At 44.7% G+C, this 71,545-nt stretch overlaps 2 protein-coding genes across 3 annotated transcripts in view; one reads left to right on the top strand and one right to left on the bottom strand.

The window, feature by feature from the left end:
- The window catches only part of LOC149319471 (DNA polymerase alpha catalytic subunit-like), a 331,773-nt gene extending 319,983 nt beyond the window's left edge, over positions 1-11,790 (top strand). For both annotated transcript variants that reach the window (XM_089511788.1, XM_089511789.1), the window contains exon 37: positions 9,813-11,790. In XM_089511788.1, the coding sequence (XP_089367914.1) occupies positions 9,813-9,982 (170 nt within the window). In that variant the 3' untranslated portion in view covers positions 9,983-11,790. The remainder of the gene's footprint in view (positions 1-9,812) is intronic.
- Positions 11,791-17,057: 5,267 nt separating this feature from the next.
- LOC149319474 (homeobox protein ARX-like) lies at positions 17,058-35,358 on the bottom strand. Its single transcript, XM_089511792.1, has 5 exons — positions 34,998-35,358; positions 32,236-32,944; positions 29,064-29,109; positions 24,157-24,497; positions 17,058-17,420 (listed from the first exon to the last, which is right to left on the bottom strand). Exons 1-5 carry the CDS (start codon positions 35,215-35,217, stop codon positions 17,117-17,119), a joined length of 1,620 nt encoding a protein of 539 aa, XP_089367918.1. The 5' UTR covers positions 35,218-35,358; the 3' UTR covers positions 17,058-17,116.
- Positions 35,359-71,545: the final 36,187 nt, after the last annotated feature.

The raw sequence follows: 71,545 nt of genomic DNA on the forward strand, positions 1-71,545 counted from the left end.
GAGTGATTACTAGCACACTGTAATGTAATTGTGTTGCATTGATAAAATAAAAATTGTCCTTTATCTGTGTCCTGATAATGTTCAATTTACAGGCTGGCTTCTCTGCCACCTCTTCACTGCTTTGAGTATTCCAGTTCTCCTCCCTTCCTGCTCTGAGAGCGCACAGAACTGTTTGAAATCCACTGGTACAATTGTCAAATCAATTATTCATTCTCTGCAATTATACTCGCACAAAGAACATTTTGCTGGTCTGAATGATGATTAAATTAACAGCTATTCCAGCTGCCTGATAACATCTAATAGAATATTCATAAGCCCAAAATGGAATGAATTATCTCCATTAACTTCATCATGTTCACTTAATTACATGCTTGTTATTGTATTTACACCTTGTTAGATACCGCTGAAGCTGATCCAGTGGCTGGCCAGGAATTGGAAGCGTCTGTCATGGGGCAGTTGGAGCGCATTTTGTAGGAAATGCTATTTATTTTAAATGCTCCACCTGCTGGGAGCCAAGGTTAGTCAGCAGCACTGAGATGAATTGGGAAACGGGGTGTAAAAAGAAATAATGTGCTTCTGACAGGCTCCGTGGCTTTTAAGTTGCTCTCATTCAGCCACTTCACAAAAAATTATTTTATTCCATCTTTCAGTGATGATGACATGATTGCTTTGGGGTAATCATTTACCATTCTGATTTTATTTTTTGAAGTAAATTGTCTGAAGTAATAGGTTCTTGGAATTACAGCATGTCTTGCTTTTTTTTTCTTAGAACTTTATTTAAGCTTGTCTTCCAGCATTTAACCCGAGTCCCCTCTTTCGTTTGATCTTCTAACTTTATTTATACAACAGTGCTTAATGATCCTGCACAATGTTTCCCCCCCACATATACCAAAAATAAATAAAATAAATTCTGTCCGGTATGGTTGACAGTATTTTTTTATATATCCTCAGCAAGGGGGCATGTGCAATTTCCAACAGAGGTACAAATACAAAACACCTTTTTAGCCCAACCCTGATACAATCATTTCATCCTATTGAAATAAATTTATCACTTTCAGGGTAACTTTGCTCTCATGGAACATGGTAAAGGCACCACTTTCACCTTCTGAATACCTGCCTATAATATCCCCCTTACATGCTCTTTATGCTTTTCCAAGTGGCCAGCTTTCTCAGTCAGGCCTCCTTCCTCATATCTCCAATAACTCTGTTCCATGGCACTGTCCTATAGTAAAGGAAAATGGCTTCCCATGTTGATTTGAAGCCGAATTAGACAATAGTGAATGAACTTATAATGATACTTCTAAATATTAGGGGAACCCTGTAATAAAACACTCAGGCCCTATTTTTTATACAGCCAAGATGTTATACACATGTATCAGCACAAGAGAAATCAGGACAATTATTTTTAACTGAAAAAGATTCTGTTTTTACACTAATGGTGATGGGCTTTGGTAGCCAATGGCAATAGTGCCAGTGGCATTTGTCTGAAGAATTTTTCTTGTTGTTAAAAGAGAGACAATTTTTGCAGTAAAGATGTTCTTCTGCCCTCAAATTATACAAGACAGAACAGAAGAATGGTTACTTATTTGGATACTTAGGCATACCAGGTGTTTTCTAAACAGAAACATTAAAATAGCATTTTGTAATCGGAAAGAATATAGAAAACAAATGTTAGGCGTTGAATGAATAAGAGAGATGTAGGATGCATTTTGTGAAAACCACAAGATAGATTTTGATATCCTAAAGAAACCGCTGTAACTTTCACTAATTTAAGCTCATAATGTGTAAATTGGTTGAAATGTATGCAACCTATTTCTGTGCCGTGGCTTTAGTTTCAGATACAAGATTTCATTGGCTTGTTTGTACATCCTAATAGAAATTCTGTATTGTAAAATGTCTTTTATGTTAATCTAGTAGACTGACGTTTCTTTTCCTATTTTCTACCAGCAACGATGTTGTATAGCTACCTTTGTATTGTTGCTACAGCTTTCCCTCCCTCTGTATTTACATAGCAGGAATGGCAAAGCTAAGGTTAACACCATGGATAAGGGTCCTGTGTATTATAAAGTGGGGATCTAGTGTAATTTAAAAAAAGACTCGCTTTAACTGATTCCATAATTGACAGAATATTTATTTAACTTGCTGTAAATTGACACACCTCTAGACAGACAATTATGACTGACTGTATAAGATCTGACAGAACCAATTATGAATGACTGTTGTTTGCTACCTTTGCACAGAAGTAAATGAAACACAGATATTTAGAACAGAGCATGCTGCCTCTGTGCCTTTGCTTGTTATGATTAAAATACAATAACCAGTAGGTGACATTTTAAAAAAATCAGTCCTAATGGCTCCTAATTCAATACATTCTTTAAGTCTCGAGATCAAACTGTTAGCAAGAGCCCTGAACAGGAATGATGCACTGAGTGTTTAATACACAAGTGTAATAGGATATGCCAAGGCTGTGTGTGTGTGTGTGGGTTATCAGTCTCTTGTAGTAGGAAAAGCAGTTGTCCACTCAGTTAGATGTAAAGTACAGAAACTTTCCATACAAACAAAAGCTAATTACTAATGTTTGCTTTTGTGTTATCTATGCACTGTTTTTATAAGGAAAAACCATGTAACAAAAATATTTAAAATGTTGAACTAACACTGTATTGGTTCAGTGTTAATTACATCACATAATATAGTTGGTTTCTGATGTCAGTTCAAAATAATACCACTTTTTAAATTAATATTAAGTACTGATGCTGTCCAAATTTTAGTTTTTACATCATAAAAATGAATAATATATTTTAAAAATATTTTTATATGTGGAAAACCTGGCTATCATTTGCATAGTATTTCTATTGATATTATGAAAGAGCATTTGGATTTTTTCTGATATAAATGTGGATATTCTATAAAAGCTATGGTAACAGTTGATATGAAACTATATTCCACACATTTATCTAAATGTTCCACAAGCAATTCCAGTCATTTTATAACTTTGTTCTCAGAAAGGATTAACTGCTTTATTGATTAAAGTGTCATTTAGGAAGAAAAAATAAGCTTTTATATGCATCTCTAAATTGGATGGTATGGTAACCTGAAAGTATTGACTGACTGTGTGATATACAGCGGTCACAATTGTCTTTTACTAAGAAGAGCACAGAGTGATGCTGGTTGTCATTCTTACTCTGCTGTGTGGCAGCGCAAATAGTCCCCTTTCTAACCAACCTGGTGGGAAAAGTCAATATCCCATCAGCAGAGGAGGTAAACACATCAGGAGCTGTGTCCTCTCTCATCTTCCTGGCTCTATATTACTACAGTTCTTTAAATCTATTCTCCCCAGTCATCGGATGCACTTCTGTCATTCAAATGCATAGTGCTGCTGTACTGCAGATGTAGCCAGAACCTGAATTTGGTAGTGTGCACATCTTTGTTGTTTTATATTTCAGAATGAAACATCTCCTCATTAATTTCGCATAGTCTTTTTCTTAACGCATCTCCTTGGACTGCCTTCCTTTTATTTTTAAATATAAGTAGCAACTTTCTCTTAAGAAATGTTGGTATGAGTTTTGATGGGTTACCTTGAAAATTACATCCAGAATCCAAAGCACAAGGGCTCTCAGTCCCATCCATCCTCCTTGAGGCAGCAACTTTCCATAAACATAGAAGTAGCCATCCAGAGTTCAGAGGGTCTCTGGAGCAACTCCATAAACTTCAGTTGGTAGAAAAAAATTGGCAACACATCTGCTATATAGGCAGAAGTGTTTTTGCGCACATGTGTGGATTTGTCAGCATCCTTGTTGTTAGTTAACGTCCTCCTATTTACCTTTTTGCTTACTTCTGCTTGCTTTGTAATGTTAATGTTTAAATATGAAGAACAAAAAAAGAACAATTATATTGGTAAACTAGAAGTGGCTTTGTGTTGTGTTTTCCAGAGCATATCTGATTAAGATAGTTGGGTAAGGAAAAGCTAACGGTCAAGATAAGGAGACACTATACCAAGATAAAAATAAGATCCTTCTTACCTGTTTCCTTTTTTTCATTTTGTTTTAATTAAATAGTAGAGGGAAAGAAAAACAAGTGGGAGGAGGAGACCTAATACAAAGCAGTCTGTTTAACAAAAACAAACTTGAATTAGTAGAGTTAAGATTTCATTTCAAGAGGGAAGGAACTGAGCGGAGTAATTCTTGGCTGGCCATGCATTCTGCAGATGAACAATGAGAAGGAAAACAATCAACACGAAATCAGATATTTGATAAGAAAAAAAATATAAATACTGAACACTGAGAATAGAAGAAAGTGGTTTAATTTTTGGCTTTCCAGTTTATACATGTTACTAATGGACACTTGCATTAATGTCAGCGTTAAAAGAAATCTTTCTGCTTTGAATTGATTTGAATGTAATGAGGTTTTGAATTATTTTTCTTTATGCTAAATGTGTTTGGAAGATAAAAAGAAAATAGAGTGATAAATGAGTAACTGTGTGGCTGTGCAGTACTTCGTGAAAAAAATAATAAAATTTCATTTCTAATATCCAAGTTAAATATATTCACAGGCCTACTTTATTATCTTTCCTGTAAGTACTCTGGTTCTCTTTGAAGTCAGAAAATACAGGTTGATTATCCCTTATCCAAAATGCTTGGGACAAGAGGTGTTTCAGAATTTAGATTTTTGAATATTTGCATACATATAGTGAGATATCTTGGAGATGAGACCCAAGTCTGAACTCAAATTCATTTATGTTTCATATACACCAGGCTAGGAAGCAAGACCAAGGCAGCAGACGAGGCAGAGGCAAGCCCTGGCCATAGGCTCCTTCTTCCACCTTGTCACCCCAAAGGCAGAAGTGGGTGGCTGGTGGGCTCCCCAGAGGTGGAGGATCCTGAAAAATTCACAGCTGGGTTTTACCACCACCTTGTCTGTTACCCTACGCCATTTTATATGTAAGGACATTCACAACCCTTCACATAAAGTCAGGTGTCGAATTTAGCATCAGGGTCAGTGTTCATAAATGTTCAGTTTTTGGCACATTTTGGATTATGGATGCTCAATTTGTATAATAAACTCAGCTGAACAGTACAGGCTCAAGCTGAATTCAGACGTCGGTGATACATCAAAGTTAGATGTATTTACATACACAATAAATAAAATGTGTGAATGCTGTACCTAATTGAGTGAAGTTTGTAAAATAGATGGAAAAGCCCAATGTAATACATGTTTAAATCCCTTGTAAAATGCTCAGTTGCATTTTAAAGAAGAGGAAGAGGTAATCTAAGAGGAAAGAAAATCATGCATCTGGAAAACAGAGGGTTCTTGAGCCAATGTTGAACAGTAAAGAGTAGCAAAGACTGAATATGTGGCAAAATCAAATTCTACCCTTTGAAGCCTGTCACATCTGTGACGAAGATGTCTCGTATGGTGGCACACTTATAGTTTTGACCAAGGAATAGAGTAGATCCAGGAATTGGATTGAACATATCACAACAACTATGAAACCCACGGGATGACCCTCAGCCAGTCAATCTTTCCCAGACCTGCCAACCTCAATGTTACTAGGGGAAGGTTGGACTAGACATTTCAGTACATTGCCTTCAGCTTCTGTGAAGGGAATTTACATGAAATACTAATATATATTTAAGGTAGTTTAAAGTTTTCAGTAAAATCCTCCAACTAAAATTAGAAATTTTGCACCTAAAAGAAATTTAAGATTTTAGAATTCAGTTGAAGAATTTTTACATTCTTGTCTAGGGCAAGTAATGTTCTGCCTTTTCATTGTTATTAGTAGAAGCCACTGTGTGGAAAATTTCCTCATCTGTCGGCAAGGAAGTATTGCTGGTTTGTTTACTTTTTTTTAAAAAAACCCTTTACTTTAGAGAAGTTCAGTACAGTTAGCATTATGAACTTCTTGAAGCAATCCTATAATATTAGAACTTCAAAAAAGCAGAACAGGTAAAGGTTCTGTGAGAAGAGTCTTGCTCAGAGAATGGATGCACTCAGGTCTCTTAGGCCTGAATGTTCCCTTACAATACATTGTGAAAGGTTTGGATGGAGATTCAGAAAGTTACAGGAAAAGAGAAAAGGGGGAAGGGATCACTAGCTCTTCACAGATATACATACACATGCTTTCATTCACAGATGTCTTGTCTTTATTCAAGCCTTGATCACAGACATAAGGACCTTTTTCTGTGTCTAGAATTACCTCCTTGGTTCTAACCCAGAGAAACCAACTTTTTTTAAAAAAATCACTACCAAATTGCTGACTGGACAATCCAGTGGTCTATTGGAACAGAAAGATACTTATGACATCTTATTCCCATTAACTGTAGATCTAGATCAGTGGTGTGCAAGCCTAAGACCATTTTTACAATACCAAGAGGGCTAATACTCCAGTGTTCCCCAAAAAATGGGGAAGAAGGGGACTGAGTTTTTAAAAATAGTTGATTGGTTGCTTTTTTCCTGAGAGCTGTGATTTTTGCCAATAAAGAGATTTCAGCGCCATCCAGTTATCTAACAACTATTTTTTTTAAAAAAACAGTCAGCTCAGGGGGTTTTTAATTGCTGCTTATGTAGAAGTCAAGTGTAACCCACAGATGATCCCAGACAGTTGCAAGATCTGAGCGAAAAGCAGATACATAGAAGGAGATGATCCCAAGTTGTTTACAGCTTTATCAGAGATGGCACTTTGCACTAGCTTTGGAAATGGACTAGAAGCCGGTAAAGTACAACAATAGAATAAAATACTACACTGAGGGAGGGGTCTTGTTGCTGCTGCTGCTGCTGCCGTCTGCCTTCAAATTGCTTTTGACTTAAGGTGACCCTAAGACAAATCTATCACAGGGTTTTCTTGGCATGATTTGTTCACAAGGGGGTTGTCTTCCTCTGAGGCTGAGAGTGTGACCTGCTCAGTGTCACCCAGTGGGTTCTCATGGACAAGTGGGAATTTGAACCCTGAGAGTCCTAGTCCAGCATTCAAACCACCACACCATAGTGGCTCTCCAGGGATGAGGGGCTTTAGCCCTGACTAAAATTGCTATTTTTTGTTTGCAGTAACTGAAGTTTTGAACCATTTTAAAATGACAGCCCCATATTCATCATGAGTGGGACCAAGTGCAACAGCCCACCTCCAGAAACAGGCACACTTAGAACTACAGGTGACGTTGTGCAAAAGGGATCCTAGCCACAAGGTTCACTTGAGAGTCCAGGAGCAAAAGAAGATGTAGGAGCACTCCCCACCAATGTACCTATACTTTTAACATGTGTTATGTCAGTAATCCTTTTAATATCCAGGGAAGAAGGGCCAGTAGTACAGGTATTAATGACATCCAATAGTGTTATTACTTACATTTTACAGGTGGCAAGCTGGGCTTGAGATGATGAAAGGTTTGTGTAAAACTACCTGGTATTGCTGAGATGGCTTCCTGATTCACTTCTTATATAAACTCTTACATAAGCAGTGCATTTCATCTGCTGAGAAATCATCCCTGTTATGGCTTTTGAAATGAGCTTGTTGACCATGGTTGGCCTGGACCATTAGGCAGAATGAGACAACCGCTTCAGGCAGCCAATGCTGCGGGTGCAGGAACAGCAATCCCTTAGTTATTTCTCCTGAACCCCCCTGACCAGTTTTCATTTCTTAGACAAGAGAGCTGTGTGTGCCATACAACCTATCCGATTCTCTTGAGCTCTCCCGCTATCTTCAGGTATAGTGAAGAATGCTACTTCATTGCAAGTAATGAACTGGCACTCTACTCAGCCTCTGCATACAGCATGTCTGAGTGAGCACTATATTATCTTTCACTTTGGGCAGCAAAATGACTTCAGCCAGTCCTGACACTGTAACTATTTTTAATATTTTTAGTAATATGCAAAACTTAGTCATATAATCCTTTTCCTACTTTGAAAAGTGTGTCTTTTCCTAATTTATTTTTTCTCTGTGTCAAACCTACAGTGATTTCTCCATTGAACCATCAAACCACTCCATGAAAAAACCCTAGGTTTATTGCAAAGCTGCTGCTGTGGTGGTGGTGTCGCTCCCTTGTAAATATCCCTCTTGAATCTGTACAGTCCCTCAAAACACTCTGGTGTGTGTGTGTTTGCCTGCCTTTGCTGATTCATCAAGAGAATTGTGTGTGTGTGTGTGTGGCACGTGCACACATACATACAAATGCATTCATCTCTCCACATTTGCTGCTTTTGCAGATTTGATTATTCCTGGATTTTATGTATATGTTCTCTGTAGGAATATCTAGGTCCTCCAGCGCAACTCTGTGGTCAGCTTTAACCAGAAGTTGCACTGAAGGACCTGGAGATTCCTAGAGAGAACACTCCACTAGGCATTTGTAACTCCTACAGTGCAATTGCATGGTCAGTGTCTGGCAGATGTTGACCACAGAGTTGCACTAGGAGTCCTAGAGATTCCTAGAGAGGTGGTCTCTCAGGTTAAAAACTTAGTGTTTTTGTTGTTAGCAGTCTTTCCACATTCACAGGGATCCTGTGCCCCTAACCCCAGCAAATGTGGAGGGATGAGTGTACAACTCTCAAAACTGTCCAGTATTTGGGTATTTACCTGAGTCAGTCGTGTAGACATGGCTGAAGCATGTAACTTTACATAACAACACTTTTGAGGGAAAAAACTATAGCTCTCTGATAGAGCACCAGCTTTGCATGGAGAAGTTTCTGTCCCTTGCATCTCCCCTTGTGATCTCTAGGTTCAGTCCTGTGTGCCTCCAATCAAAGATGATGTGAAAGGCCTCTGAGTCCCAGGAAAGTTGCTGCCACTCAGTCAACAGTATTGGGCTAGGTGGGGAAATAGCCTGACCTAGTATAGGGCAGATTCTTGCTTTCCTGTCTTCTTCTCTGTTGACTTTGGTATTTTTAAATGTGTTTCTTTAATACAGCTATAGCCACAAATAAGAAAACCTGATTGAAATATGAAAATTGCTTGCCGTATCCACCAAATTTGTAAAAGGCATATGTACCATGTGTAGTGAGGGAGGAACCTGCAAGTATTTCTTCAAATGAATACACAAGTACATAAACTGATTCATCAAGAGAATTTCATATTTTCTGATTACAGCTTGTCACAATGGGTTTTTCTTAAATTTTGAGAGAAGATGAACTGTGGAATAGAACGTGCATCTCATTTTTAATATGTTTCAGACAAAGCCTTTTTGCAGTGATTTACAAGGGGGCAATTAAGACAAGTTCCCAGCTTCTCTCATCACTGAAAATATTTTCAATAATCTAGGCAGTGGAGAGGGTTCTGGACATAGAAAGCAGATTGCCAGACAACCATGCCATTAAATAGATTTTTTTCTCTTCCCTTCACAACACCTCTTTAAAGAGCAGCTACTACCTGTTGGTTCTGGTGATCTAGCTGAATCTAGTTGCTGTTCCTCCTGTCCCCTTTATTCAGCATTAATGGACAAACAGTGCTTCTTGACATTTACTGACAGAAGGTGTTGCACCAATTCAGTTGGGGCATGACAGCAAGGTTGACTAATTCCTTGATGAGCTGGATGCAGTCTCTTTGTAAGCAGCAAGTTTGACACTTTCCTAAACATGCTGACCAAAGTATTTCTTTTAAAAGGCAGGCAACAGAATGGGAAACTCAGCTAGAGGCATCTTGAATAGAAGAACTCTGGCAAATCTGGTTTTGAAAATCAGTAACCCAATGCCAGAGTGCACACAAATGTATAGATAAGTTATCAATATGAGAGAGAGAGATGATTTCCAGGAATACTCACTGAACAGGTTATTTCTTTTTATTTCCTCACCCCCATGCTATTTTAATTTGTTGTTTATCTCTCTTCCAACAGATCGATTGAAGAGCCAGTTGTTCTTGAACAGTGAGGTCAAGGAAATGTACAGAAAGCTGAAGAACACAGTGGATCAGTGGTTGGATATGAGTAGCTACTCTGAAGTGAACCTCAGCAAACTTTTCCAGACATTCAATATAGTAAAATCTGTGGGAGATCCCAGTACTTAAACACTGTATTTGGATATAATGGGGCAAAATACCTTTGTGGTCTCTTTTCTAGATAGAAATCTTCTTTCTTTTTCCTTTCTTTCTATTTGTAGTCACACACAAGTGCTGTTGTATGTGGCTTAAAGAACTACACATGCATATTTTAAATAAAATATGACTTTATTAAATGGTTAATATGGAAAGAAAATCCACGAGAAAAGTCAGTAGATATACTGGGCACCTGTACAGCTTATGTTTCAATAAATATCTGTTGTATATCTAGACCTCTAGAAGGGAAGAAAGGGGTGGAGAAATAGCTCCTTTAATTGAATAATTCCCAGTGAGAGTTGCTGGAATGTAAGTGATCCTAGACTTTGCTCCAGGGTATTTAGTAGAGGTGCTCTCAGGAAAAGAGGTTAGTGGAGGTCTCAGTAGGAGCACTAATGTTTTCCCTTGTTACAGTTTATCTAGTTGTAATCATATACACAGCAGTTAAAAACAATGCTAAGCCTAAATGCTTCCTATTAATGTTTTAGTTTAATATGATATTTACTTTTGAAACTGTTTTCGAGTGTGGAGTTGTTTTGCCAAACAAAATGTTCATTCAAACAATATTGTGCTATAAGGATACAGAGTAACTGTATGGAAATGAATGTGAAAGCACCAATTGACTTCTGAACAGGGCACAAAGACGGCATGTGTGTGGCGGATTCTCCCTGCCACATGTTTGTGTCTAAATGTTACACTTTGCTTCTTTGGGATTCAATAGCAACAAAACCTATTATCATGAGAAAAAAGGCATGAGATGTAAAAATGGGACATATTTCAACCAAGAAATAAAGATGCCTGCTATACTCTGGTAAAGAAATAAAACCTCTGAAAAGTTTTAAGAGGCTTATAAGTATTGTCCAGTGTATTTACTGGCAGTAAAATAATAAACGCAAGCAGTAAAAATCAAACAGTGTTTGTTTGGGAGGAGAGAGGGATTTTGACTTCTTTGTAGAGCTATTCTTACAGTTCTAGACGATCTATACTGCCATTTGGCCATATATATAAAGGTATTTTAATATGAATGTAAAATTTTACACTTGGTAAAGAAAAATAATAAAATTTTCTAATGTAAAAAGAAAATTGAGTGGTGTGCACATATTAAACTTATCAGTAAGATAGCATAGCAATACTAGTTTATGGATGGCCATCTGTCAGGTATGCTTTGACTGAGAGTTGGACTGGATGGCCCTTGCGGTCTCTTCCAATTCTACGCTTCTATGATTCTATATGTTTAGATTTCTGCAGCTGAGGGAGGAAAAGACCCCAGGGTGCTCTTTCTCATCAGCAAGTAATAACTGGTAAGAACTCCTTAGTATCATATTTAGAAAGATTCATAAGCATTATCATAGATTCTCATAGTATACCCCAAAACAACAAATACCATGAGGTTTGAGAATATCCTTTCACGTATGGCCACAGACTAATGAAGGAACAACAAATGAAGTTGACTCAGAAACAGGGGTGACTACATCACATCTCCTGCAGCTCTTAGCAAAACTTAGAAACATTTTTAAGGTAAGTCCCATGGTTCCCCAGAGACAGTTCACTATGCTCTGGTTTGTACTAGTTAATGTATCTGGTTCTGTCCAGAAATCGGGAACCATGTATGTTGAAAGCTATTTGCATCAGTCTAGTATGCCTTGACCTGCCTATAAAGATTTCTGTATTCTGTGAAGAGTGCATATTGAGCACATAGGTACTCAGTATACATAACATGAGCATGCCATAGAAGTAAATGGAAAATCTCTTAACTTTGTAGACACTACAGAGTTTTTGAATAAAGGTGAAATTAATGGTGCTTCCATATGTCCTCTTTATTTCCTCAGCATGCCATTTCTATCTTATTTAAAGAGGACTCATATGGATGACCATGTTTGATTAGTCATTTCCACTGCTATTATCCAGAGAGTCCTATTACAGTAACCTCGGCTGTGTGTCCTTATACCTAATGATGATTTAGAAAAGTATTGTGTAAGTGTTGCTGTCCCCCCACATTTAGAATGTGTATTTCGCTTGTTACAGTGAAACTTACCTGACAGATCAACATTAAAAATGTAACAACTTATGTGTCGGTAAGTACGCATATCTGAGATAGGTAGCAAAATTGTCATTTCAAAATTGTGGCGAAGGATCGTTTTCAAGTGTGCATTTCCCCCCGAATCACTTAAAATACATTTTAAACTCTAATATGGTTATCTAATTCACATGTATCTTTCATTTCTAAGGAAGAGGAGGTGAAAGCAAGCAAGCAAGCTTACTCAGTGGTTTTCTCAGGTTAATGTGCTGTCTAGTGTTCAAGGTGATCAAATAAAACTGCTGCGGTGCTTGTCTCTGGCTAAGCTGCCTACAGCCAGTGTTTTGAAAGGTTGAGAAGTGCAAAGCCATCTTGCTATATTCTGTATTTCTTTATACGGTATATGCACTGCATGGTACAGTAGAGTTGTGGCTGGGCTCCTGAGGAATGGCCTAGATTGATCTCATATTCTCATTTTGTGTGTCCAGATGAAAGTGATAGTTTTAAAGTTCTGTTAAGAGAGATGGGAGGAGGTTGTGATGTGTAAACTCAGAAGCTAGACTTTACATCAAGTGCCTGTAAAAAAGGAAGGAATCCGTCCAGTGAGTTTGTCCTCTGCCAGAATCATCTCTTCCTGGGGGGAAAAATTACTTTGCTATTTCCCAACTCCAGCCTGTTTTTCTTGTCTTATTTGCCTCTCTTCTGTCAAGCACCTAAATATTTCTTAATTGAACCGCTCATCCCGCACTCCTCTTATAGCTCTTTAATAGATTATCTCATCTGTGCCAGCTTCAAATTTCAGATTAAAATTCCTTCATCCCGAAGGCAGCATTATCAGGTTGTTGGAGGCTGTTTTCAAACCTTGGTTTTGAATAGCAGCGGCTCTGCATTAATTTAACCACTAAGCTAATAAGTAGGTTTCGTTTTGTTATGCTAAGCTTTATTGCTTTTCTTTTGATCAGAATGGTGTTGTTGAGCAAAGCAGCAGACAAGGCATTCTTTGATGAGGGAATTAGTGCTCTATTCTTCCTCTATTATTCATAGCACAGTGGAATATGTAAGTACCTGAGGGTGTCAAAGGAGAGCAGGCTCTATTGCAAAGTGTTCGCCTTGTTTCTCTCAATAGCTGACTATGAGATGATAAACTGCTTAATACACTGCACTAATTGGATGAGAGCAAAAAGAGATGGGAATTAAGGCAAGGCAAAAAGAGAAAGTGCTACCAGCCTTCATTCACTCTTTCACCACTTTAGCAGCGCCAAAGGAGGCACAAGCTTTCTATAAGCAGACTGGAGGTTTTGTGCAGAGATAAAATGAACCTGTTAGTGGATTCAAGTAATACACTAATTATTGCACAGTATAAATACCACTACTGGTTTTATAACATGAAGGTAAACTTCTTTTGAGACGGTTATAGGATTGCTTGGCAGTAGTATAGATCCTAATAAGGGCCCAGAGTAATAACCCCCCTGGATTATCAAAATTGCTGCTTGCAGAAGTATGATTCCGGCTCTACAAAGATTTCTGCGGAATGAATAAAAAAGACTGAGTGACATTTCTTAATGCGTAATGGATTGATAATGATTCCCTTTTCTTTAAACTCAAATATGTACTTCAAACTCGACTGTTAATCATGTCCATAGGCAACTGTTCTCTTTTTTTCCTCCCCGTCAAAAAATTGCACCTATGGAGGGGTGGGGTTTTTTTATACTCCAAAATATATATATGTGCACATAAGATGCTGTCAGTTAAATGCATGGTTATTTGGAAGAACTGCCGTTTGTTCATAAAAACAAACACGCTGAAGAGCCCACTGTGTGTGGATGTCAACTCGGGAGGGAGGAAAATCCACCTGAACATTATTTGCCATCCTCTCCGCAGAGGGCTCCCAACAGAACCATGGCATGGAAAACCCTCTCTGGAATACCAGCCCCAAAGGCCCTTTATGTCGGATGCTGTTCTTACACACTGTTCTAGTAGACAGCAGAGCAGGGGGAGGGGGTTGCTGTGGTGGTTGTGGCTGTGGCTGAGGGCCTTCAAGTCCTTTCTGGCTTAGGGGGACCCCACTGCTGTGGAGTGAGGCTTCCCCTCTGCTTTCTGTAGGCTGACTGGGTTTGTGAAGGTGGGTTTGCCAAAGGAGCTGAGCGGGGTCTCGGCCTGGCAGAGGGAGGAGGAAGAGTCAGGCCTGAGCTACAGAGCTGGGCCTAAGACTGCCCCTAGCCTTTAGGGCCAGCTCTTCTGAAGGAGGGGGCGAAATGGCCCTTGCTCAAGGGATGAGGAGACTCACCCAGGATCCCACAGCTGTGTCTATATATGTATGTCTATACCCCACAGCCTTCCATGCCACCACCCTCCGAAGATGCCAGCCCCAGCTGCAGGCCAGAGGTCGGAAGGACTGGGAAAGAAAGCAGCCTTTGACTTCTCCAGCTCAGCCGAGGACCCTCTTTCCAGCAGCTTTGTCCCTGGTGGCCTGGCTGTGTGTGGATGGTCCAGAGCTGGGAGAAGCCCCCGAGGTGCCTCCATCACTTTTGTCATGCTAAAGCAGCCCTTGGCCGGCTCGGGGGCTCTGGGGTGGCAGGGAAGCCTTCCTGCCCTTTCATCCTCCCAGCTGCCTCCAGGAGCCCCCTCTCTCGGGGCCTTTGAGGGCCTCTCAGGCGTGAGACCCGGGGAGGAGGAGGGGGCGGCGGGGCGTGTGCCTTTCCGAGGGAGGGAGAAGAGGGCTCCCTCGGCCAGATGGGGAGGAAGGAGGACGCGGGGACCGGCGTTTGTCTGCAGCCGCCCAGGGGCGCGGGATTAAGGGCTGGGGGGGCTTTGAATGGGCCTCTGGCTGTAATCCCCTCGGAGCTAATTTCACGCGGTTTGCTTCTGCTCCATGGCCGGGTCAAAGCGGGGCAGAGAAGGAGGGAGAGGCCTGGGACCAAAGGGGGCTGGGAAAGGAGCCGGCTTTCGCCTTGTCCCTCTTTGCCCGGCCCCAGCCCTGCCTTCTTCCCTTTGCACTCCCTCCTCCTCCTCCTCCAGAGGCCCTCTCCCTCCCTCCCTACTCAGCCTGACCAGAGGTCCTCCTTTCCCAGGAGCTGTCCTCCCCTTCGAGCCCTCCTGCCCGGGAGGAAGGCCGGGATGCCCTCCCTTCGGAGCCTGCCTTGCTCTTCGGGGCCTCCTTGCGCTGCCCCTCTTCCTCGGCCTCTCCCCCAAGACAGGCTCCCGGGGGCCTCTTCCCAAGGAGACCTTCCTTGGCCCAGTCCCAAGGGGCTTTGCTTGGCCCTCCAGAAGGGCCCCTCTCTTGGAGGACCGACGGGGCTCCCCCGGCCCCTCTCTTCAGGAGAGACTCCCCAGCGCTGCTGCCTTGGCCCTCGGCGAGCCCCGGGTGCAGCCTCCGAGCCTGGACTTCCCTGGGCCTAAAAGACCCGACTGGGCCTGGGCCCCTGTGTCTCCGGAGCAGGGCCTGCAGCTCCTAGCCTCGCTCACCGGGAGTCCTGGCGGGGAAGATGGGAGCTGCGATCCAGTCGCACCTCGCCTCCCCCTTCCGACTTTTCCTAGCATCATTTTTCTCGGGGGGGGGGGGATCCCAGATGGGGCAATGTTCCCTGGCAAGTTTGCCAAACTGAAAATGCCTTTTACTTTTACGTATAGAGAACCAGTCTAGGCATGTGTGTATGTGCGCCCAAACTGATTCCATATACTGATATGTATGTGTGTGTATAGATAGAGATATAATCAGCTTAGGTGTATATATCATTTAAATCTGCGTGTCTGTGTGTTTGTTTAGGGGCGCGCACACACACACACACACACACACACACCTCAGTTAAGGTGCGTGTATATATGTATGTGAATGTATATATAATCAGAGAAAGAAGTCAACTATTCCTGGCCCTGTCCTCCGCTCCACTCCCTGCCTTTCCTCCGCCCTTATTGCCACGAAGACTTCCAATGAATCTCCGGGTTTCTTGGACAATTCTCCATAAACGTAGATATAGAGAGATATCCTTTTTATTTCCTATGGGTGACACTTTCCCACTGGAGCGCAAAGAAAAGTGAGAGCAAGAACAACATCACACATAGAGTCCCGTGCCAGCGCCTTGCCTTTTCCTTGCCCTTTCCCCCCTTCCTTCCTTCCTTCCTTCCTTCCTTCCTTCCTTCCTTCCTTCCTGCCTCTCTCTCCTGGATCTCAGGGACGGCTGCAGTTCATAATAACTCCAATACAGGCTCTGCCCTTCCATCTAGAGAGGCGACGAAGGGGTACAAAGACGACGCCGAGGCCCCACGGAGCGCCACACTCTCGGAGGCCATCCTTCCCAAGAGAGAGAGCTCTGGCACCTGGGTTTGGTTTGGTTTGGGGTGTTTTCCCCCGCATCTGTTTTATTTTATCTTAATAACACGGGCCTCTGTACAGCAGTCTCTCTCCAGCATCATCATCACAGTTGAGTGACTTCGTCTTTAGTTTTTTATTTTATTTTTAAAACAGTCCATATTTTCTAGCACTGTATATTTATTTCCCTTTGGTTTGCTATAAAATAAAAAAGAGAGAGAGAGAACTTTGCCCTCGGTGGGGGGGTGGGTGGGGGGTGGGTGGCAGGGACCGAAGGACCCCAAAGGCAAGAGAACCGAGGAGTCAGTCCCTAAATTGTAGGCTTAGGGCTTTTGTCGGTGCCTTTCGTTGCCTTTTCTCCTTTCGGCCGGCCAAGGAACAGGGTTTGAGCATCAGCCGCCTGCCTTCCTTCTTTCCTTCCCGGTCCTCCTTTTTGGAAGGCTCCTCTTGAGATGCACCAAGGGATCCATTTTTTTCAGTCTCTTCCCAATGGGTCCATCTCCCTCTCTTTGTCTCTCTCCAAGGGATCTCTTGGCTGGATCCTTTTTTGCAGAGGAAGGAGCCGACCAAAGGCGCAGCGGGTGCTTCCCCCAAAGTGATTTTTCCCTCCCGGCTTTTGCTTCCTTCCCCTTCCAAGGCTGTTCCTCCGTTCTGTCCCTTCCTTCCTTCCTTCCTTCCTTCCTCCCTTCCTTCCCTCCCCTCCCTCCCTCCCTCCCCCAGTTTTGGTCTTGGGTCTCCTCCTTCCTTCCTTCCTTCCTTCCTTCCTTCCTTGCTTGCTTGTTTAGCAGACCTCTTTGCCGGCGGGGCTGGTGCCGGGGGGCAGGAGGTTGAGCTGGCTGAGCTGCGCCGCGTGCTCCTTGGCCTTCAGCCGCAGCGCCGCGATGCTCGAGGCCCGACGGTCCGCCGCCGCCGCCGAGGAGGGGTCCGAGAGAGGGAGCCCCGGCGAGGCCGAGGAGGAGGAGGAGGACGAGGAGCCCGGGGGACCCTCCACCGACGGAGCCGGAGGCCGAAGCAGAGCCGCCGCCGCAGCAGCCGCAGCCGCCGCCGAGGAAGCCCCGCTCAAAGGAGCCATGGTCGAGAAGAGCCTGAGAGAGAGAGAGAGAGAGAGAGAGAGAAGGAGGGAATGAGGGAAGGAAGGAAGGAAGGAGACAAGGAAGAAAGAAGGAAGGGAAGGAAGGAGGGAGGGAGGGAGAAGAAAGGAAAGAAAGGGAGGGAGTGAAAGAAGGAAGGAAGAAGAAAGGGAGGGAAAGAAGAAAAGAAGGGTAGGAAAGGAAGGGAATGAAGGAAGGAGGAAAAAGAAGGGAAGAGAAGGAAGGAAAGGAAGGGAGAGAGGGAGGGAGGGAGGAAAAGGAAGGAAGAAGGGAGGGAGGGAAGAGAAGAAAGGAAAGAAAGGAAAGAAGGGAGGGAAGAAAGGAAGGAGTGAAGGGAGGAAAAGTAAGGGAAGGAAAGGAGAGAAAGGACGAAGGAAAAGGAGGGAGGGAGGGGAGATGCGTAGAGAGGGAGGAGAGGAAAGGAAGAGAAGAGAAGGAAGAAGGAAGGAAAGTGAGAGGAGGAAGAAAAGGAAGGAAGTAAAGAAAGAAAAGAGAGGGAAGGAGGACATGGTCAAAGCCAAGATCTCCCCCTTCGCCCGGGGCGCTGCTCGTCCCCGCTCCCCTCCCTTCTCAGGTGACCAAAGGCCCTGACCGCCGCCAAGGAGGACAAGGCGACATGGAGCACCTTCAAGACAAATGTGGGACTTCCCGAAACATAAGCTCAAAACATAGCAGTCATCACTCCTGGCCAGAACTGGGTTATGGAGGACGTGTCCTGGAAAAGGAGGGCGCCTGGCCCTTTCCCTTTGCACTTAAACTCAGGCGGCCACCTTCCCAGGGAAAAAGCTGACCCTCAGAGCGCTGTAGAAACAGAGGTTGCATCCATCCACACTGGAGAAAGAACCCCGTTTGGCACCGCTTTAACTGTCCTGGGAACTGTCGTTTTGTGAGACATTTCACCTTCCCTGTCAGAGAGCTCTGGTGCCACACCCAAATGCAACACCCCCAATTCCCTATCGTTGAGCCCTGGCAGTTCAAGGGGTGTCAAACCGGATGGTTTCTAGAGCGCGGGTGCAGAGTGGGGCCAAGGCGGGTTATGGTTCCTGCAGTGCAGATGCCTCCTAACAAGGGGCTTTCAGGCGGAGGCTGTCTCTCTCCTTCTCCCTGGGCCCCCTTCTCTTCCTCCGGGGCCCCTCTCCCCTCTTCCCAGCCCCAGAGTCCCCGAGCATCTCCGAGGAGTCCCTCCCAGAGGAAGAAGGCCAGTTCCCCGCTGGCAGCCCTGGCAGCCCCTCAGGGCACAGTCTTTGGGGAATGCCTTCCCTCCCACTCCGCCTCCTCCAGCTACTTATTTCCCTCCCTCCCTCCCTCCCTCCCTTTCCAGCCATCCTTCGTTCCTTCCTTCCTTCTTTCCTTCCTTTACATTCTTTTTTCTTTCCTTCTTTCCTTTCCATCCTTCCTTCCTTTCTTCTTTCCTTCCCTCTCTCCTGCCAGGGACCCCTGAAGTGGCACATGGAGCTGGGCAGGTTTCCCCTCATTACCCAAAGCTCTGATTATGGGGATCATCCCGGCTGGGATCTGAACTCTGGGCCGGGAAGGCGACGGGGGCCGCGGGCTCAGCCCTGCCGGCAGCGGGGCCCCCAGGAGGGGATTGTGGGGGTTGTGAGCCTTCAAGTCCTTTCCGACTCGTGGCGACCCTATCCCAGGCTTTTCTTGGCGAGCTTCTTCAGAGGGGGGTTGTTGCCCATTGCCATCTCTGTGGGTCACCCGCATGGCCCAGACGGATTCGAACCCTGGTCCTAGCCCAACACTCAATTCGGGCACGACTTGATAGCCTTTGAGGTTTCCTCATCCCACCATCTTCCACAGCAAGGCATTAGAGCCAACTGGCCAGAGAAAGAGGGCAAGCTTTCCACACACTGGGGGACCTCCAGGAGTATCTGGAGAGCAACTCCCAGCATCCTTAATCTTGCTTGGCTGTCACTGCCTGATGGGAGATGTAGTCCAACCACACCTGGATTTTCCACGACCGATTTTGGCCAAGCTTTTCCTCTCCATGGAAGCCGAAGCTAAAATGGTTGAATGTAAAGGGCTGGAGCCAACGTAGCATAGTGGTCTGAGCGTTGGACTACTTACTACTCCTACTACTACTACTATTATTATTATTATCCAGTTTTTTGGTACACAAAGAGGCTTATAATTTTTTTAAAAAAGCAATACAATTAAAAAACATGCAAAACGAAGGCTCTGGGGACCAGGGTTTGATGCAGCACTCAGCCAGGAAACCCACTGGGCGACCTGTGGCGAGTCACACTCTCTCAGCCTCAGAGCGTGGCAAAGGTAAGCCCCCTCTGAAGAAACCTTGCCGAGGGAACCCTGAAAGAGGTTCGCCTTCGGGTGACTCGAAGGCACACGACGCAACAGAAGAAAAAGCTGGGAAGGAATTGCCGGGGGAAAAGATCCCCTACAAAGACACATTTCTTTTGCTGTTTCCTTCCTTTCTCTCTCTTTAACTTCACGACTGTTTTTAATCGCAAAGCCTATTTGACACTCTGTTTAGTGCTTTTTTCAACTCATTTTAAAAGTATTTTGGGCGGTGAGGAAGGGAGCGGGAAACCTCCTCTCCGCCGCCAGTCCAGAAACTTGGGCTGGATCCACACTGCAGAAATAACCCGGTTTGAGACCACTTTAAAGGCCATGGCTCCATGCTATGGGATTCTGGGAATGGTAGTGGAGCTCTGGTGCCACAACCTACCATTCCCAGAATCTCACAGCTTGGAGCCATGGCCCTTAAAGTGGTCTCAACCCGGGTTATTTCTGCAGTGTGGATGGCTCTTGCATCCCTCCAAGATGAATTCTCCTTGGCTTTCCCCTGCTCTTCTTCCTCCAGAGATACTTGTGTTAAGTAGCATCTCCGCAGGCTCCCTTCCTTCTCCTTTTGTGCTCCCCTTTATTCCTCCTTTGCTCCTTCAGGTCTCTCCTGGGCTTTAAGAATAAGGGATGCTTTTGGTCTTTCTAATTAACTGCTGCCTTTCCCTCTCCCTTCATTTCATTGTTGGGTTTTCCTTTAAAGAAAAACAGCTACAGAGAAAGTGTCCCCCCAGCTTCCAATGTTTGAGTTTTAATTTCTTTCCAGGTTTAAAAGGCGTGGTTTTGGAGACATCTCTCTTTCACGCTTTCTGGTCTTTTGGGAGAAGAGTTGTCAGGGCTTTAAAGGACCAAACTTCCCTCTTTCTCTCTTGATCCTCCTTTCTGCGACTAGTTGCTGCTTGTCGCTGTTGTGTGCCTTCAAGTCGTTTCCAACTTGCGGCGACCCTAAAAGGAGCCTATCATGGTGTTTTATCGGCAAGATTTGTTCAGGGGAGGTTTGCCCCGCCTTCCTCTGAGGCTGAGAGAGTGTGACTTGCCCCAAGTCACCCAGTGGGTTTCCATAGCCGAGCTGGGAATCAAACCCTGGTCTCCAGAGTCTCACTCCAACACTCAAACCATCACGCCACAACTAAAATATGAACGGGGAAACTAAAATTTAAGTAAATTTTGTACATTTTATATATATATATATATATATATATATATATAATTCTTCTCAAATAAAAAAATGCATTTAGATGCTAAACGCACCGGGCCTAAATCTCTCTCCCGGCCTCAGAGCATCCAGCTGCAAACCCCATTCATAAAAATGGGAAGGAATGCCCCTAAGATCTCCGTCTAAATGCACTTGCCAGAGATCGGGGTTTTTAAACTGAGAGTCCAATCAGGAGGCAGGAACCTGGCATGTGATCTTCACGACCATTTAAACAAAATTCCCACCGTCCTGGAATTCAAGAGTCAGGAGCCCTGGCTCCAGAGGAAACCGTTTTGCAAGTCAGCCGCAAAGTGGCTGCTTGACTACTACTCTCTCCTGTCCTCCAAGGCAAAGCTTCAAAGACTGGAACGGTTTCAGGCTGGAAAGAGGCTCCGATCCAACTTGCAGAGATGTTTTGATCGTAAGTCCCACCTGCCCTAGGCCAATGGCCAGGAATGCTGGGACTTGCAGTGCGCTGGGATTGCCATGCCCACCTGCCCTAGCCAGTGCAGCCAATGCAAGACAGTGGGCCCTTGGTATCCATTGGGATTTGGGTCCAGGACCTTTGGTGGATGCCAAAATCCGTGGATGCTCAAGTCCTGTTGTTGTTGTTATATTTATTTGTACCCCACTTTCCCCCTAAAATCGGGACTCAAAGCGGCTTAGGTATTAAAATGCACTTGCTGTTGCTACAATTAAAAACTTGCAAAAGTGACAATTAAATACTACAGCATCATAAAATTGTATGTTTTTAATACGCTGTACGCCGCTTTGATTTTGTTTTCACAAAAAGTGGGATATAAATAAAAGTTCTATTCATTATTTATTTATTAAAATGGCATCCCTTACATAAAATACCAAAATCAAGGTTTCGGATTTTATATATTTTAAAAATATAAATATTTTCAAGACCTGGATGCTTGAGTCCCTGAAAAAGAATCCCATCTGACTGTTGTTGCAACGGTCCTCCAGATGTTTGGGCGGCAATGCCCCTCTGCCCCAGTCTGTATGAGGAATGCTGGGCGTTGCAGTCCAAAGACATCTAGCAGGCCACAAGTCAAACTGTGTTGCTGTTGTGTGCCTTCAAGTCCTTCCTGGCCTCTGGCAACCCTAATCAGCTGTGAACGTATCATGAGGTTTTTCTTGGCAAGATTTGTTCAGAGCATGTTTGCCCTCGCCATCCTCTGAGGCTGAGAGAGTGTGACTTGGCCAAGGTGAGCCAGTGGGTTTCCAGGGCCGAGTGAGGAATCAAACCCTGATTATCTAGAATCCTAGTCTCAAACCACAACACCAAGCCAAACTCACAGGTGGCCTAAAGGTTGCCCTTGGGTCATAGATGTTTTGGGCTTCACCTCCCAGAAGCCCCAGCCAGGAATTCTGGGAACTGAGGTCCAAAACATCTGGAAGAGCAAAGTTTGGGAATCACTGATTGGGACATTTTTAAAACAGAAAGTGGCTCCCTTTGCGACTGAGCATGCTCCCTATCCTTGCAGGGGGTTTTGGCCTCTCTGGGAAAAGTGCAGCAGGATCCCAACCCTCCTTTTGGTGCCTGTCATGGTGGCCTCTTCCATGTGGGTGACACATGGGTGGCATGACATGGGTGGTGGCATCTCTAGGGTTGGCTTCCACACACACTGAGCTCTTCCCATTTCACACTATACAGAGCCCTTTTAAACAGAGGCTGGATGGCCATCTGTCAATGGGGATGCTTTGATTGAGAGTTCCTGCATGGCAGAATGGGGTTTGACTGGATGGCCCTTGGGATCTCTTCCAACTCTACGATTCTATGACTCTAGTCATGTTTTTTGTGCTCATCTGACTCATTAATCACAATTCCCATGTATCGCTGAATGTCCTGGTAATCGTTGTGGCATATAAAAAAAAACCTAGCACATTCAAAATTATATATTTTTAAAATTACAGTGTCATATGCGCAGCCTAAACATATTTACACATCCATAGTTTCATGTGCTTCAAGTAGAAAATTGGATGAAATGTGATGTTTTTAAAGGGAAAAAAATTAATAATAGAATAATTATTAAAAAAAAATTAAATGTGTAGATTCTCACATTTTAAGAAAAAGCAAGGCCTCTCCTTTCTCCTTCCACTGAGCCTCACTACGCCACCTCTTCAGCATTTTAATGGGACGCAGGCAAATGCCCCTGCTTGTTTCCTCCCAAGGAAGCAAAGGTATGTCACCCCCTTTTGGGGTGCCACCTGGTGTGGTCCGCACCCCCTGCACCCCTCTGATGCTTCCCAGAGTCCTAGCCCAATGCTCAAACACAGCACCAAGCCAGTCTCCCAGGTGGACTAAAGACCTGGGCCTTAGGGGCATTGGTTCCCAAACGCTGCTCTTCCAGATGGTTTGGATGTCAACTCCCAGGAGCCCCAACCAGTTTGGGAGCTGAAGTCCAAAACACCGAGGTGACTAAAGTTTGGGAATCACTGCCTTGGCCATGCAACTATCCCCCAACTTTGGTCCCCCAGCCAGCTTGGCTTGCAGTCAGGGATTCTGGGAAGCTGGAGTCCAAAACGTCTGAGTGAAGTTTGCCTCAGGGCAACCTAGAGAGATCTTGCAGCACCTTTGAGACTCACTGAAAGAAAGGAATTGGCAGCATGAACTTTTGTAGACTTCAGTCTACTTGTAATTTGTATTGACATCCTTGCATACCAATGGCATTATGTATATATGTCTCTCCCTGGCTTCCACTCCACCAAATACACCTGAGGAAGTAGACTGAAGTGTACAAAATCTCATGCTTCCAACTTCTTCATTTCAGTGAGTCTCAAAGATGCTCCAGGATCTCTCTGTACTGATTCTACAGACTAACACGGCTATAGCTTTGAATTCAGGGCAACCCGAATCCTGCAGCGATTCCCAAACTTTGCCCCTCCAAAGGTGTTCGGGGCTTTAATTCCCCTCGTCAGCTTGGCTTGCAGTCAGGGATCCTGGGAGTTGGGGTCCAAAACATCTGGATAACCAAAGTCTGGGAATGACTGCCTTAGGGCAAAGGTAGTCATGCAGCGATGCCCAAACTTTGGTCCTCCGGGTGTTTGGGGCTTTATTTAGTTGTCTAGCAGTCGGGAATTCTAGGCAGTTGGAGTCCAAAACATGTGAGTGAGGAAAGTTGGGGGGTCCCTGAGCAGTGGGGCATTTCCCCCCAAAGAAGGCTTCTCCCTTTGCCCCAGCCCCTCTCCCTCTTGCCGGCGGGTGCGTGTCTAGCTTACCTGCCGAAGGCGGGGCTGATGAAGGCCGGGTGCCGGAAGACGGCGGCCCCGAGGAAAGTGCTGAGTCCGAGCGGGGTGCCCGCGGGGCCCAAGGCGGCCGAGGAGCCCGGCGGAGGCGGAGGGAGGCCCGGGAAGGCGGCGGCGGCTGCGGCTGCGGCGGCGGCGGCGGTCCAGGCGGAGTCGAGGGCCGGGTGGTGGGGCGGGAAGGGAGCGGCGTCGAGGTAGGGCCCCAGCGGGTGGGAGGCCGAGAGAGGGCCCGGGAAGGGCAGCCCCGGAGGGTGGCTCTGGGCGCCGGCCTTCTCCCGCTTCCGCCACTTGGCCCGGCGGTTCTGGAACCAGACCTGCAAGCGCCCCAAAGACAAGGAGGACCCAGGGTTAGAGGGCAGCCGGCCAGGCCCAGGAGGCCCCCTCCCCCCCAGCCTCCCTCCAGGAGGGGTCCCCCAACGCCCCCCATCGGCAGCCTGGGCTTCCATTTCTAGGTCTATTATACACCTCTAAAACATATATTTCTGTTCTTGGCTATTATTTTTTAACCCAGGAACTGTCTTCCATTTCCTCTCTATTGGGGAGACTGAGGGGACGAGGGAGAGCCCTGTCCAGTCCCTCCAGGAGAGATTCCAAAATGTCCTCCATTTGGACCATGAGTTTCTGTTTCTATACATTTATAAAATATATTTCTATTTCTATTTTTGCTTGTTATTTATTTCCCCTCCAGGTCCTGTCCCCCATTCCATCTCTGTTGTGGATTTTGGGTGTTCTTGTACTTAAGAGGACTAGAGAGATTCTTGTCCAGTCCCTTCAGAAGGGTTTCCAAAACCTCCTCCATTTGGAGCACTCATATATATATATATATACACACACACACACACACACACACACACACACACATATATTTCTGTTTCTAGTTTTAGCTGTTATTCTGCAACATTTGGGGCTCGTTGTCCTCCATTTTTGTGGTGCCTGGTCCTCCTTTTAGGGAGGGTCCCACCGCCTTCCTTCCCACAAGGCAGCCCCCAGCCCAGCATCCCCTCCCAGAATCGGGACTTGCAAGGCAGGATCGGGCCCCTGTGGGTTTGTGCCCCCTTCCCCCGCAAATCACATCCTTCCACAACCTTAATCCCAAAACGTTCTCCATTTGGAGCATGGATTTATAGTTATGCGCATTTGTAAAACATATTTTATATTTATATTTTGCGCTGTTATGTTGCAACGCCCTACACTTTCGCTTCGTTGTCCTCCATTTTGCGGTGCCTGGTCCTCCTTTTAGGGTGGGGACCTCTGGTCACCCTGCCCAAGGAAGACACCCCCAGGATGTCTCCTTCTCACAAGGCAGCCCCCAGCCCAGCATCCCCTCCCAGAATCGGAACTTGCAAGGCAGGGTCGGGCCCCTGTGCGGTTTCCCTCCCGAAAGTAACCTTGGCCCTCCTCTCCTTGGACTCCAAAGGCCCAAGCAGAAGGCCGGGAATGGTCCCTTCTGCTGGAGCACAGCTCCCAGAAAGAAGGATCCATGCTGGGTGGGGGATTCTGGGAGCTGTAGTCCCCTCTCCAATGATGCCCTGGCTATGGGAAGGGAGGGGGACATTAAACATCTCCTTTTGGGGCTGTTGGGTTGGAATTAGGAAATGTAAAGCGACCGATTTAGGAAGATTTCCATTGATCGTTTGATGGAAAGCGAGAAGAACGGTTTAAAGTAGGATGCAAAAGTCTTTCCAATTCCATTTAGTGCAACTCGAAAACAGCGATAAATCTCCTCCCGGCGGCAGAAGATCACTTAATCTGACCTTACTATTTAGAGGACCTTACTATTTAGAATCACTTACTATTTAGAGGAAGAGGAAACGTATCCAGGGATAGACGGGTTAGCAAAGTGCAACATCACAGCACCCAACATCCACAAAACAGGGATCACCTTTTGCGGGGCCAAAGAAAAAGCCTCAGGCACACGTCGCAAGCTTTCCAAAATCATGCCTTTTGTTTACGCATTTTATCTGGCCAATAATATATATATATATAAAAATATAAAGGTATCCCTCTTTTGTGGACTTGGGCTGCTAAACCGGGTGGTTATAACCAACTAGTTTGGCACAACGTTCATGGCATAAACTGCGCAGCCCCACCAAATCTTGCCCCTAAACAAACTGGTTAACTCGAAGATGTTACCCAAAAGCTCTCTGTCTATGAATCCGACTCTTTTGCGGGGGGAGTTCTGGATTGTAAACCCCACTTAGTGACAGAGACTTGCCCCCCTACTCTTTCCATGCCCAGTCCTGCAAAAGGGGGAGCTTGCCTTCCAGAAAGCCATTCCCATGCTCCTGCACAGCTGGGCTTCGTTGGCGTTAAAACAAGGCAGTTTGGCTATAGAGAGAGCTATGCCAAGGTGACCAGGCGTCCTCCTTTTCCAGGACAACCCCCTCCATCCCAACCTCCTCTCCAGAAGGGATTTCCAAAAGGTCCTCCACTTGGACTCAGAAAGCATGGGTTGACATTTGCAGGAGTCAACAACTCATCTAAACATATGCTCCTTCGTTACAGGAGTGTTAATAGGAAGGAATTCCTGGCATATTTCCCCCCCCCCCTTAGGTCTATCTCCTCCCTTTTTGTCGGGGATGTCCTACATTTCCCGGAGCCTTGTTCTCCTTGAGGACATCTGGTCACCCTAGATCTAGTCATTCAGTAGAAGGGATCAACTTGGCCATACTCTTAATGGGATCGTAAATAGAATGACTTCTTAATCCTTAATGGGACCAGAAACAGCCCCGAAGAGGGCCGTTCTCGCTCTTCAAGGGACCTGTCCCTATCACCCACCAAATGTAACGACGTTGAAGCGATCCAGGCCCTTTCCCTAACGTTTCCCCGTTTTCTGCCAAGCCTTCCTTGCTTCCAGTCTTTTCCAGCCAGTCCTTTTTTCCCTCGCCCCCCCCCCCCCTTTGTGAAACTGCATCGGACTGACAGACAGCTAAATGTTTTCGCCAACACGAACCTCACGGACTCCTTTGAACGGCCATTATTTTTTCCCAAAAAAAGAGGCAAAAAAGCAACAAAAAAGCCAATCTTTCTTAGAGCGGCACTTAAAAGGCTTTAACGCTAATTTCCCAGACGATGGAAATTATTTCTTTTTGATGATGATGATGATGATTGTGGTTATTCCTGCCAGCGCCGCAATTGGCAAATCGGTCCTTTCATTGACTGAGGAAGGAGGGAGGGGGTTTAACACACACACACACACACACACCCTCCCTCCTTCCCCAGTCAATGAAAGGACCGATTTGCCTATATATATAAAACAAAAAGCCCCAACTCCGGGTCTCTCCCTCCGCCGCGCATCTGACCCAAAAGGATGGTGGAAATAGGAGATTTTTTAAAAAATGTATTTCTTCCCATCACTTTTATTTCCCTCTTTCGTTCCTGCGATAACGAAACGCTTTAAAAGAGGGATAATAATAATAATAATAATAATAATAATAATAATAATGGACACTGCACCGAACAAATGGTTCGTTTTGCAAACAGGAGAGAGTATTTTCTACGTTAAACTAAAGTCCATTTCCCCGACTGTATTCCTTTGCAAAAGAGATATGGGGAATTTTTAAAAGGGCAGGGAGGGTCGGGGGTAAAAAGGTGGGTACCCCCTTCTGCTCCCCCGCTCCCTTCCCGAGGTTTTTGAGGAAGCGGTTCTGGGTCTGAAGGCAGCCAAATCCCCGTCGTGCCTCCCACCCAGTTCCCACTTTGGTCCCAGGCAGCGCCAATTCCCCTTTTCTGACGAAATTACTAGATTGGACGACACTCCAAGGCAAGCCCCGGGGCTCCAATAATTCAGCCCCCCCCCCTCGTGTTTAATGCCCTCTTCTCCGGGGAGGGAGGGGGCTGGGAAGACAGAGGGGCCTGCCTTGTTGGGGGGGGGGGGCGAAGAGAAAGCGATTGCTGCCGCTCTTTCTCCCTCTCTCTCTTTTGGAGTTATTTAACTTTCCCACGACTCGTTCCCCTGAGCCGAAACTCCTGCGTCGCTGTCACATCTCTGTTTGACGAGGAAGAAATGTGTCAACAGAGAGGAGGAGGAGGAGGAGGGCGACGCCGGGCTCTTCATTAGCCCTCCGAGAGAGAGAGAGAGAGAGAGAGAGAGAGAGAGAGAGAGATATGTTGGCCGTCAAATGAGCCAGACGGAACGCAAAGGGATTTGCCCACAGCCAAAAGGCCAGGGCCATCTGTTGTGGGGAGAGGGGTGGCTGGAAGAGGGAAGAGGTAGAAACCAGGTTCTCCCGGAATCCCCACCGCCGCCGCCGCCGCCGCCGCCCACGCAATCCTGCCGCCTGAGCCACCGGCCCCTTTGCTGGAAGGGCTGCGGGAGAAGCGCAAGGGACGCTCCTTCCAGAGCCTGGCACTTTATGAGAAATGGGAAAGTACATCTACACTGTCAAGAATGCAGTTTGACCCCACTTGGCCTGCCTTGGCCTCGGAGTCCGGGCTTTTGTCGCTTTGGGAGGCCCTTCTTCGCCAGAGGAGGCTAAAGATCAAAGTGTAAATCCCAGGATTCCATAGGATGGAGACAGAGGACTTAAAGCGGTGCAGAACTGCATCCTTTCTACAGTGTAGATGCACCCAAAGGCGAGGGAAAACCAAGCCCTGCCCAAGGCCCTGTTGGCTAGCGGGAGACCTCCGACGGAGGGCCTGGTCTAGGGAAGGCCGCAGTTTTAATCGGAGCTCCGCTTGGGGGCCCTGGGTATTTGGTCAACAAACACACAGACCCTCCAAGGGACGGCGGAAGAAAGCCCCGGTGGCTTCTGCGCAGGGAGGCGGCACCCCGTCGCCTCTCCCCCGGCCTCTCCGGTAACGGGATTCCCCCCTCTCCCCACCCAAAGAGACGGTCTTTCCCCTCCTGTCCTCTCCCTCCCCAGGCCCTTTGGACTCACCTGGACTCGGGCTTCGGTCAGATCCAGGCGCATGGCCAGCTCTTCCCTGGGAGAGGAGACAAGAAGCAGAGAGAAAGAGGCGATCAGGCAAAGAGAGAGAGGAGGAGGAGGAGGAGAGGAAGGAGCCTCAGCCCTGGAAGGGCAGATGGAGGAGGGCAGAGCAAGAGGCCGGGGAGGCCGCTGGAGATCGCAGGGGACAAGCCACAAAGGAAATCGCGACGGGCCGCTTCTTGGAATACAACTTCCTCTTTCAGCCCTTCGCCCTCTTTCCTCCTTTCTATCAGGCTTTAATGCACGTTTCTAGGTGCTTTTTGTCCTCGGGCGCCTTTCCCCCTTTGGACACTTTCTATCTTTACGCACACAGCAATAGCAATAGCAAGTACATTTCTATACCGCTTCTCAGGGCACTTAAGCACCCCTTGAGCGGTTTACAAAGTGTAAGTTAATTGCCCCCCAACAATATTAGCAACCTCAGAAAGATGCCAGGCTGAGGAAAGAGACTCGGGTCTAGGAAAGCTCACGCTGCCAACTCCTTTCTTTCGATTAGTCTCAGAGGGGTTACAAGAGCTGATTTTATTCGGTGTCTCTAGTTGCCTTTTTCCCTCCGGCACCTTCTACTTTTACGCACACAGAGGTCGGCTGAAGGGGGGAGGGAACCGAATGCACCGGTCCCCTGACCACCCTCCTGCCCTTCTTGTGGGATCTCCCCATCTTTCGACACCCCCTTCTTCTTCCTCCCTCCCCCCCAAAAATCCCAGCATTGAGAAGGGCTCCTCTCAGTCGCCAAATGCCATCGAGCGCAGCAGCCTTCAGCGCCGACGGAGAACCCCACGGAGGTTCCCTGGTTTTGGCTCCACTTCCCAGTTAGTTTTTTCTCCCCAAATGGTGGGGAAGTTTGGAGCGACCAGATTCCCCAGGGATGCAGGCCTCCCTTTTTTCCTTCTCCTTCCTTCGGAGAGCCTCTGGAAAGGCCCCAAAGGAGCCTCCTTCGGCTGCTACGCGAAGCCTCTCCTTTGGGGCGATCAGCGCAGGAATGAAGGCAAACGGGGGAGCGCCCTTTCCCTCCAAGGCCTGGACCTCCCAGGCTCCAAGGGGCTCTCCCTCCCTTCCAGGAAGGGAAACCCCCGCCTGGCCAAAGAGAAGAAACCCCAGCCCCGGAGGAGGCCTACTTTCCCAACAAAGAGGCCCAGGGAAAGACGGAGCCACTGTCGAGGCCTGGCTCCCGCCCCCCTCAGCCGACCCCCCGAAAAGAACTGTGTGTGTGTGTGGGGGGGAGGGCAATTGATGGTGTCTTCCTGCATGGCAAGGGGTTGGACTGGATCTCTTCCAGCTCTAGGATTCTAGGATTCTAATTCTTGGCCCCTTCTTAGCTGCCTCCGCACTGCAGAAATGTTCCTGTCTGACGCCGCTTTAACTACCACAACTGAACGCTATGTGATTCCTTTGCAGTTTGTTGCGGCACCAGAGCCTCGTCTTCCCCTCAAGAGCTGCCAGGGACAGAAGCTGAAGAAGAGAAGCCGGGGGTCTTTGGTGGGTGGGTCCCTAGGGCTCCCTCCCGGGGGTGGGAAAGGCCCCCTTCTCTCTCGAAGCCGAGTCTTCTCCCCCTCGGTAAGAAAGAGCCCCTTTCCCTCTTTCCTCGAGCGCTGCCCAAAGCCCCCAGACCCAGCAGCTGGGGCTCGGCCTGGCGCTTCTCAGGCTTGGGGACTCGCTTCTCTTGCTCTGCAGCCTCTTGGGCAGCAACAGGAGAGAAGGAAGGGGGCTGGGGCTGGCGGGATGAGAGGGGAGCCCTACGATCTGCCTCCCAGAATTTAATTTCTTTTTTTAAAAAGGAATAAATCCGCTGTGCATAACTTCCAAACAAAACTGATCCCCGCACCTTTTCCTTTTTATACCGAAGCAGGTTGAAAAGGAAGGCGGGTTAAGGAGGCCCGTCTTTAATTCGGATCGGGAGCAAGCGAGGAGAGAAGCTGGCCGGAGACGCGGACCCTGAGACCCGAGGGGCAAGGGCAGCTTTCGCCCCCTTTGTCCCTCTCCCCAGAATCCCAAAGCAAAGCAGTTTGTCGCCCTCCAAAACTCCTTCCCTTCCCTTTCCTGGCCGGTGTCCAGTAAAGCGGCGGCGGGGGCCCTGCCTCCCTCCGGCCCCATATTTTTAGCTTCCTCCTGCCTTTGATCTGCGCCTCCCGAGCCTCCGCCGTGGGCCGGGAACTTGATCCCCGAGAGCCGAGCAAAAATAGACCCGGGCGGCCTGGCTTTGGCTAAGTCCTGGCCCCGAACCAGCCCCTTCGCCTGGCCTTGGAGGCCGGTGGGGTGGAGGGCAGGCCCAGGGCCACGACAGCCCCCCCCTTCCACCCCGTCCTCCCTTAGGTCCGGGATGGGGGACCTCTGGGGAGATGGTTGTTGTTGTGGGCCTCCCAGTCTTTTTTCCTGACTTATGGCGACTTTGTCAGCGGGTTTTCTTGGCATGTTTCTCTTGCCTTCCTCTGGGGCTGAGAGATTCTGAGTTGCCCTAGTTGTTGTTGGGTGCCCTCAAGTCGTTTCCAGTTCATGGCGACCCTATCCTAGGGTTTCGTTGGCAAGTTTCTTCCGAGGGAAGAAAGTTTCTTTGGTGAAGTCGAAGGCTTTCATGGCCGGCATCCATGTTTTTTTTGTGGGTTTTTTGGGCTATGTGGCCATGTTCTAGAAGTTTCTTCCTGACGTTTCTCCAGCATCATGGCCAGCCACAGCTGCTGGCGAAACGACAGGAAGAAACTCTTCTAAGAACATGGCCACCTAGCCCGAAAAACCCACGAACAACTAAAGTTTCTTTTGCCCTTGCTTTCCCCTGAGGCTGAGTGTATGGGACTTAATCAAAGCCACCCAGTGGGTTTCCATGGCTGAGTGCCCCTGGTCTTCCAGTCTAGGGAGATCCTGGGGCCTAAAATAACGAGGAAGGGTGGGATCTTCTAAAAACAAAACAAAACCCCTCCACCCTTCAACAACCGAAGGGGAAAAGTACGAGCCCCCCCCCTTTACTTTATTGGACACAACACAACTCCCATTCCTAGGGGAAAAAGCCCTCCCCGTCCCAGAAGTTTGGAGTTTTTGGGCCGAACTTTCCAAAGTCGCCCTTCCTTTCCTTCCCAATCTCCTGATGCCAAATGAACCGAAGTCCCGTTTCCTGCCTAAGGCTTACCTGGTGAAGACGTCGGGGTAGTGGGTCTTCTGGAAGGCCCTCTCCAGCTCCTCCAGTTGGTAGCTGGTGAAGGTGGTGCGGTAGCGGCGCTGCTTCCTCTTCAGGAGGCCCTCCTCGGAGTCGCTGCCGGCCGACAGGCAGACGCTCTCCTCGCCGTCCTTCCCTTCGGGGCCCAGCAGCTCCTCGCCGGGAAGCCCCAGCTCCGCCTTGGGCGAGCAGCCCTCCGAGCCCTCCGGACCCCCCGGGGGCGGCGGCGGAGGCGGAGGGGGCGGCGGCGGGGCAGGGACGAGACCCAGACCGGGCCCGACCCCCCGACGGGCCTCCTTGGCCTCGGCTAAGAGCTCTTCCTCCTCCTCCTCCTCCTCTTCCTCGTCGTCCAACAGGTCTTCCTCCAGCTCCTCGTCTTCCTCCTCGTCGTCCTCCTCCTCCTCGTCCATCAAGTCCTGGGGGTCCCGGGGGGCTCTGCCGCCCTCGAGGTCGTGGAAGGGCGCGGTCTCCCGGTAGGACTTGCTGCGGCTGATGCTGACCTGCGGGGCCTGGCTGATCTTCAGCGCCTCCCACGATGAGGCCGACGCCGCCTCGCTCCGATCGCCTCCCCTCGACAGCAGACGGGCCCCGCCACCTCCACCGGGAGCATAGAGGCGGCGCAACTTCGGAGGGAGGTGCAGCTCCGAGGCCTCGAAGCCCGACGGGCTGCTTTTAGCCGGCCCTGCCCGGGAGAGAAGCAGAGGGACAAGGCAGCCGTCACCCCTCCGGCCTGCGAGAAGGGAGACCCTCCTCGGGCCACCCCCCATCCATACCTCCCACAGACGGCGGCAGAACTGAAGAGAAACGCCGCCCCGTCCAGCAAGGCCATGGTCTTCTCTCCTGACATTTCCTGCAGGGCGAGTTTCCCGCAGTGGCCGAGAGTGAAAAGGGTCCCTCCGTCCTCTTTTTCCAGGACGCGCCCTCAATTTCCACCTTCCCTTAATGAATCTCACACTGTCCGAAGGGATTTGGTTGGAAGCCCTGAGGAAATTGGGGGGCTCCCTGCTTGAGAGGGGCAGTTTCTTCGGACTGTAGGAATGGGACCCCCTCCGGCCCCCGACGGACAAAGGGCGCACCTCTCGGTCACCTCTGAAGCCTTTCCTGTTTTATTTGCCTTTCCGCCCTCCAGGGAGGGAAAAAAAAAACACCCAGATTTTTCTCTTTTTATCCCTTTTCTTCTTCTTCTTTCCCCTCTGTACCCCCGTTCCCCCTCCCCTCTCAAGCAGGGAGCCCCAATTTCCCAGGCATACCCCCACCTCCCCCAAAATAGCCAACCTTTCTCATTCCTTCCACACCTTCCGACAGTGTGGAATTGATTATGGGAGGTGGAAAAGGAGGACGTGTCCTGGGAAAGGAGGACGGCGGGGTCACCCTGAAGGGGAGGGATCCTCCCCCTGTTTCCCACCTCCGGAAAGTATGAAAACTAATGTGTGGAAAGAGCCCATTCGTTGCCTTCGGGTGAGTCACACACTCTCAGCCCCGGAAAAACCCATCCGTGATAGGGTTTACTTTTCAAAGACACAAAGCGCACCTTCACCCCCCGAAAGGTTTCAGAGCATTTCAGAGGCATATTTCAGACCTGCCCTTTAGGGCAGTGTGTGCCTCTCTATGCGAAGATTTTATTTAGAGGAAAACAACCGCAAATGCGGAGAGGGGGAAGAATATACATAAAAATCTCCCTGCATTATTTCGGGACAAGGCCGCTATCACCTCCAACAGATTTGAGGCTGCAGCTGCTTCTTTTCTCCGTCCCAAAGTTGTCCTGACTCTCTATCTGACACCTGTCGATCACCTTGGAAGGGTTTCTAATTTTTCCAAACCTGCCAAGAGGGTGAAGCCCGTCCAAGGAGAAATAATAATAATAATAATAATAATCCTAGATTTGTCTCTCTTCCCCCTTTGCCCCCTCTTCCCCTCCTTTCCCGGAGCTCAGTCTCCAGAAGGGAGCCCCAATGTCCTCCATGCGGAGTGACACCAGATCGCTTGGCCCTCCTTCGCTCCAGGCCCGGCGGAGGCAGGCAAAGGCATACGGGGAATCCCCGCCAGGACCTCCGTCCTGACAAAGGCCGGCATTTGTCATCGCAAGGCCACCCACCCAAAATAGGGAAGGAAGGAAGGAGGGAGGGAGGGAAGGAAAGAAAGAGGGAGGGAGGGAAGGAGATTTCCTTCTTCCCGAGGAGCAAGGCGGACGCAGCTGGGCAAAAGGGAAGGAAGGAAGGAAGGAAGGAAGGAAGGAAGGCAGGCAGGCAGGCAGGCAGGCAGGCAGGCAGGCAGGCAGGCAGGCAGGCAGGCAGGCAGGCAGGCAGGCAGGCAGGCAGGCTAAAGATAGGGAAGGCGGGGAAAGAGATGGGACCCCAGCGGGGTTCTCCCACGGGTCCGGACCTCCTGGCCCCCTTGGCCCATGGCTTTGGCGACTGTCGGAAAGACCCTTGGCAAGTGGAAGGAGACTCCTGGCTCCGGGGCCCTGATCCTGCCATCTCTGCCCCTCAGGGCCCCATTCTGGGTCCCTCAGAGGAGACCAGCCATCTTCTTTTCCCCAGGAGCCGTCCTCCATTTCCACCTCCCGTCCAGGGACTGTCCCAAACGCCTTCCATTTTGAGCCTGACTAAAGGAAGCCATGGGATTATCTATTTATTTCCTTCCCCTGGGAGTGTTTTGGGTTTTTCTTTGGCTCCCCGTCTTCCCCCGGAGCCCCTGCCCTCCCCGGCCCTCCTTCCCTGCCGGCGGGGGCTCACCTGGCCCGGCCTTGTCCTGCTGCTCGCTCCTGGCGCCGGCCATCGGGGGGAGGGCGGCGTTGGCGCTGGCGCTGGCGTTGGGGGCGCCCACCAGCCTCATCTTGCAGGGGCTCCTCCGGCCCAGGATGCTGTCGATGCAGTAGGAGGAGAGCAAAGTTGGGGATTTACTTTTGCATTCCGGCCTCTCGGAGCAGCTCTCCTCTTGGTAAGGGTTGCTCATGGCTTTGGGTGCCTCGTCCTCTTCCTAAGGGCTGCAAGTGGAGGGAGCCGGGGGTCAGGGGCTTTGGGCCCGGCCAGGCGAGCAGGCCCTCCGCCGCCCAGGAGGCTCCGTCGGTGGGTCTGTGGGCCGGTGCTGCTGGCCAGGAGCCCGGGAGCGAGTGTAGGGACTGAGGCTCCCTCGCGGGGCTCTAGGCTGCCTCTCCTCCACGTGCTGAGAGCCCAGCTCTGATTGGCTCCTGCCAGAGGTTGGGCAGCCTCCGGCTCTCCGCCAAGGGGAAAACCTGGCCCGGATTTCGGGTTGGGGAGGGAAGGAGGGCCCGGCCTCTTGGGGGCGGCCAAGGGAGTCTCTGACTTCCCCTTCGCCTTTCCTTCTGGGACTTTTAAAGGACAAGGAAAAGGGAAGGCCACCCTCCCTCTTGGCCAAGGGGACCAGATGCAGTCCTCAAAGGGAGGACCTTCCAGAAAAAGGGAGGACATGGCCAAAGGAAAGCTTTTAAAAAACAAAACACTCTTAGGAATATAAATGCCTTGCTTCGGAGTCCTAGGGCCTTTGGGAATCCCTCCTGGTTGAAATAGAGGACGTGTCCTGGAAAAGGAGGACGCCCCTGGGTCACCCTGGACGCAGGGCGTTCAAGAAAAACACGGAGAGCATTACAAAATAAAAGCTAAGGACATGTAGTATAAATGCATGCTTCTCAGTCATGCTCCGAACAGAGGACATATTTTTGAATTCCTTCTGGAAGGGAGGTGGAAATGGAAGCCGTGTCCCGGAAAAGGAGGACACCCTGAGTCACTCTGGACGTAGGGCGTTCAGGGGGGAAAAGCCCACGGAGAGCATTACAAAATAAAAGTTAAAAACATGTAGTATAAATGTATGCTACTTAGTCATGCTCCAAATGGAGGGCATATTGGGATTTCTCCTTGAAGGGAGGTGGAAATGGAGGACATTTCGTGGCAAAAGAGGACCTCTGGGTCACCCTGAAGGGGAGGGATCCTTCCCACAGTCCACCTCCGGAAAGTGTGGGAAACTAACCCATGATATGTGGGAAAAGGCCATTCGTAGTCCTTGGGTAAGTTACACACTCTCAGCCCCGTGATAGGTTTGCCTTAGGGTCGCCTTAGGTTGGGAACCCCTTGAAGGCACACAACAATCAACAACAAGATTATAACACACTGCAACTATCCTATTTGGATCGATAGATAGAGCCTTGTGTTACAATCTTCCCTTACACTCTGTGGGTACATGGAAGAAACATCCTCCCCGGCGGCCTTGGGTTTCTGGGCTTGATTAAATCAAGAGTGGATTACTTCTTTGAAAGGCGTTTTACTTCATTCGTTTCCTTCGCATTAGGACTTGGACGGATGAATCGCAATTTACTCCGCAGCTGGTGCTTTTAGGGTTACAGTCTTAACGCCGGGTGTTAATGCCCCGATGTCTGTGAATGTTTGTTTATACCTAGAAAGAAAGGAATTAAGCTCAGGGGGGGTATGTTTTCTCGAGAAACTTCGTTCATTGACCAGATGGCCCAGAAAAAACAAATGTCGGGGACTCCTTTCAACGCGGTAGTTATCCTCATCGTTAATAATTAAAGGGTTAAAATGAAACGATATGGAGAATCCCAAAAAGAAGCAGGAGGGGTGGCTTGGGAAATGTCCTTTAAACTTGTTAAACTTTTCTCCTGAATTGTGACATGGCCATGTAAGTGTGTGTGTGTGTGTGTGTGTGTGTGTGTGTGTTTGTGTGTGTATATATATATTGTTGACTTGTTTTACTGTATATATAATCTGTATATCCTCAAGGCAAAAGGCGACACAATTCCGGATTTCTCTTTCCACCCGAGACTAAAAATGACCCTTGAGACAAATCGACTAATTTGACTAGAATGAGATCAAAAAGGATCTGAATCCTGGCTCCTCCTTTCCGTCTTCTCTGGGACTGACTCCAAATCCCAAAAAACCTTTCACTGCAAAAACAGGGGAGCTGTTTTCTTTGGAGAATTGCTGGGACCGCTCGCCTTCCCAAACTGGGAATGATCTTTCTACTTTCTTTTGAGCTGCTGCCCCACTGAACCAGGTCCCGATCCTGGGGCAGACCCATGGAAAGCTTCCAGACTTAAGTGTGAGGCTGTGATAAAACAATCCCCGCTGGTTTCAATAGGTCTGCTGCTCTGCCCCGGTTCCACTCGCTGGAAACTGAGCGAAGTATGTGGCAAGGAAGGCCACCTTGCAAGAGGCCCAAGGAAAAGATGGGGTCACTCCTAGGATGGAGGTCACCCAAAGTCACCGCAACTCACCCGGAGCCCAAACCTCTCTCTGCCAGGTTTGCTTTAATAGAACACTTGCATGGGGGTCTGTAAGAAAAGGTGTTTAAATCTCCACCTCCATTTTTCTAGCTGGGCAACCATCTCAAGTGTAGGGAGGGCAGTGGGTTTTATGGGGAGGCCCAGGAGATCGCCCACAGGCTATTGATTTTCTTGTGGCTTTGCAGAGACCGATGGCGGGTCCCTCCTTGCTTTGGGCAACCAGCGAGGCAGGAGACAAAATAATACGCAAAGAAGGGCTGTAAACCCAGGTCTGGGACAAGGGAGGTGTCGAAGAGACTCCAGGCCTGGTTTTCTTTCCACTCGCCACCCCCTTCTTCCCCAAACGTGTCACTTATTTATTTTTTAATTTCTTCTTCTTCTTCTTCTTCTTCTTCTTCTTTTCTTTTTCTTCTTCTTTTTTTACAAAGACATCTACTTGAATCGCTTACAGTCGGTATTTAAAAATACAAGGATTTATAATTGGGATCCCTCGCAGTCGCTCTGACTCTCCTTCTCTCTTTCTTTTACTGCAATAAACATCTGGATCCTTCTTTCAAATGCAAATGCGCGATCTGCAGGAGCGGAAGCCCTTTTTTGCTCCGGTGGAGAGACGGAGGGAAGGAAAAGCCTCTGGCAGCCGGGCTTCGGCTCCCAAACTCTCCTTCTCCTTTCCCTTGGATTAAAGCCTCCCTTCTCTCCCTCGTGGGAAGACCAACCCCCCTTTCCCTGGGGAAAAAATCACCCCAAACCTTCCCTTTTCATTCTTTGCTCTTATGAAACTAAACCGTGTTTTAAGGAAGAATCTTTGGTGGGGATCGTGCCATTTTGTTCATTTATTCATTTATTCAATCTTGGCCCCTCTTCACACCAAAACCCCCCAAAAGTGACCCGAATAAAACGGGAAAAAATGAAACATGGATATCTCTGTAGGCTGTGTTTTATTTCTCCGTAAGTGGGAAACGACTTGAAGGCACGCCACAACCATGAGTAGGGAATAGGGACCCCTTTTGGCTCTTTCTGCTGTTTCTCCTCCTTGTAGCTACTCCTAGTAGGCTGCCCTTCACAGGTCCGGAGAAAAGGGAGGGAAAGGAAGGAAAATTGGGTTCCAGGGAGCAAACGGCGCAGTCTCCTCAAAGGAAGCCAATATGGGGCGATCCAAGGCGGGATGGGATTTGCTTCCTCGACTGAGGAGCGAAAGCTTGGAGTCCCAAAACTCTGACAGAAAAGGGAGATTCCCCCCCACCCCACCTCCTTTCCTCCCCTTTCGTTCCCTCAGGGCCAAATCCTTGCCAGCCAAACGGGGCAGAGAAGCAGTTTTAAGCCCCTTTGGCTTCGGGCCTTTTTCTCTCTGGTCGGATGCTGGGTTCAAATTCCGTCCCGCACTGAAGGAAGGCCGCCCGAGGAAGGACTCGATGTTTATTCTCTCAGACAGCTTCCACCGAATAGAAAGCAATCCTTGAAAACCATCAAAGAATTGTACACCCCCCCCAGTCCTTCTTTAACCAAAGGCCGGCGGAGGAGGGCCAATGATGAGGTTAAAAGGCCGACAATTGACCCCACCTCCGGTCCCCTATTTTTTTCTCCCCTCAGACCAGGGTGACCAGCTGTCTTTAACCCCAAGGAGGACAAAGCACCCCCAAATGGAGGACCTTCGAGAAAAATGGAAGACATGCCCACATAAACGCTCGTATAAATGTAAATTTCATGTTTCTCCGTCGCGTTCAAAATGGAAGATATTCGGGAAACCCCTCCTTCACGGGAGGCTGAAATGTAGAACACGTCCTGGAAAAGGAGGACGGCCGGTCGTCGTGCCTCAAAGGCAAAACTTGAGATGGCGCCTCAGGGGAGGCTGAGAGAGAGTCCTTGCTGCTCTCTCTGGCCTCTTTTTGGACAGAAAAGAAACTTTCAGCCCCGTTTTTCTAGTCAGAAAGCCTCTGGGCTCCCCATATCCCCCCTCCCATTTTGGGCCACGAAGGATGACCCTTCAAGGCGCTTGAAAGGCGCCTAATTTCCCGCCTTTTCCCCACAGGAACCAAAAATGTCCCCTCAGGACCCCCAGATTTATTGGCCCCAATTTTAAGGCTCACTGGCCTTTCAGGAGAGAGAGAGAGAGAGAGAGAGAGAGAGAGAGAGAGAGAAGGAAGGCAGACAAATGAATGAATAAATAATTAGGTGGACAAGAGACTCTCTTAGGGAAGGGAAAGGATGGGGCAGCCAAACCAGCACGAGGAAAGGAATTATTTGTAATTTGTTGTTGTTGTCGTTGTTGGTACAAAAATGCAGGTACCTTTCGTCTTCCCTGTCACCGAAGCCATTGTCTCCACGACCTTTGGAGAGGGTGACCATGTGTCCTCACGACAAATGAGGAGAGGATAATGTACCGAAAATTGTAGGACACCCCACAACACACGGAGGACACGATGGACGAGAAGTTAACCCCCCCCACCTCTACTCTAAATATTAAATTCATGCTTCTTAGTCATGCTCCAAATAGAAGACATTTGGGAATTCCTCCTGGGCAGGAGGCTGAAAGGGAGGACACGTCCTAGAAAAGGAGGGCGTCTAGTCCCCCTGCCTTGGGAAAGGGGTGGCAGGTCTGTGTGACCGTGGTTTTCCTCTTTCCAGAGGTCGGTTCCCTCTTTCGGACAAGTTTCAGGTTAAGAATGTATATTAGATATTCACGGCCTACATTTTCCACCAACGTCCTACATTTTGTGGTGGGGACATGTGGCCACTCTGGGGCTATTCATTTCAGAAGAAGGGGCCATCTTGGGCAACCTCTTCCTAACATGAAACTTGGCCGAAGCTCTGAAAATTAATACCTGAGAGAAAAACCCATATCGTATGACTCCCCTGCCTCCGATCCTAAGCACCCTCCTCTTCCCAAGGCCCCCTGAGATCCTCAAGAGGCTCCTTCCATCCCACCAGAAGCGGCTCTTCCATTGGCCCCCAAGGGGCCCTTCTCCGGACCCCAACTTTAGACTCTTCCCCGGAGCCAATACTCCTCAACCGGCCATCCCTTGTTGTCCCTGTTCTCGCTCCCTTTTTATCTGGCTTCCTTGCCCCTCGAGTGTTGGACTGCGACTCTGGAGATCTGGGTTCGAATCCCTGCACCCTCTCAGCTTCAGAGAAAGGCAAGGACAAAAACCCATCTGGCCAAAGAAACCCCATGAAAGGGTCGCCTTAAGGTCGCCAGGAGACTTGAAGTACACAACATATAACACACACACGCACACACTTTCTCCTTCTTCTTGCCTCCTGCCAATGGAGCACCGTGGCGAGGGAGGGAGACCCCCCCAAGCGGATCCTAATAATCCACCATCCAGCCATGATCCCAACGATCCTGTCGGATTATAGCCATGAGAGCGAAAGAAGAAACCTTGCGGAGATCAGGCCAACAAAACGGATGCTTTGGAAGGATGACAAGCCTCGGGGCTGAGAGAGGCAGGAGGCCACCCCAAGACAGCTCCCTTGCCTTACCTGCTTCCCCCCATCTCAGCCCCCCATTTCCCTCCAAATCCGTCAAGGGGAGGCTTTCCTATGCCAGAGACACCCGTGGCAGGATGGAGGCCCAATCCTCGCTCTGGGTAGAGAGAGGCACTGGAGTCGGGGGGGGGGGCTGAACCCCTTAATATAGATAGGGATGCTTTCCCCTTGTCCCCCCCTCTTTCCCCCCCTACTCCAGGCTCTGAGGCTCCGCTTGGAGTAGCTCTTCATACTGTTAGAAGCGTTCAGAAGCGGTATACTCTTTCTCAGCGGTGCCAAGCCAGGTTATGTCTCCAGTGTGGATGCAACCTATATAGTATATCAGTGTGCAAAGGGATCTTTGAGACTAACCGAGAGCAAACATCTCCAGGCAGGATCCATGCTGGCCGTACAGCAAAAGCACCCTAACGCCCACAGAACAATGTTCCTTTACAGTACCTTTATGGGGACGACCAAAAACGCCCCAAAGCTCCCGATGATGCAAGGTGTTTTGGGAGGCTCTCCTGGTTTCCTCATCAGGCAGAGATGTTAACAAACTGTACAGGAGAAAGACAAACACACGGAGGCTGTTGCCAACTCCTTTCTCTTGTAGAAATCTCAAAGGTGCTAGAAGAGTCTTTTCTTTTTGTTGGGACAGAAAGCATGGCTGGGAAGAAGGCCAAGGCAAGGAAATGGGAAGTCGAAGGCTTTCATAGCCGGCACCCATACTTTTTTGTGGGGTTTTCGGGCTATGTGGCCATGTTCTAGAAGAGTTTCTTCCTGGAAATGGGTTTGCTGGCCACTCTCTGCCCTCTTGGAGTTGGCATGGGCAAAAAGCAAAGCACGGGAAAAGTTCCCCCCTTTCCTTTTTTGACTGCCACTCCCAGCATCCCCGCCAGCCAACATGGCAGTCCAAAAGAAGTCCCTTCTCCCCCCAAAGTTTGGCAAGGAGAGGGCCATCGCAACGGCAAACCCTCTCTGGACCCTTTTCGCCCAGAAAACCCCATGAGAGGGTGGCCATGGCTCGGAAAAGACTTTGAAGGCACCCAGCACCACCGACAAAAGGATTCAAAGGCCATTGGATCACTTTGTACACTCTCAGGTTCAATCCACATTGCAGAAATAATCCAGTCTGAGACCATTTTAAATTCCCTGCTAGGGAATCCTAGGAATTGTAGTTTATTGGGGGCACCAGAGCTCTCTGATAGAGAAGGCTAAATGTCTCGCAAAACTACAGTTCCCAGAATTCCCTAGCAGTGTCAAACGGGATTATTTCTGGAGTGTGGACTGTACCTCAGTAACAAACCCCTGACGTTTAGGCATAAAATGATTCCATCCAAAGAACCTCATTCCATCCATCCATCCATCCATCCATTTATTTATATATTCCGCCTTTCTCTCAGGCTGGTAGTCAGTAAAACCCGTACAACCATACAAAACTAAAAAAGAAAAGGAAAAGGAAATTAAAACATCCAAAACATGCCAACTCCCTAAAGCAAAACCGCACAACAGCTGGCCTTCCCAGGTATGCCCTTTTCCAGCCCCTTGGAGGATTTCCAATTGAAACCACAGAGCCCAGCTATCACCAGGCCACCTGCTCTAGTCGGCGGCGCCCGTGGTGGGGCTCCGGTGGGCCTCCGGTGGACGGGCCCCTTGGTTTCGCAGGCAGCCAAAAAGTGAGAGGGTCGCCCCCTAGCGGCTGTGCAGAACACCAGTCTCACCCATTCTCAGCTCAGAGTATGTGTGTGTATTCTCTCTTCCTCTCTCTAGTCTCTCTCTCTCTGAATTTCCTCTCTTTGTAGTATGTGTGTGTGTATATAGTCTGTTTCTCTCTATTCTCCTTTTCTCTCTATATATATTCACACTCTGCTAAGTCTCTCTCTCTCTCTTGTCTATATATATACACGTACTGTATATATATATTCTCTCCCTCTAGTGTGTGTTATATGCATATATATAGTTTCTTTCTCTCTATTCTCTCTCTCTCTAATGTGTGTGTGTGTATACAGAAAGAGTCTCTCTCTCTCTTGTCTATATATATATATATATATATATATATATATTCTCTCCCTCTTCTCTGTGTAATATGTATGTGTGTGTATATATATATATATATATATAGTTTCTTTCTCTCTTTTGTCTCTCTCTCTCTCTCTCTAGTGTGTGTATCTGTTTCACACACACACACACAGAGTCTCTCTCTCTCTCTCTCTCTATATATATATATATATATATATATATTCTCCCCCCTAGCATTTGTGTGTATATGTATACATATATATCGTTTTTCTCTATATTGTCTACATATATACTCTTTCTCTCTAGTGTGCGTGCGTGCATATATATATATATATATATATAAAATCTTTCTAAGAGCAAATCATTGGAAAACGGGAGGGACCCCCCCCTCCCAAAATAGCCCCCATCCCAGTGCTCCTTGCGAGAGTCCCAGCCAGGCGTAGTGGTTGTGGGGAGCAGCCTTGAGGCCCCCATCCATGGCCCATCCTTCCCTCTTCCCGCTGGCCTTCCTGAGGGGCTGCTTTGCAAAAGGGAGCCTGGGGTGCTAGAGGCAAGGCTTCGAGGCCAGTCGTGCGTGGGGCTCTCTTCCCTGGAATCAATGGATGGCAGATTTGCTTATTCGCCTGCTCCATATTAACCAGAAACGATTGAGCTTTTACTGTAGCGATGAGCAAACCATTTAGAAACACTTTCGGGTAAGAATAAATACCTTTTCCTCTGAGGCCACTCTCATTTCCCCCCCAAGGGTGGTCTTGCCAGGAGCTTTAGCCCGAAGGAGTTTCTAGGAGCCCAAATGCACTGGATCCATTTGAAGAATAAAGTGTTTTTGAGTCTCTTCAGAAACCACCTCTCCTTCCCTTGCTTTTGGTGCTCTCTTCTCTCCTCTCCTCCTTAATGTTAAGTCTCCAGAATTTCTGTGTAATGAAGGAGGGTGTCTTTCCCCAGCTTCATGTAATTCATGATGATTTCTTAGGACTGTATGTTATGTCTCTGTATCCTAGTCACTGGCTCCCCAGACAAAGTGGGCTACAAAGAGTTAAGTGTGTCTTTTGTTCACATTATAAAGGGTTTGGCCTCTGGGGTTGATAGCACAACCTTATTTATTTATCCGGAAATAAGGTTTCTATAAATATTTATATTTCTTTAAATGTTTATGGGTGGCGAGATTTATAAATAAAGACGCGCTGCTTTGATTTTGAATCTGCTCAAGAGGAGGCTTTGAACCTTGCTGTGAAAGTTGCCTTCACACTTCTAATGAGAACTGAAATAATAACCACCACTGATAGATAATTCTCTGTTTGTCTCTCCTTCCTGTAAATTCTGTAAAAATGAAAGAAACAAGGAAGGATCCGATGGTATCGCACAAACTGAGGACAATATTCTGTAGACACAGGGACCAGTCAGACAGGCCAAAATAAAGCTGCTTCGGGTCACTTTGAAAGTATGCTGTTTAAATGATACGCGCATCTTCAGAGGCCAGAACTGGCACCAGAGCGCTCTGGTCCTTAGAACTGGAGCGTGGCTTTGACATAGTTTAAACAGCATACCTCCAAAGTGACCCGAAGCAGCTTTATTTTGGCCTGTCTGTTGGGGCCAAAGCTTCTGGGAAGCCCACAGGACATGAGGGTAACAACACTCTCTTGCTCATCTCCCCCAGCCACTGATATTAACAGGCCATGCACTATCTCTGATGCAAGATGGTAGTAGATGGCCATCATGACTAGTAGTCATCAGTAGCCTTGTCCTTCATGAAGTTGTCTAACTGCCTTTTCATGCCATACAAGTTGGAGACCATCACTACACCTTGTGGCAGCAAATTCCATAGTTTGCAAACTTTGTGGGGAAATTTGAGTTGTTGTTGTTGTTGTTGTCTTTTTGGCAGGGTGTCCACTTATGAATGTCCCACAAAGTCTTCAAGTCATTTCCAACTTATGGAAACCTTGAGGTGACCCTATCATGGGGTTTTCTTGGCAAGATTTGTTCAGAGGAGGTTTGCCATTGCCTTCCCCTGAGGCTGAGAGCATGTGACTTTCCCCAAGTCACCCAGTGGGTCTCATGGCCCAGAGAGGATTGAAACCCTCTTATCCAGAGCCATAGTCTAATGCCCAATCACCACAGCATGATGACTCACTCTTACATGAATGGATATCTCCTCTCAAATTTTGTGAAGGAGTCTGTTTTGTCTTATCTTTTAGCTCTTTAGATAGGGAGTTGGCAGGATATAATGGAAAAACAAAGGGGGACAACAGAGGGAGAAATATCATTTTCCAAAAGGCCAAAGGAGTAGTAAAAATGCACCAGGAAATGAACTAGAAAAAGAATTACCAAGATTCCTGGAAGGTAGAAAACGAGAACGAAGTCTTTGGTATGTGCGCCTTCCTATCTCCGTCATAAAGGTAACATTTCTGCAGACAGATTTATTTCCATCTCTATGGTGAGCTAATTGTATAATAGGCTGAGCAATTATATAATTTATTTCCTATTCCTGTTTTAAATATCTCAAGGAACTGGGAGGCAGCCTTTGGGGAAAGCGCAAAGAGTAAGGCATAAAGGTTATAGCTAATGAGCTTATTTCTCTATTACTGCAATGAAATACTGCATGTGTGTGTGTGTGTGTGTGTGTGTGGGAAGGGGGTCCAGTTGTAAACATGGTTGTCAAGTGTGAGTCAGATTAGAAAAAGAACTGGTACTTTTACACCTCCTCAGGTTTCCTTCCAGATAAAGCCCTGGCTACTAAGAAAGAAAATAGATATTTCCCAGAAAAATATATCATAAATAAGAAGTTGATAACGACATGTGTTTAATAGCTTGTCAAACCAAGAATATATGTGTGTTGTTTGCCTTCTAGTCATTTCTGATGGTGATCCTATGGTGACCCTATCATAGGGTTTTCTTGGCAAGTTTCTTCATTGCTGTCCTCAGAGACTGAGAAACGGATGGTGCAGTCATGTATATCTCCATCTCCTCACTGATTTATTTCCAGGTAAATGGCTGTAGGACTTTAGCCTTATCAGTCGAATCCTGTAGAGGTCTACTTACAAGTAAGTTTTGTTGAGTTGAAGAGGATCTGGTCCTGGATAAGTGTATATTTCTTTGCAGCCCAAGGCCTTAGTTAAGCTAGGATGCTGATCCTGTTATCTAAATCATTCATAACTATCAATATTTTAAAAATATCTTGATATGGCCTCTCTGTTTCAGGAGCAGCTTGAGGTCAAGTAGAGGGGCTTGTGCCTAACTCCACTATTTTGGGGCAAGATGTTGAAATAGGTATCCAAGGTTTTCAAAAGAGTTCTACATCCTTTTGTCCTAATGAAAAACATGAAACTTTCTCTGACAACTTAAAAAGAAAATCATCTCAGGAGAGAATGAAATATCCTTCCCTCCCCAACTCTTTCCCCTGAGGAAAGAACCAAAGATTTGAAAGTATTCTGTCTTGTAACTAGGCAAGTAACTTTGCTGCATGTTCCCATGAGTCTGATTTCATTCTCTTTATGTCCAGCATGGTTTAAACGCGGTAGAGGTAAATGATACAGAAATTCCAAACCAACATCCATGCTTTGAATTGATTAATTTTCATCTAATTTAGGAGCTGCTTTAGATAGCCCTCATTCACATGTTATTGTAGTCTGTTTCAACTTGAGAACCTGACATCACTGTGGCCAACTGAAAGTGTAATTATGAAGCATGTGGCTCATATTGTCTTAAACGTCTTTTAGGCCAACCAAGAAGGAATAATTTGTGGTTGCCTCAGAGGGAAGCCGCCGTGGAACAAATACAAAGGCACAGCGATTGGAAGAAAACAGGCCACAACTTTATTTAACACAAATATAACAACCAAAACGTAGGGTTGGCTCTGATGCATGAGGTCCGGATCTGTCATCCATCAGCCCCTGACTGAGTGGATGAACCGAAGTGCTTGGTCTCAGCCAAGCTTCGGGATGACAAAGAATAGACTAGTTAAACGCCCATCTGTTCCGATAATCGGTCATGCAATTGATCACATCTCAGCATCTCGGCATCACCGCATCTCTATCCCTTGTCAATAGGGCACGCTGTACTGATGTTGCCCCCGCAATGGCAACACCGCATCACTCACAGCACCCCCGTGTCCCCATTGGACTCCTGATCCAGCGCTAGGCAGCCCTGGAAACCACGCTCACCAGATCCGAGACCTATGCACCCACCCCAAAGTTGTGATAGCAACCCTGACTCCCACAAAGGGAGGGTGGATGGGTGAGCCGAGCTGGCAATGGCACCGGCTGGGGCGCCACGTGGCCTTAAATAGGCCAGTCATCCAATGGGAGGCCGGGATAGGATGGAGGGCCCGCCTCCCAGCCTCCCCACCAATCCCGAGTGGCGCCACGTGATGACGCCGCCCAATGGAGAGGCACTTCTGCCCCCCGGTGCCTTCTGGGACATGTAGTCCCCGCCAGCATGGGCAGAAGTCCCTCCCTTTCCCCCTGCACCAGCCAATCATGGCTCGGGTGGCCCTGCGCACCGGCTGCTGGGGCCGCCTGAGCCGAGCGGCAACTGGGCCGTCCTGCAGAGGCGGGCGACCTCCTTTCTGAAAACCTGTGAGAAGTATTAATGTTAGAAGTGTGCCCCCCCTCCTGTATCCATCTTTCCCAAGTATTGTAGGCATTTGGTGCTTGTTTTTATAGATACAAAAACGAGTTACAGAGATTTTAAGTGATGTCAGGATCTGCATTCCTGTTTGAGCACTAGCCACTTTCAGGCCACGCACACTTACCTGGGGGTAAGTCTCATGAACTAAATGAATCTTATTTCCAAGCAGACATGCATAGGAGTGCATTCTTAGGTGTTGTGCCTGCAAACATTGCTTTCTTCTTTCCAAAACAATGTTCTTTACAGTGATCTCTTCTGACCTATTGCATCACGTTCAAAATCCACTTGCTTTAAGCTTCTTTATAACAGTCCTTTTGATACCCATTTACTCTTGATATTGTTCCCTGCACTCTCTTGACAATTCCAGGCTCTTTGTCTGCTTCCTTTGTAGCTGTCATATTTGTCTCTCATACACTTGTGATAGGGGAATTTTTTACTATTACAGGTTATAAGACAAGGATGTTTGCTGTCACCCCACTTATTTCTGTGATGCATAGAGCCTTTAGTGATTTCAAATAGAGGTAATCCAGAAATCAAGGACATTTCTGTAGGGTATGAAGAAATTAGAATAACACTACATCCCAGTGATGTTATGAAATCAGCATTAAACCTTTAGTGATATCTAAAGTATATAATGTAAAAAAAAAAAATCTTTGTTTGATAACGAAATAAACACACATCATATTTAGGGGGAAGGGGTATACTTCATGGAAAACTGGAATTGGGGAAGAAAATGGGAGAATGCATGAAATATTTAGGAAATTTTCTTTCATACAATATATGTTTAAAGAGAATTATACAACTTCCTGGATGACTTCCATGTCAATGGCAGTGGTCCATCTACTTTCCAAAGGAGCTTTGAAAAAGAGCTGTCCAACATGCTGAACCTGTTCTGGAGATAGGGTTATGCCGTTTTGATAGTTCCTTTAAAATTCAGTCTAAAACCCAGAGCACATTTACAACCACCACCAATGTGGAACAGATGAGGGAGGGAATGGTGAAGCTGTTTACTTTGCCTCTTTCTTTGCATGGTTGCTCTATATCTTCCAACAACTATCAGAGGAGACAGAAAGGTGAATGGAAATTAAGACAGAAGGTAATACGTTTATTAAATGAAAGCTTTCCTGGCTGAGTGCATTCTCTGCTTGCAGGAAAAGTATTATATCTAAACAGTCATTTTGTATTTAACTTATTACAGAAACCACTTCCAAACCAGTTACCAAGTTGTAACTCTTCATCTAGCATGGGAAAAAGAGAAATTGTGGCTAGAGAATGGTGGGTATGTTGTCTCAAATATTTTTGTTTCGTACTATTATGCTGTACATTTTATGTGACTTGTACGACTTAATGTTTTTGTGCATTAATTTTAAAAAGTAAAGAGCTATCTGAAAAAAGGTTCCGAAATATCACAGGCAGCTCAGTTATTATTGCAATTATTGAAATATTGCCTTTCCTGACGCCGATGCATTTAGACTGAACTGAAGCAAACACTGCATTTGAATGTGCTTCACATTTTGTGAAACAACTCTTTTGTTTTGATATCCTTACCAAAATCATGTACGTTAAGCAGTTCAGTTGTGTCCTGCACTCAAGCTTGTGAGACTTTCATCACTATTCTATATGAAGTTATTCAATTTGCCATGTAAAAGCCAGCCATATGGACTAGAGCGGTGGTCCCCAAACTTTTTCAGGCTACCACTCCCTTTCCTCTTGGGTGATAACCCTAATGCCCCTCCCATACATATTTCTTGATACTGGGTTCACTGTTCTACTGCAAATTCAAATCAATGAATCTTTGTGCCTACTAACTTTGGGAGCAGCACCTGGAGCTGAAGCTTTCCACCACCCTCAAGGGATGTGTACTACCCACTTTGGGAATCACGGAGTAATGACATTTTCTGAAGCTTAGTGGTGTTCCAAAGGGAAGTGTAAGTATTGATCCTTCAATTTGTTCCACCTGAATAGTTAGTGGAACCATGTGATCTTTATTCTCCTGTGGTTACACTGACATGGGATGTTTGTGAATGAAAAATGGACTGAAAACATAATAGGCTTCATAGGAGCCCTGGTGGCGCAGTGGTTAAATGCCTGTACTGCAGCCACTCACTCAAAACTATAAGGTTGCGAGTTCAATACCAGCCAGGGCTCAAGCTCGACTCAGGCTTGCATCCTTCTGAGGTCACTAAAATGAGTATCCAGATTGTTGGGGGCAATTAGCTTACAGTTGTAAACCGCTTTGATACTGTTTGTTCAGTATGAAGCAGTATATAAATGAAGCTGTTTGTTTTGTTTCTGTTTGTGTGTGTGTATCTCTCTGTTTGTAGAGCTGGTGATGGGACAGAATGCACAAGATCCATACAGAACCACACTATTTCAGAAGACGCAGCTAATAATTTGCTGGAAATTTTTTTTCCTGTGGAAGTACAAGTTGAGGCCTGGACTGAAAATTCAGCACATCCCTCATTTTATATTCATGATTGGGGAACTCATCTTCATTACTGTGAGCTAATGAAACTATGATTTTATGTCACCTTCACTTCTTACCTGCTTTCAACTGTGTGCTGTTTCTCCTCTCTTCACAAATCAATTCCATCTAACATCGCTGACCCTCTTATCCACCACTCATTGGCTGATTCCTCTTGTCTGTCTTACTGCCTCCAGTCGTTTTTCCTGTGACTCCCTCCATTCTTTTCAATATGTGGGCATTTCCTCTCTTCACCAGCTGAACCCTGGAACAATCTAATAATCCTTTCCTTCTCGTCACATCAACTTTTCTGCTTTAGCTTTTACAGAGCTTAGATGTGATAGCGTACAAGTAATGTAGTTAACCCTTTGGGGGGAAAGTAGATAATGAGGATGTAACAGTAATATTTGAAAAATGCATAATGAGGGTGTAACAATCATTGTTTCAATATAATGAGTGGGCATAAAGTTAATTTGTTGGTGTAATGAATAGTAGCCTCTATTTAATTTTCAAAGTTCCTTTTGAAGCACACCTTAAGGCATTTTAGAGTGATTTTTGCTCAAGCTTCAGGCCATTGTTATCATTCTAACATTTTTTAAACACAGTATCAATCAATGTCACAGCTTATTCTTGCCAATATGGCAGTGAGTATAAATAACAAATTAGCTCTCAGAATGATGGGAATTGACTTATTTTAAAAAGTAACTTTCCAAGCTTTCAGGTTTTATCTACAGTACTTCCATGAAGATCTTTGCTCAAACTGGAAGCACAGCTTGTACGATTATCATGACAATGGAGGTTGTCTTATTTAATGTTATATTTCAAATGGTCTTTTCTGTCATATATGCTGACTAAAAGTGAGTGGATAATTCATAACAAATAATTCATTTCATTACTCATGAGAGATCAATAAGCCAAGCATTTTTTTTTCAGCTTCACTGGAAAATTTCCATCTTTGTTCTATTCCACTTTTGCTTTCCATTTTTTTCTATTTCTTTTTTTCTTCCTATTTTATGTCATATTTTCTATCTTTCTTTCTGAGACATTTGGAGAATGAGAGTCATCCTAGGGACACCAAATTATCACAATCTCACCTTTGCTGCATTTCTTTGAATCCCTCTTATATTAGTGTTCTCTCCTGGTTTTGTATTAGGCCATGAGACTTCCCTTTTTTGCTTATAGCAGAATTCATGTGCTTTCTTCTATATTAAAAATAATGTATTTTTGTGTGCATATTTTATTTTACCGTTTCCCTCTTGACTAAAGTATATTTATCTATATTTCAAAAGACACACATGCTTAGCTTCTCTGTCTCTTTTTAAAATGTGTATTTTTTGTGGGTATCATGTAAATATTTTCCTGAACACATTACAAGTCTTGGAGACACTGGAAGTGCTTCAGGAGGAGGATGCAGTTTGTTTTTTCAGTGAGTCTCATGTTCAGAATTGATACTTTCATTGAGGATTGTAAACTGAAGAAAATTATTTCCCATCCTTAATCCTTGCTCAAAGCAACTGGTTTCAGGCTGCAAAGTTTCATCAATGCCTCTTTCTGATGTTATGTTGCTTATAACTCTAGATCTCTTGGATGTACTAACACATATGCTGGAGAGCCTGGAAAGGAATATGTGAATGAGCTGACTGACTGCATCCATAAACTGAAAACTATCCTCCATGTTTAGTCTGATGCTATAGTAGTCAGTAGTTCCTTTAATACATCTTGTTCAGGGGAGTCTCTGAATGACTGCGTGTGCAGATCTGATAATTGTGAACAGAGGTGTGTGTATGTATGTGTATATGTGCGTTCAAGTCTCCTGTCAACTTATGGTGACGTCATGAACTTCATAGGGTTTTCTTAGGCAAGTAATATTCAGAAGTGGTTTTGTTAGTTCCTTCCTCTATGAAATATAGCTTACAGCATCTGGTATTTGTTGCTAGTCTCCCATTCAAGTACTCACCAGTGCTGATCCTGCTTAGCTTTCAAAATCAGACAGGATCTGATGTCTTTAGGCTAGTTAGGCCCTGAACAGAGTTAGTTCGAGATAAACTGGTAGCATGGGTTATATTAAGAATCAGCCCTGTAACAGAGTTTTACAATCTCTTTCCTTCATGATGGGTATAGGAAAGTGACAACTATAAGCTATACAGTGCTTGCGTTTTTCCTTATTTTGGTGTGGCTGTGGTTGCTTAAAGGTAGTTAACCACCAGCAGCAGCAGAGTCCAAGTGATAGGCAGAGAGCACAACTTATAAGACTCAATTTCCAGCTCCTGAAGATGATCAGCACCCATTTTTTAAAATCAGCCAGAGATGTGTCTGGTGAATGGCAACTGAACAGCTATATTTTAAAAATACTAGACATGGCATTCCCCCCTCCTGATATGCACTGATGCGATTTAGTTGGACTTACCTGTACACCAAATTGTGGCCTGTGATAATTAAATGGAACAGTGACATGCTCTGGCCACAAAATGGCCTGGTCAATCATGAAATGATCATAGGCAGCCAGTATGCCAATGTCAACAGCATCTAGAAGGCCACAGGTCACCCTCCCTCATCTTAAAACAACTTCTAGTATTATGAGGTAAAGAAGGAATTTATACACATGCAGTCACTCTTACAGCCTAGAACAAGAAAATAGTAACTGTGGTCATCTGAATGTTCAAAAACAGATATTTAAAAATAACCAAACCCTCAGAAAAGAGCAAACTGCTTGGTTACTTGAACCAATGTAACTGCATAAATTTGTTATGGAGAAACAGTAAGACTGCAGGTAACACAACGCCACATCTTATGTGCGTTCCATATAAATTTTAGATGTGTTCCATAAATCTTGTTTTTAACATGTACAACACAAGTACAAACTAACAACTAATTGATTAAGCAACTTTCAGAGATGTATGAATAATAGATGGAAACTCAATATTCAGGGATTAAGGCATAGTCTTTCATTTTGCCCTGAAAATGTAGGTTCTGGTTGTTCCAAAGTAGTTGAAGCATAGCTCTGTATAATAAACTGAAGGTAATTCCAGAAAAGAAAAGTGTTGATATTTGAGGGCCTTTTGACTAAGGAATGGTGTATAGGGGCGATTACACATTAGCATTCAATTTATGTAGAGTCTGTACATAAGATTCCTGTCTGTGCATATTTTTGTCTGTACATAACATTAAAATGTGTACAGAGTTATCAGATGTTGATCTGTACAATTATTTTCATGTAATGCTCATGTATTATGCTGAACTTGCCTTCACACTGGATGTCTGGTTGTTCAGATTACTGTGTGCCCTTAATACCAGCGGTATTTTGTAGCTGTAGAGATGACAATCCTAATGAATAGAACTGTACTTCATGAATTTGCCAGAACTGAAATGGAGAATTCTGTGGTCATGTTTCCAGTCAGTTGAAAAATAAGTTTGTATTGTATTAAGGCATTACTTGAAATAAAGTCTGGAGACCCCCCCCCCTTTTATCTAATCACCTCTATTACAAAATTATTTAGATTTGTGACTGGGACATGCATTCATTCAGTCTCTGTGATGGTAATTGAAGCACCATTGCTACAATGCCTTCTCCTTTTGATGTCTCCTTGACTGGGGTCTTAATAGCAGTCTTAGTAGACCACAAGCTTAACATGAGTCAACAATGTGATGCAGCTGTTAAAGAGGCCAATGCAATTCTGGGCTACCTCAAAAGGAATATAGAGTCTAGATCAAGGGATGCAATACTACCACTCTGTTCAGCTTTCTATGTTCGTTTCTGGGCACTGCAGTTCAAAAAGGATGTTGAAAAGTTGGAATATGTTCTGTAGAGGGTGATCAAGATGGCAAGGGATCTGATAGCCATGCCCTATGAAGAACAGCTCAAGGAGCTGGGTATGTTTATCTTGGAAAAGAGAAGGCTGAGAGGTGATATGATAGCCGTTTTTAAATATTTGAAGAGGTGTCATATTGAAGATGGAACAAGCCTCTTTCAGCTCCTTAGGAGACTACAATAGGAACCAATGGATTCAAATTACATGAAAGGAGATGCCTCCTAAGCATTAGGAAGAATTTCCAGACTTTAAGAGCTGTTCCATAGTGGAATAGTCTGCCTTGGAGAGTGATGGATTCTTCTTCCTTGGAAGTCTTTAAACCAAGGTTCAAGGTCCTTTCTCTTGGGAGTACTTTGACAGTGTGTTTGTAAGGCAGGGATTGGACTGGATGGCCTTTGCAGTCCTTTCCAACCCCATGATTCTATGGTTTTAAGGACAGCAGCTGTAGAAACCCTAGCAAAGAAGCCAGTTTTTGATTATGTGAAAAAAAACATGGACTTGAAGTTCACCATTACAGCTCTTACAATTTACCCAGAGTCCACATGTATTTTGTATTTTGTACATTGTATATTGTACATGTATTTTGAATGTATTATTAAAGTAGGTATTAACTTCTGCTAAGAGTAGCCTTGGCTTTTGAGACCGAACCTGGTAAGTCTCACCCAGTGGTCTCACTAGGGTTGGCATTACCCTTTGTGGAAACTCATGCTGTCACTCCCCACATTGACTTCTTCCCATACCACACCATTCAGAATCTCTAGTAATGTTGTTTGTACTAATATTACTCATAAATAGTAATTCCCATATATATTTGAATGGTAATAGTTGTGACATAAACAACCAGCAAAATTAAAATTATAACTTTAAATTACAATATCATATGCACAGCCTAAATCAGTGATGGAGAACCTTTTAGAGACCGAGTGTTGAAACTCTGTGGTGTTCATGCACTGGGTGTCACCCGGTGCTGAGGGAAAGGGACTTCCAGGGGGCGGTACCTCCAAGGTTGGGTCCTCTGCCTTCCGGGGGCAGGAATTCCAGGGGAAAAATCCAAGGCACACCCTCTCAGCCTCAGGCTAGCAATAGTAAACCCCCCTCTGACAAAACTTCCCAAGAAAACTCTATGATAATTTCACCTTAGGGTCGCCATAAGCTGAAAACGAATTGAAGGCACCACTCACACAAGTCATGACCTCTCAGCTTCAAAGGATGGCAATAGAAATCCTGCTCTGATGAAGCTTTCCCCATAATAGTTTCACCTTAGGGTCACCAGAAACAACTTGAAGGCACACACACAAACACACACAAAGTCACACTGTCTCAGTCTCAAGGGATGGCAAAGGCACCTCCCTGCTCTTTCCCCCTACCTTCTCATGCCTTTAACTAGCTCTGGGAGCCACTTAAAGGCACAGGGATGGGGGAAGGAACAGGCATGCACCTGCTCCTTCTTCTTTCCACCCTCCTCTGCCTTTAACTGGCTTTGGGAAGCCAGTTAAAGGTACGGGAGGGCAGGGGAAGAGAAGGAGCAGGAGCATGCTGGCTCTTCCACTTCCCCCACCCTCCTGTCCCTTTGATTGCCTCCCCAAAGACAGTTGAGGGGATGGGAGGGTGGGGAAGAGGAGCTGGCACACGTGTTCGCAGGGAAAGCTTCGTGTGCCTGAGATGGCATGTGTGCTATAGGTTAATGACCACTACCCTACATGCATATACATGTACATAGGATCATGTGGTTAAAATGAAAATTTGGTAAGATGGGATGTTTTAAAAGAAAAATTTAAAAAGGATTTTTTTGAATTTAAATTAATAAAAACATTTTATTTTTTAATTAATTAAAAAAATTGGGGCCTCTCCTTTCCCCTCCAATGAGCCTCACTCCTCTCATGCCACCTCTTCACCATTTGAAAGGGTCACAAGAGAATGCCACAGTCCATTTCTACCACATGGCAGTTGTTTGGGGAGCAGCGTGTCACCTCCACCTTAGGGCCTGCACCCCCACCTCCTTAGTGATGCCCTTGTTCTCACCATTCATCATATCAGTGAAGCAAAATGTGTACAGCATAAAATTGTTTTTTGAGATGAAATTGCTGAATTGTTGCCAGAGCCCTTTGGGATGTCAATGAGCAATTTTCACTTTTCAGGAGTAGTGTTGACAAACTAAATAATAATATCAATTACTGTTCTACAAAACAAGCTTTCCATTCTTTTGCCTGCTTGTGGAAGTCTTTTCCCTGCCATCTGTTTTACAGATACATAGGACTGGAGTCTGACTAGTTGCCTGTGAATGGAAGAGTTCCAGGAGTCCTTTGGTTCATGGGAATGAGATCCAGTTAAGAATCCTGCTGGGAGAAATGTCAGGGGAGGCCATTTTCTTTTGCTGTTTTCTCCTCCTCTGCAGCCTGTCAGTTTTTCTCCCACAGCTCTCAGAACATATTTCTGTATGCATAAGAGGATGTGGGGGAAGTGGGGGAATCTGTTTTACCTCTTTCACTTTCAAGAGAATACTATAGTGGAACACCATTTAGAACCTAGCGTTGTGGCCATAGTTTTGAAACCATTAGTAGTACTAAAGATTACATTGACCACACAGTTTTGTCTTATATTGACAACAAACTCAGTATACAAAGGATATTTTTTAGGCATTATGAACTCCTGAAATATGATTGCAAAAAACATGGTGAACAATTGCAGCCATACCCCATCTGTTGGTGTTTGTGGCTTTTGGGTTTCTAACGTCCTTTATAGGGCTAAATTTCTTTGAGATTACTGAGATCATCTGATTAAGCTCTCTCTTTAATCTTTTTTTTTTTTGGAAAAATCCTCATTTGATGAATTGTTGTATCCTTACCGATAATAATGCAGAGTATAATTTGGACCATCTTGAGTTATGGCAGAAGTGTAAAGCTGGATAAAATAGCCTTGAGGTTAAATTGTCTTTAGTACAAATTGGAAGGCCATTTATCTAATGACATAAGACTTAGCAAGTGTGGTTCTAAACAACTTATGGAATATAACCATTCTCTGTGTGTCTATTCAGAGATAAGTTCTGTTACTTGCAATGGGGCTTACTTTCAGATGAGTGTTTATAGCACTATTTTCCGACCTGGTGTTGTTCGGATGTATTGCCACCCCCAGCTAGCATGTCTAATGATTCACTAGCTGGAGATGACAGGATTGTAGTCAAACACATCTGGTCAAGCGTGAGGCTGGAAAATCCCACTATATAGTATTGCAGTCTAATAGCCACTGAAATCAATGGGGCATATGTTCAAATACATGAGCCAGGATTAAAGCTGCTGGAGTCACTCACTGAACTTAGTCAGTTGCTACTATGAAACCCTAAGACGCTTCCAATCCCATCTATTTTCATTCTGTTCTTTTTTGAGATTAAGAGGACAATAATTGATCCAATTTAAGAAAAAAAAGCTATCTCTGTCTTGAAATATGTGGTAGGTTTCATACCTTCATGGGAAGAAAATGATTATGTCACTCATTTAGCATTAAATGGGTTTTGATGAAGCCAAATGTTTCCTTATAATCAAACAAATAGGCAAAATGGTTGTTGTTCTCCATATAATTTGAACATATTTTTTTTAAAAAAATCTGAAGTACAGTATGTGAAAAGGAATATCCCTGCAGTGTGAAAAATTATTTACTTCTTTTCTGCAGGGTATAGAAAAGCAGTGGGAAGGGATGGAGGGAACGAAAGTGAAATGAATGTGTTTCTTTTTGTGCGAGTGCTCCAGGTTTTTGCAAAGGAAGGGGACGTGCACAAAGAGAAACGCACCCTTCTTTACTGCCAAAGCAAGAGTTAGAACCTGAATATTGAACTGTGCCCTTGTATTGCTTTTGTGCTGTTATAGTAAATGTCTCTGATTCACAAGTACATAATTGCAGCTTGGAATTAAGGGTATGGAGTAGAGCTATTCCATTTCAGACCAGTCAAGACTCTGCCCCAATCTAAATAAACCTGTGCTTTAAAAAAAAGCAGCACTGAACAGTGTTGGATTTATATACTATATGGAACACAAAACAAATCGTCTTCCATAGCCAGCTTAGCACTAAGCTAGAAAACTATGCACAACATGGGCACAAAGACATCTCAGGCATGGACAGGGATATTGCAAATTGTGTCTGCCAGTTCTTCTCTCCATATTTGTCATCTATAGCTACAAGAAACTTCTGTAATGCTTTCCCTCCCTTAGATTAAGACCTCTTCAGTGACAAGGTTACAAATCTGAAAAATGGGAAGGAGTTGGAGAAATCAAAATTTACCTTTAATGACAGTTAAATTTACCTGGATGTTTGTGACTGAATTTCTGCTACAGAATTAGAGACCTAAAAATAGAGACAAACATTATTTATTGGGTTTAATGGCTGTCTGCTTGGCCCACTTTCATTGTTCTCATGGCAGCACCACAGGCAGCTGTCAGTCTGGACACGAAAGAAAATCTGTCTTGGGTTCTTTTTTTCCTTCTTCCAAGAAGCAACTGTGTTGCTTGAATGCTTGCAGGTAAAAAGGAAAGAAGAAAGAAAAGCTAAAGAAATAGTTGGCCTAGTCACTCAGTCAAAACTACAGAGTGACAAGACTAAAACTTATGCCTATCCAGTTGTTCTCATGGGAGAAACTAATCAACAGTAAACCTTCTTGACATGCATTCATCCAGATCACTTTTTTCTGGTTTTAAATTTTCAAGGGCAGCTTGAAGTGTAAAAAGTGTAAAGCTGGAGGACAGCTGCTCTTCTAAGAGAGAGTTGACATCTGGCGTCCCTCAGGGTGCCATTCTGTCCTCCATACTGTTTAACATTTACACAAAGCTGCTGGGAGAGATCATCCAGAGACATGGGGTGTGGTGTTATCAGTACACTGATGACATCCAAATCTATTTTTCTATGTCTCCGACTGTTGCAGTGACTAAGGATGGCATCTCTCCTCTGGATGCCTGCCTCGAGTCGGTAATGGGCTGGATGAGGGAAAACAAACTCAAGCTGAATCCAGAGAAAATGGAGGTAATTGCAATAGGTACCCCAAGTCCAGGGACGGAGATTTGTCAACCAGTCCTGGGCGAGGTCACACTTTCTCTAAAGGACAAAGTTTACAGTTTGGGAGTACTCCTGGATCCATCTCTACAGTTGTCATCTCAAGTAGATGCGATGGTCAGGAGTGCTTGGTACCAGCTTCAGTTGATATGCCAACTGCGTCCCTATCTGGACCAAAAGGACCTTGAAGCAGTGGTACTGGTAACCTCGCATTTAGATTTCTGTAATGTGCTCTACCTTTTTACTAAGTCTGGAAGCTTCAATTCGTTCAAAACATGGCAGCCAGACTGGTCACTGGAACACCTAGATCAGACCACATAACAACGGTGTTAAAATCAGTTCATTGATTGCCAATTAGCTTCCAGGTGCAATACAAAGTGTTGGTTATTGCCTTTAAAGCCCTTCATGGCTTGGGCCCGAGTTACTCGAGGGAACGCCTCTTCCTACATAATCCGCCCCGCACTCTCAGAACATCTGGGAAGAACCTATTGGAGTACTCAAAAACCAGGCTAACAACAACTTCTTACAGAACATTTACCGCCGCAGCCCCCAGATTGTGGAACAGCTTGCTGGAGGAGATCCGTCTTATCACCACCTTAGATGCCTTCAAGGAGGCACTAAAGACGGATCTCTTCCGGCAGGCCTACCCACCTGATCTTTTATAAGAGATCTTAAGTACTTTGCTTCTCATCTGATTGTATGAATGTTAGTGTGAATGTTAGTTGATGATCTGTTATTTTAGGGAATTAATAGTAATGTCATTGTTTTAATGATTGTATTTTATATCAATTGTTTTATTGCTGTAATCCCACCTCGATCCGCAGGGAGAGGTGGGAAATATAAATAAAAATATTATTATTATTATTATTATTAGGTCTTAATTGCCCATTCACTGCCAAGCTACACTAAAATACTCTGCACTGCAAAAACGATCAGTTGGAGCAATATATTGCTGTTGGGAAAATCCATTTTCTCTCTGGCAACTGTGAAGATTCTAATTTCAGAGGGACTAGGGAAGCATGAGGGTGGTGGTGGTGGTGGTGACAGATAGTATCCTAGGGTTAAATCTCGATGGGAACAGCAATTGGATTACAACTCAACATCTCTGCTAATAAAAAAAGTCCAGTGTTTTTGACCATGTCAGACTTGGGTCTGTTAGTCCACTGTTTAACATTTTACTTACCTATACTTCTTTACAGGTCATTTGTAGGCATTATGAGATAAAGTAAGTGGAGCACTTGACCTGTCAGTGCTAAATATTGTATTGAATCAATGTGGGGTTGCCGAAAGGCTGCTATTCTTTTCTCCAAGCCTCAGCTGATCTGTGGGAGAGTACCAGTGGTCTTAGGAATTTTTTTGCATAGTCCAAGACTTTTAATGAAGTCATTGAAATATTTAAAATCTGCTCTATATAATATAATATCCAGTAAAAATATTAAACAGATTAAAAGCACATTAAAGGTAAAACGAGACAGAATAAGTTTAATAAAATTTGAAACATATGGAGAGTTGGATAACATCAATGAGGCCACAAAAAATTAAAATAAAAAGCTTTGATTTTACTTGGCGCATGAATGATAGCAATGCTGGTGCTAATCAGGGCTGTGTTCCACCACTGGGGGCCACAGCAAAGAAGGCCCTGTCTCACATCATCCCACAATGTATTTCCCCCTCTGGCAGGGACAGAACCTTTCTGCAGATCTTACTATTTTATAAGAAGAGAATCTTCTTCAAGTGTTGAGGTCCTGTACTGTTGAACAACTCCAGCTGTTTCAGGCTTTGAATATTGTCACCAGTTGCTTGAACTTAGATAAAAAATAGAAATGGGGCAGAACAGTCCACTAATTTATTGGCTGACATTCCTTTCCCACAGCACAAGTATGCTGCAATTCAATCTGTCACATTTTTCTACAAAAGGATGACACTTCATATATAACACTCTTCCCATAAGAGAATATTCCATTGGAAATGCAATGACCTGAACTGTGTTTGTCCCAAGTAAGGTAGACCTACTGAGTCAATTTTGTATGAGTCCACAAACAGATAATTCCCATTGATTCAATGTGATTACTTGAATCGGGATTAACAATATGATCCAGGCTCATAGTTTTAGAATGATTAATGCCTTGCATGTGAGATTTTTGATGAGCTAGACAGATATTAAAATATGTACGTTATAAAAATAATTTAAGGAACAGACTCTTTGAAACTTGATTTAATCCTGCATACAGAAACATTATATTGTATGCTTACATTTAGAAGAAAATACTCAATTTAATAAACCACACAGTATTAAAACAGATGCATACGTAATATGAATAAAGCAATAATAGCAACACTTGATTTATGAGTTAGTTGTGCAACTGGTATTTTTTCCTTTCTGTTTTTCCATTAGTAGTGATATCCATACTTCAAAATGGTAATCTTGAAGTTCATAAACATTTCCTATGTGGTGTTAAAGCAATGACAAGCTTTTTCTGGCCTGCTGTATTCCATTTTCTTGGTGTGTTAAGATGCTGATTAATACAGGCTCGAGGCTAAGGATCCTATCACAAACTATGGTCAATCCAACTACAAATGTGGCAGCAACAATAGCATCTCCACTATTTGTTTGACTTAGGCTGCATTTACACTGCAGAGTTAATGCAGTTTAATTGCCATGGCTCAATGCTATGGAATTCTGAAATTTGTAGTTTTGTGAGATATTTAGCCTTCTCTGTCAGAGAGCTGTGGTGGCAAACAAACTACAAACCCCAGGATTCCATAAGATGGAGCCATGGCAGATAAACTGTTGTAAAACAGTGTTAATTCTACAGTGTGGCAGCAGCCCTAGTAATGCTGCACAATGTCTTCTTTTCATAGAATAAGAGAACTGCAGAATTGGAATGGATTCCAAGGGCATCTATTTCAGTGCAGGAATCCACATCTAAAGCATCTCTAAGAGCAGTGAATCTTCTGTAAAGCCACTTGCTTAAGTGTCTGAGCTATACCATGGACACAATTATGAAAGCACGAGATGTGAGGACCAAGGGTGCATTTACAATATAGAAATAATGCAGGTTGACATGTTTACCTTCCTAGGACTGGACTGAGGATGCAATCTGAATCATTGGATTTACCTCGGGGTTCGGTGTTTGTGTCCAAAGGGAAGGCTGAAGAGGAAGTCTAGGATTGACACTTGGCTTCAGCTGGACCCGCACCAGGCTTTTCAGTTTAATCAATTTGCTCAGAGTTTGAAGTTAAGGTTGAAGTTCAAGTGCTTAGCTTTAAATAGATTATAGGTCAAATAAATGGCCCTTTATTCATCCAATTTACGTGTCTGGTCTCGTTATTTCACGGTTGGGTATCAATGGGGAATTGTGTGTGGGTAGAGCTGAGGGTGGGTGCCCCATCCATCCATCCATCCATCCATCCATCCATCCATCCATCCATCCATCCATCCATCCCCACTTTCATGGTGCATGCAATTCCATTGCTTGGGAAAATACATTACCCTGGGCAGAGGCTTGTTGTATGACTGGCTCCAGCATAGTAACCGCACAAAGATAACACATGGGTAGAATATAGGGTCTGTTTGGTATGAATTACAGTGATCCTCTGAGGTTTCTTTCACACTATGTTATTATAGTACTTCAGTACCACTTTAACTGCCATGGCTTCATCCTGTGGAATCCTAAGTTTTATAGTTTCATAAGGTATTCAGAATTATCTGCCAGACAGCAGTGGTACCTTACCAAACTAAAAAAACCCAGGATTCTGTAGATGCAGCCATAGCAGTTAAAGAAGTACCAAAGTGCTACAGTTGTGCAGTATGAAGGGAGCCCAAACTGGATCTGAAACTGGCAGGTACTTTAAAACAGAAAGCATGCACAAAACTGAGATTGTGATTGTCTTGAGCTGGGCATTCTAGAAGCAGTGTTCTGTGACACTGTATATATCTGTGCCACACAGTTATAGCAAATTGATACCATTTGATGCACTCCTCTGGAGTCCTGAGATTTGTAGTTTGGAGACCCATACTTAAAATTCTCTGCAGGAGTTCTTCAATCCTGTAGTTAGGGGGTGTCTAGAGCTTTCTAATGGAGAATGCTAAGTACTTGTTTCCAGATGACAAATATCAGGATTCCATAGGATGGCAGTTATTAAAGTGTTATCAAACTGCTGTAATTGTGTAAATACACCCCGATACACCTTTCTAGGGGAAATAGTTCTTAGCTTTTTGTCTGCTACACTTCTGTGCCAGACCACTGCAGATATCTGTAGGGCACTCTTGCAACTGGGCACAGAAGCCTAATATTTCTTTAGAGCATTTATATTCTGCCTTTCTTCCACCATGCAGCTCAAAGTAGCATACATGTGGTTCCTAGCTGGGACTGACCTAGACCTGCTTACCTTCAGCAAGGTGGCTGCATCATGGGCAGAGAAATGCAAGTGTAAGAGGGCAGTGGCTGGCATCTCTGTGGGGCCAATGTACATTGCAAAAACTCTGCACAACAGTGTTTCCATTTCTAGCAAGAATGGGCAACTTTGGAGGTTCCAGTTTTTCCTCCCCAGGACCCATCATGACCTACATCTCTGGTTCCCTTCCAATTTCATCTCTTCCTGTTTCCTGTTTAAGAGGGTTTGAGATGTGTGTGCTCAATGTGATTTAAAAGTAATTTGTACTTCCTGGAGACTTCAAGGACTGTGGTTCTCATTTGATACTTTTTTAAAAGGGGGACTTCAGCCAGAAGGACTGGTGGTTGAATACCTCTCAAGGACCAATGTGATGCCCACCTCTGATCTAGGGCTCTGAGCTCATGGGCATTCTGTTGGGTCCCGTACCAGTGCTATTCTTATACCCATGCACTCCAGCAAGGTCATACTTGATACTACAAAAGCTTTCCTGTGTGGACTGTTTCCTAAACCCAAACAACTCATCCCAATGAGCTAATCTCAGGCTGCCCATTTTCTTTGTTCACCTGGCCAGTTTGATCCTTGATTGGCTGTCTTCTTGCTTCTTTGCTAAGCCAACTACTGGGTTCAGGTAGCTGCTTCCAGGTTGTTACTCCTAACAGTGTTGGCTGGTGTCTCCCATGGCAGATCGGGTGCAGATGCTATCCAAGGTGCTGAAACTATTTTGGGACCTTGGATAATTTTCTTTGAAAATATGTTCATTAGATTTGAAAAGCAGGATGACAAAGAAAAAACAACAACAGAAAATAATGAGAATGGGAGAAAAGAAAAATGGTGTGGAATGGAAAAGTACTGAATATAAAACAAGGGTAATTATATACATTGATATAAACTGATCATATTTTTAAAAATGTATTTTCTTGAAATTGATGTCTATAAAATATGCGTAGCTAAATGCACAGTTAAAGTAAAAAGATCTTCTCATTATTGAACAATACATGGCAAATATTTATCTGTCCAACCTTGGAGAGAAAGCTTTTTGCAAAAGTAACTCCTTTTGCAAAAGGATTCAGTAACATTTACTCTGAGTTAAATTTCACCTTATAGGAATATAACCGTAAGGAACATGTGTACCTACAGATACCAAAGATTATCCTAACATAAAATTAATACATGGTAATGCACCCAGCCAAAAAAGGGGTAATCGCTGAACAATCCACACCATACACCACAAAGAAGCATAATTATCTGCATTACATTGCCAAGAATGAGTTGGAGAAGACAGTTCTTTCTAAAAATAAATAATATCCAATAAAACTGAAACATCATTTTTTTCTGGTCCAAACAGAGTTTTATGTCTAAAGAAGTTTTAGATATTGAAGCGTGGGCAGTTTTCCATTGATAAATTTGAGCAGCACAATCTGACTCTTTGTTTCACTCAGCTCTAACTTCCTTGGTATTAAATTTACTGCTTTTCAAAAAACATCTATAAATTGGATTTATGGGTTTTAATTTCTCTGAGGATAATGATTAATGTTTCTAACACAACAGGGCTGGCTGATGCATTCTGAGCTGATGGCCTATATCTAGACATAGGTGTAGATGTGGCAGTTGTAAATATTGCCACACTGCGCATGTGGGTAACAGATAAATAGCTGGCCGTGCTAATAATGGCAAAAAATCTTGGCTGGACTAATCAGTCAATTGATCTTTTGGTAAGATAGTATAATTCTTTTAAAGTGTGGACTAATATCTACAGGAAATTCACTACTCCACTGACATGAAAAACACCAGTCACCATGATCCCTAATTATGATTTTTATCAGCTCAGTTAAATATATTGTAAAGATAGATAGATAGAGATCTGGTGCATGGAGCGTGCATAGACTCAACCTTTGAGAATTAACATATTCAATCTGAGCTTGTAGACAAGGTGCTCTCATTCTGTTTGTGTGCAACTTGCCTTATCAGAAGAGCCGTCAGTGAAAAACACTTCATTTTCTAATTTCCCCCATCCTTTCCCCTACATCATTAACACCACTGCACGCCAGGAGAGCTCTGTGTCACAAAACACGAGTTGAGGGGATACTCAACCGTTCAAGTTCTCTGGCCTCCCTCTCCCTTGTGATCTGAATTTCATTTGTCCTTCAATACAAAATCTGTTCACGACATTTCACCCCCACTTCTGCCAGAAATATTATCACAGGGTTTCTATAAAACTACAAAGAACAGGTATTCTTCCTCCTCTTATCATCAATGTTAATATTTTAACTGAAATAGATAACATCAAATAGTTGTATATTGAAATTTGTTGGTCTCATCCAGGACTTCATAGAGACTGGATGCATAGGTTTCATTAAGTGATAAGTGGTGGTTACTGGTTTTCAGGGAACGTGTTACAGTTTGTTTTTCTTGTTTTCCATTTTTTAAATCTAAAGAATCCGGGTACTGCTTGTCAGTGTCTACTATTTATAGTTTTCATGTAGGTCAATGAAATATCAAAGAATCTAGATGCATATTTATTCCAGTTCTGTTGATTGCTTTGTTGATGTCAGGGCAATTTTTCCTAGTGATTGGACAGGTGGGCCATAAATGGTAGATATTCCCATTTCTTTTTTTACCTCTTGAACACAAGGAATCTAAGTAAGAGTTTTTTCAAACTTTATATGTTTTACTATCTATACTTATGAAAAGCAAACCTTTTGAAAAAATTATTATATTGGAGTGTGGCATAGTGGACACGTTTAAAGATCAGTTTTTCTTTTCAGTGCATTTTTATTTATGGGCTTGCATTCCTTGTCAAACCTTATTTGAAACAATTTTTTAATAAAAGTTTTGGATACATAAAAGTATTCTGATATATTTCCAATAATTTCCACAAACAGTTGCATATATACCACTTACAAACCGGGTGATTCTTCAAGGATTTCCAAGCACAGATTTCCTATAGACTTGAGGGGCATTCACTTGTGCATAAATGTTCAAAAGGCTATGCTAAATTGGCATGATAAATGTAATTTTTTTAAAAAAAAGTCATGTCAACTAAAAACATTATTCATGAATAAATGATAAATCTGTCCAACAAATGGGATTTCAAGAATGTGTGCCTTTTGCTAAGAAAGAGTTAAGAGAGCATTTATACTGTATAAACTTTGCTCTTTTGCATTAAAATGTTTTTATTCATGTTGAAGATTTCTCTTTCACCCATGGCTATTGTTTGTCAGTAACAGCTCGCTTTTGTGAAGTTAATAAATGTGCATAATAAGGACATAAAGGTATGGAGAAGTAATACTGTAATCCTTTTGTTTGGATAATCAGTCTAATGTATGCAAATTAAACCTTATTAGTACTAGGGTTTTGTGTCTGCTTATCAAAATGTGCCATTTTCATGAAAATTGGAAGTCCATTATATAAAGTTATTATTAACAATCATTTAGGAATTATATACGGTATGCAAATTAAAGTTGATTACAACTAATTAAGGGCTTTCTTTGTTATTTGACCTTGTCTGCTTTTTATGTAAATATGTTTCTTTTGGTCTGGCATATTTTTAGACTCAGAAAAGTATATTAAGACAAGTTATATTATGTATTTTAATATTTTTTGTGTGCGTGGCATAAAAAGTCCCTCGCCATTGTCTTGCTACCTTGTATTTCGCCAGCTTGCACCAACAGAAAGGAGTGCGATGGAGATCTGAGGTCAGCCTTCCAAGACTGAATATCGGTGACTGGGGACAATCACAGTTCCAAAGACCTTCAGTCATTCAGCAGAAAATGATCTAAAAATCCACTGTGAAACATAAACAGCCTTCATGCCAGAATACCCTTTTGTTCCACCATTTATTGAACAGTGTAAGGCTTGAAATACTGATCTCCAGATATAACTAAGCAGTAAATGATCATTCACCCCATTTACAAGGTGCCTTGTGGAATGTAATAGCTCAGTGTCTATCTCACTGAAACCACTTGTCTAAGAATTAATTATCATTAACTTTTGAAATGTGGTGCAGCCAGCAAAATATAAATGACTTTTAGGAAGGTTTTGTTTTTCTTTTAAGGAAAGTCAAATTGGGAAATAGGAGTTTCAGAGTGGGAGGAGGGAATCATGATGTGGAATGAAATTATTATCTTACCCACAGTACATTGCATTTTACTGTGTTCTGTAGAAGGAATGAATTGACTGACATGCCACACAGTTAACCTAGCATGAAGGGCAAGCAATAGCTGGCATATGGCCACATGTCAGAAAAAGATGGGTAATCAATATCTTAATTGTTTCCAATATCTTGAAACTGAGATCCAAAAGGAAGCAAGAGAGATATCTGCTGACATAGCTGAGAGATAGAGCACATAACCCTCAATCTGCTCATATATTGCTACCAGCCTTAGGCAGTGTGTTTCAATTATGGTGATGTTCTGCTACAGAAATGTACCTTTTCTCTAACAGTGGAAGTGAACAAGATGAGGCAAGATGACAATCCCTGGATTCTCCCAGGGCATGAAAAATCTGCCCTTTTGGACTATAGTTTCTATCACTTCGCAGCTATAAGGGCCACTGACTTTGCTAGTTTGTGGTGGAGGTTTCTTGGAAAGTAAGAGGCTGGTAGCAATATATGAATTACTCTGCATTCCCCAACTCCGCCCCCATGCCTGCGTGATGCCATGGGTCCCACCGCACAGTAGGAGATTTCACGTGCTTCCTTGGCGCAGTGTGTACATGCGCTATGCCAAAGGAGCACTGGAAAGCCATGGTGCTGGCAGCTATGGTGCCCTTTCCGCAGTGCAAAAAGGAGCTGTTTCTGTGGCTCCTTTTTGCACTGTGGAAAGGCCAGATCAGGACCATGGTGTGTGGCTGCTGCAGCCTCGATCCGGCTAGGAAAGATGTGGTGTCCCAGCGCCCCTTAGGGCTCTCTGTACAGCCCCTAAGTCCAAAAAGTAGCTTTACCAAGCTGTTTTTCTCCTCTTTCTGTTGGTTAATGTATCTAACATTGAATTTGGATGGATGTAGCAAATTAGTGTGCAAATGGACAAGCAAGTATGTTGTACATCCTATTTGCATACTGAATGTGAACAAGCAAACAAGAATTGTTTGCTTGCTTACTCAGTAGAGCCTGGGAGAAGGAGAAGTGCATCCACTTCCTCTATTGAAAACTTATGTATTTCATTATCTAGTGAGATTTCACAAGTTCTATTCCAGATTGGCTCATAAAAAGGAAGAAAGCACACAGTTCCTGTCCTTTCTGCTTCCTCTGGTTTTTCCTCATTTTTCAAGCTATCTTAGTTAGGCCTTTACATGGCAGAAGAACATGAGAGGCAGCTGAATTAGAGTTCATCAAGAGGTATTGTGCTATCTCCAGTGGATTAAATTGAGATAAAAGTTCTCTTTAATTACACAATATATGTTAGTTGGTCTACTCAGTTCCAAGATGCTTATGTCATTAGGGCTGTTTTTCTTGTTGCTGTTGTGTACCTTCAAGCCATTTCTGACTTATGGTGACCCTAAGGTGACCCTATCATTGTATTTTTGGCAGTTTGCTCAGAGAGTGTGACTTGCTCAAGGTCACCCACTGGCTTTCCATGGCTGAGCAGGGATTTAGACCTTGGTCTCCTAGTCTTAGTCTAACACTCAGACCATTAGACCACACTGTCTCTCCTGTTAATAAATGGTGACCATTAATTATTGACTCTACTAAAGACGGGGGGGGGGGGGGGAGGGAGCAAAACTAGCAAATGGATGGTATACATATGGAATGAACATAATCCAGCATGAAATTCTCAGACAGAGAGAGTCAGTTTGTTCAAATGAGTATATTGATGAATCTTTTAGCAACTGTAAAGCATTTTGTATGACCAGAAACATTATTCTATGCATTAGTTAATAATAATGACTCATGATTGTATTTATAACACTCATTAGCTGTGCCTCTTGTATCTAACAACCCATACCAATAACTGTAATCAAAAGTTCTCTTTTAGTGTCTTACAAAAATATAAATAATGTTGATGGATTGGATTAGTGAAGTCATAAATCCCTGATATAGGGGTTCAGTAAGGCTGGTAAAATTTGAAAAGTGAATATCAGATAGCTGTGCTTATGATGGTTCAAGCATTCTCCTGGATTCTCCAATATCTATACATTCCTTTGTCTGGTTACATAATAATAATAATAATAATAATAATAATAATAATAATATTTATTTGTATACCGCCCTCTGGCAAACCAATCCGGGCGGTTAACAACAGTAAAATATAAAATATGACAATATGATATTACTTAAAGCACTGACTACTCTATTTATATGTTATGGACCAGAAAACATTCATTTAACAGAATGGCATCAAATAGGGCATAGGGACATGAAAGTAAAGGGAAAAGGTTTCAGAAAAGGAGTTTGAAAGTCAATGTAATTGCTTTAGAACAGTTGCTTGTTTGTATTCAAACCAATATGGACAGCAGAAATATTCAAAGAATGGGCTAACACAGAAAAAAAATGATCCAAAGTTTTGAACTCTTTTAATTCAATCAGAATTTAATATGCAATTAAAACTAATTATCTCATAATGAATGTAGAGACACATGTTTATTGCATCATTTCCACAAGAGACTTGCATATTAACATGTATAATTTCTGGTTTCACAATAGTGGTAGAAGGTTAGAAGATTTTGTCTCCTAAATTTGTGCTTTCTCTTTGTGAACTTGTTGAGTGTAGTTGTGTACTGCTGCTAAGGCATCTCAAATGAATGTAGGCAGCTGCCATATTAAAATGGGTTTCTTAAAACAGAAATACTGTACCCTTTAAATGTTGCATTTCTTGGTAGTTTTCAATAAGCGAAATCAGGTCTTCTGTGATGGGTAAGCCCAGCTGTTTGAAACTTTAAAGAGAAGTGAATGTTTTGAAGGACAATCCACTGATAAACAGATTCAAAAACATACTGTACCTCCTAGTAGCATTGAAAAGTGTTTTGGGATAATATGGAAAAACATGAAAGCAACAGCAGTACAGATATCAGAATGCACTCCCACAATCCTTGTGTGGGTAGACTTTTTAATACTTCTAATGAGAACTGAGATGTTTTGGAATGCAAAGCAGGAAACATTGCTATCTGAAGTTATTGTGGCATCTCCTTTAAAATCCTTCATTTCCTATTGGCAAGACTTCATTTTGGAAACCTAATTAAAACCACTAAATGAACAATAATAACTCCCCCTGTGCATTACTCCGCTGATTTGTTTATCACCAATTGCTTACAGGCATATGATCCACTCTCTGCCTACCATGTTGTCCCATAAACGGTCTTAATTTTACCGTAATAACTTTCCCATTCACTTGAATTTTTGTATGGTTATACATGGCTAGCTAGATAGTTAAGGATTTTTTATACCTTGGCTAAATCATTGATTAGAATGGGGACTGCAGTCAAGAAATAATAATAAAAAGAGAGATTGGGATTGGGAAGGGCAGCTATGAAAGAACTAGACAAAACCTTAAAGTGCAAAGATATAAAACTAAACACCAAAGTTAGGATCATCCAAGCCATCCTATTTCCCATCACCAACAGAAAGAAAATCAATTCATTTGAGATGTGGTACGAGAGTGCTAAGGATATGACTGAAAAGATGGCTTCTAGAACAGATCAAGCCTGAACTGTCCTTGCAGGCCAAAATGACTAAATTGAGGCTGTCATACTTCAGACCCAGCATGAGAAGACATGACTCACTAGAAAAGAAAATAATGTTAGGAAAGATGTAGGGAAGTAGAAAGAAAGGAATATATTAAATGGATAAATTCAATCAAGGTCATCATGGCCCTGAGTCTGCAAGACATGAGCAGAGCAGTTGAGGAAAGAGGGGCTTGGAGGTGTCACCATGACCACTAGTGCTGCTATTTAAAAGAATTTGAGCAGCTATTTCATATTTTCTTCCTCATCATATATTACTTTGTAAGCAAACAAGGTAAAAATCTGTGTTTAAGGCAGGATAACAATTGCACCATAAAATCCTTGTCTGGAAGCAACCTATCTGAATTACTGGGATGGTTACTACTTGGGTAGACAGAGCCAGCACTATTTCCCTGGACAGATATCTACATACATTATCCAAGATTTATGCAATCTGTAAAAAGTGTTGCTAGAAAAATGAACAGAATAAATATGACTTCACTGCTCAGAATATGACTTTATAGTAGGAACTGCACTTCCTTTTCCTCAAAC

The sequence above is a fragment of the Sceloporus occidentalis genome, unplaced genomic scaffold, assembly GCF_023333645.1.
Source record: "Sceloporus occidentalis isolate IW3139 unplaced genomic scaffold, rSceOcc1.0.p SCAF_2, whole genome shotgun sequence".
NCBI classification, from domain to species: Eukaryota; Metazoa; Chordata; class Lepidosauria; order Squamata; family Phrynosomatidae; genus Sceloporus; species Sceloporus occidentalis.

What these genes read in the sequence shown, in the direction of transcription:
- LOC149319474 (XM_089511792.1), bottom strand. Translation starts at nt 35,217, where the DNA reads ATGAGCAACCCTTACCAAGAGGAGAGCTGCTCCGAGAGGCCGGAATGC. An exon ending in GCAGGACAAGGCCGGGCCAG is followed by an intron (nt 32,945 to 34,997) that starts GTGAGCCCCCGC and finishes TCTCCCGGGCAG; the next exon opens with GGCCGGCTAAAAGCAGCCCG. An exon ending in TGACCGAAGCCCGAGTCCAG is followed by an intron (nt 24,498 to 29,063) that starts GTGAGTCCAAAG and finishes GGGCGCTTGCAG; the next exon opens with GTCTGGTTCCAGAACCGCCG.